The sequence below is a fragment of the Schistocerca cancellata genome, chromosome 9 (assembly GCF_023864275.1).
Source record: "Schistocerca cancellata isolate TAMUIC-IGC-003103 chromosome 9, iqSchCanc2.1, whole genome shotgun sequence".
NCBI classification, from domain to species: Eukaryota; Metazoa; Arthropoda; class Insecta; order Orthoptera; family Acrididae; genus Schistocerca; species Schistocerca cancellata.
In genome coordinates, this window is record NC_064634.1 from 334,532,365 (window position 1) to 334,604,453 (window position 72,089).

General features: G+C 41.4%; 1 protein-coding gene across 1 annotated transcript; it reads left to right on the plus strand.

Annotated features, from left to right (window-relative positions):
• Positions 1-1,406: 1,406 nt before the first annotated feature.
• LOC126100819 (uncharacterized) lies at positions 1,407-36,579 on the plus strand. The gene is made up of 7 exons (XM_049911450.1): positions 1,407-1,523; positions 6,139-6,229; positions 19,100-19,161; positions 19,253-19,288; positions 27,297-27,414; positions 34,277-34,332; positions 36,411-36,579. Exons 1-7 carry the CDS (start codon positions 1,461-1,463, stop codon positions 36,438-36,440), a joined length of 456 nt encoding a protein of 151 aa, XP_049767407.1. The 5' UTR covers positions 1,407-1,460; the 3' UTR covers positions 36,441-36,579.
• The last annotated feature ends 35,510 nt before the right edge of the window (positions 36,580-72,089 follow it).

Here is a 72,089-nt window from a genome sequence, read left to right on the forward strand (position 1 = left end):
AACCGTCGCTGTTCCACCAGACTCATAACATTATCTTTTGTGGATGCGTGCAGGTTTTCGCACGAGGCGTTGCTGCTTTGTTCGGGCTCAACGATTCCTTTCTTTTCTTTACGTCAGCATAAAGATGCCATTTCTTGTCACCAGTAACGATGCAGAATAGTAATGGTCTGCGTGATTCGCGAGCCCTTTGAAGACGATCAAGCCGGAGGCCACGCGCTGATTTTTGTGATTTTGGCTTAGAGCATGCGATACCCATACAGCCGATTTTTGAACCATCCCCATTGCCTGCAAATGACGCACGATGGTGAAATGATCACAGTGCATCACATTTTCCAGTTCTACAGTACACTGACGTGGATTATAGTGGATTAACGCGTTCATGAAGTCCTGGAGGTCTTCCTGAACATGGAGGGCACCTATCTCAAAAAGATTCTCTTTAAAACGAGAAAACCATTTTCTTGTCGTGCTCCGTCCAGTGGCATTATCCCCATAAACGGTGCAAGTATTTCTACCTCCACTGCTATCATCCCTCTATTGGATTCAAACAAAAGAATATATTGGAAATATTTCGATTTCTCCTCTTGGCACTCCATTTTCTGGCGTCCACAGTCCACTCGCAGTCTTCAAATGGCAAAACGACAATACTTAAACTCAAACTGCAACAGTGGACAACAATTAAAAAATGACAATCCATAAATAAGACCGTAGCAATCGGAATACCTAAATGCAAAATAAAAACGGTAAGAACTTGTGCAGCAACCTAACATTTTTTTAACATAGCATTACCGCACACAGCCAGCATTAGTACAGATAAAGCACCTTTATTCTCAAGTCATTTTAAGTGCGGAAGTAAATATTACGATTCGGTATAAGTATCATCTTAGTTGAGATAAAACTTTATGTATCATCCAACAAATTCCTGGTCGGAAACAATACTTAACAATTTTCCCTTTCAGCCACTAATAATGGAACGGATGCAGACGAATTATGGCAAGGAACGAAACATGTATTCACCATGTGATCAGCCACTAGGAACTGGTGCATACTATAAAACCCAGAGACATTCCCAAAAGGGCTCTTGGTTCCGGTCAGTCTCAAATCTGTAACATCCTACGATCTGGGCAGTCTTTCAGCCTCAGTGTACTAAATTTATAACTGGCTGAAATTACCCTCCATTTCTCCCGAAAGAACGCCCACGGATATCCGCAGCGCGTGCCGCAAACTGCCCCTTATTGTCCATGTCCAACAGCCTGTGCGCGATTACAGCAGCAGGGGAGAGGCCCAAATGCGTCACGTGGCCATAATGGGCGGATACCAAATTGCCCGTGAAGCAAGGTGACGGCTCGGAAAAAAACGGACACGTCATTCCGACGAACATAAGTAGGGCCCAGAATGTGCCACTGTGGTTTCTGCAACGCTTAGGACGCTGGCGTGCCAACCGGCTGTGTAGGGAGTCCGCCATGAAAACGCTCCTGGTGGTTTGTGTCGCTGCATTAGGCTTTCTGGTGGCGGCCGAGATCTCAGTAAGTCTGCACGTCCTCTCAATCAGTTTTGGTAGTAAACACCAACGTCCTGTTACGATATCTTTTGTAAAAAATCAGTTGGGATTCATCTGTCTAGTTCTTCTAGCGATCTAGACAAGTCTCAAATTATTTCGAAAAATTTTTATTCAGTATATGTATTTCACAATTACAATGTAAGCACGTTTTACCAGTGTTTTATTTCCTCTCATCCCACTTGTCGCACTGAGCACATCAAAATGATGTGAGCATTCCACGCGAATATCTACACTCCGCAAGTCAGTAGCGGAGGCTACTTCTAATACCACTAGCTCCTGCCCCTTCCATGTTTCATTCCTGAGTAGTGCTTGGGATGCAACGACTATCGATAAACCTCCGTATGAACTTTGATTTCTCTGATTATGTTGTTGCGAGTAATACCGGAGACGTATCACTCTTCCTGCAACGCATGCTCTCAACATTTCAGCAGTAAACCTCTCCGTGAATCACGACGCCACTCTTGTGTCACTGGAGTTTTTTGAGCATCTCCGTAACGCTCTCTCACTTACCAACGATCCAGGGACAAAACGTGTAGCTCAAAGTCGGGGCTCCTCTATTCTTCTAATCCAACTTGGCAAGAGTCCTAGACAGATGACTAAATACTCACAAGGGAACCTCCCCATAGCACCCCCCTCAGATTTAGTTATAAGTTGGCACAGTAGATAGGCCTTGAAAAACTGAACACAGATCAATCAAGAAAACAGGAAGAAGTTGTGTGGAACTATGAAAAAATAAGCAAAATATACAAACTGAGTAATCCATGCGCAAGATGAGCAACATCAAGGATACTACGAACTCGTGAGCGCCGTGGTCTCGTGGTTAGCGTGAGCAGTTGAGAAACGAGAGGTCCTTGGTTCAAGTCTTCCCTCGAGTAAAAATTTTACTTTCTTTATTTTCGCAAAGTTATGATCTGTCCGTTCGTTCATTGACGTCTCTGTTCACTGTAATAAGTTTAGTGTCTGTGTTTTGCGACCGCACCGCAAAACCGTGCGATTAGTAGACGAAAGGACGTGCCTCTCCAATGGGAACCGATTCCTCCACAGGAAAACACGTCTGATATATTCTGTACGACACTGGTGACGACATGTGCGTCACATGACAGGAATATGTTGTCGACCCACCTAACTTGTACACTTGGCGAATGGGTAAAAAGATTCTTCTATCTTGCCCGATTTAGGTTTTCTTGTGGATGCGATAATCACTCCCAAAAAGGTGATGCAAACATAAGAGTTTGTCACATAAACTGCAACAAATGAATGCAACAGTTTCCCAGTCGCACAGTTTTCCCTGTGCTCTGTCAAAACATATGTTTTTAACGTTTTCAAATTTTTCCGTGTGTAGACCGTCAAATCCTGCATATGCCCAAGCAAATCTGAACATGTCCTGGAATTTTGGAGAGCGAAGATGATTATGTGTGAGTGCCTGAACTTTGATAATTGTCTGAAAATAAAAAATTAAACTTTTTGCTCGAGGGAAGACTTGAACCAAGGACCTCTCGTTCCGCAGCTGCTCACGCTAACCACGAGAACTCGGCGCTCTTCAGCTCACAATTTCCTTGATGTTGCTTATTTTGCGGATGGACTACTCAGTTTGTATATTTTTCTTATTTTTTTCATAGTTCCACACAACTTCTTCCTGTTTTCTCGATTGATCTGTGTTCAGTTTTTCAAGACCTATCCACTTATAACTAAATCTGAGGGGGGTGCGATGGGGAGGTGCCCTTGTCAGGAATCATCAACAAAATTCTTCAAGGTATGTCTCTGGCGAATACGTAAAATTCTCTATCGTTTCGATGACTGTTGGAAATGGCCTCTTCAGGCTGTTGTTTTGTTTCTTATGTACTAGTGGAAGAGGCTGTTTTCGTAATCTAAATGAGAAAGAAACTTTAGCTCCTATGTACTAGTGTAAGAGGCTATTTTCGTTATCTGATAGGGTATTAAGGATTACGAGGAGGGATGTGTTGCTTTCTTGTCTGTTTTCATCACTGACAATAAATAAAGCAACACCAATAAAGGATGTCTAACATCCCTCTTCTCCATCCTCAATATCCTACCAGACTACGAAAATAGCCTCTACCACTAGTATATAAGAAACTAAGTTTTTTTCCATTTAGCAGTCAGTACAACACCTTGAGGGAAGCCATTTGCTGCAGTGGCTGAAACGTTGGAAAATTTTCACGTACTGACAATACGGTTGCATACTCTGAAGAATTTTATTGACACTCATAACGACCGCAGAAGCCTAACCTTAAGCTCAAGAACCGGTCTTACAGGCGCTTTGTAAAGCCACTTCTTTCGCAGATAAATTACATTCCCGTAAGCTACCTTTAGTGAATCTCACAGTGGTATCTTTTTCTCCTACAGTTAGTTTTATGGGGTCGCTCCGGATGGTTATTTCTGTCTTACGGTTGCTACTGTTTCCAAAGATTTGTCACCAATAACGTCATCGAACAGTAATGGGTCTCGTACCCGCCTCGGGTTCGAATCCTCGTGCTGGATGAAATTTTCACTGCTACTATTTTGCCGGTAAGAGAAGGAGAGGTGATAATGTAAAATTCTTGATCACCAGTCTTTGCGCCAATAAACTATTTTTCAGGAGCAGGTGCATGTTAGAAATTAAATGAAAATTTTTTTGTGGCAGGCCAAGATTCGAACTTAAAAACATGTTTACATGGAGACCTTGACGAGTGTGCAGTCATTGAGAAACAATGAAGCAGTGAAGTTGTATAGTCCCGAAAAGGGGTCAAATACCACTGAAAAAAGACATCCGAGTTCAAAGCGCAGTCTAGTACCAATATTATCTATATCTCAGGAAATAAATACCCAGCGATCTTACATGATGATTCATTAACTAATTAAAATTAAATTTTTCAGTGTTTGAAAGTTTATTGGTGGCATTGCATCTATTTGTTGCTATTCCGCATATACTATAGCCCAACCTAAACCGACCCTGCTTCTGTCGGTAGTGATGGAAAATCATGTGTAATGTGAATTTGGAACCACAGTGCTACCCTGTTTATTCACTTGGCAATACCAGAGGTGAAGATGGTCTCTTCGTACATATTAAAATTCATCACCCCAAATGGAGATCGAACACATACCATGTGCACACGAAGCTATCATCTTTCTAACAGACCACAAAACCCCACAGTTTGCTAGCTGATGATTTTGCAGTAACGGAATATATCTCACACTGGATGAGAATTCTAACTTGTTGTCACCTTGGAGATGGTTTTCAGCCATTACCCGACATTCATTTCCTTTTCGACCGCGTCACCATTCACCAGCTGCTTCTCATGAATGAAATGTTTGCTTCTATGTGGCGTTTACAGGAACTACAAAATTTGGAAGAATGGTTATAAACCAATACAGGAAGAAACGTGGGTTATCAAAATGTAGTTGTGGGTGTGGGTTTTATTCTGTGTTTTTGAGAGTTATCTGTTGTAGGAAGACTTGACATTAACGTGGAAACATTGTCCTGAATAAAAATATCAGCATAATTTTTTACACGTTGTTGCAGTTCTCCAAGATAGTACAAGATAATTAAAAGACTCAACAGGATAAATGTGAATAGAGTAATACACGAGTGGTACAGATGATACAAAGAGGGATAATTAAAATGTAAATCTGAACATACAAGATATATTCACTAGTCCGGTATGCGAAATGAAACCTTACTGTAGTTTATAGCTAAGACAACACCTTGAAAGACATTGTCAATGGATAAATATTTATTGCCTTCGATGTTAATAGAAAACAGAAAATATGTAGGTGTTTTATAATTTGTAAAGGGTGATAATTAAAATGTAAAGCTGAGCATAAGAGATACATTCACTAGCCTGGTACGCGAAACGAAGCCTGACTACAGGTTATTGCTAAGACAACACCCTGAAAGACATTCTCAATAGACAAATAGTTTTTGCATTCGATGTTAATAAATAACAGAAAATATGGAGCTGCTTAAAATTTGTAGTCATTGTAATCTTCAGAATATTCTTAAAACCTTAACATAATATACCACTGCCACAAGATACACCTACGAGAACACGTAAGTTAGAAATGATGGAAATAAACTGTACTTGCAAGACGTACCGGTATGCCAGAATGAGATTTTCACTCTGCAGTGGAGTGTGGGTTGATATGAAACTTCCTGGCAGATTAAAACTGTGTGCCGGGCCGAGACTCGAACACGAGACCTTTGCCTTTCGCGGACAAGGAGACGAGGTACTGGCAGAAGTACAGCTGTGACGACGGGGCTTGTGTCGTGCTTGGGTAGCTCAGTTGGTAGAGCACTTGCCCGCGAAAGTCAAAGGTCCCGAGTTCGATTCTCGGCCCGGCACACAGTTTTAATCTGCCAGGAAGTTTCAGTACCGATATGCTATATAAACCGTAAGAAGGGTCCACAATTTAAATTTACATCTTTGAAAACTTTCATTTGTTCTTTCTTTCGACTTAGTTCCTGTCTTGGAAAGAGTAATTCTATCTGCATTCTATCGCATACGATTTCTCTATTTTATATCCTGTTTCTTATGCACTGGTGTTGGACCGCATTTTTTTCTTACTAACTTTTATTCTTTCAGGAGTCAATGTCTCGGGCTGAGGAGGTAGCTGCGAAGATTAACCTTCCAGAGCTATTCGAGGAATGCAACGAGACTTTCCCCATTCCTAAGGGTAAATACAGTCACTTTTCAAGAGCAATTTGTCGATTTTCGAATACGTGAAAGGAAACTGGCCATTGGTCATTCCGTCAGATACTGTGTTTCATCTACGTTTTCCTATAACAACTTTCACTAGCCCATCAATTATATCACACGACTTTTCCAAGCATAAAATGAGTACTTCTTATTATTACTTATTGCTAGTCGCTTCTGCTGGCCTAAAAACTGTTTTATTCACAATTTCGTATCGCCGATATATACTGAAGTGCCAAAGAATTTGGAATAGGCAACCGTATCCAGATACAAAGATATCTAAAAAGGCAGAATACGGTGCTATGGTCGGCAGTGCCTATGTAAGACAACAAGTGTCTGGCGCGGTTGTTAGATCAGTTACTGCTGTTACAATGGCAGGTTATCAAGATTTAAGTGAGTATGAACGTGGTGTTACAGTCAGCGCACGAGCGATGGGCCACAGCATGTTCGAGGTAGAGATGAAGTTGGGATATTCCCGTACGGTCATTTCACGTGTGTATCGTGAATATCAGGAATCCGGTAAAACATCAAATCTCCGACATCGCTGCGGCCGGAAAGAGCTCCTGCAAGAACGGGTCTAACGACGGACAATTGAAGAGAATCGTTAAACGCTACAGAAGTGCAGTCCTTCCGCAAATTGCGGCAGATTTCAATGCTGGGCCATCAGTAAGTGTCAGCGTACGAAAGATTCACCAAAACATCATCGATATGCGTTTTCGGAGACGAAGGTCCACTCGTGTACCCGTCATGACTGCGCGACACAAAGTTTTACGCCTCGCCTAGGCCGGTCAACACCGTCATAGGAGTGTTGATGACTGGAAACATGTTGTCTGGTCGGACGAGTCTCGTTTCATATTGTTTCGAGCAGATGGACGTGTACGGGTATGGAGACAACCTCATGAGCCATGGACCCTGAATGTCAGTTGGGAACTGTTCAAACTGGTGGAGGCTCTGTGATGGTGTGAGGTGTGTGCAGTTGGAGCGACATGGAACCCCTGATACGTTTCGATACCACTTTGACAGGTGACACATACGTAATCACTCTGTCTGATCACCTGCATCCATTCATGTCCATTGTGCACTCCGACGGTCAGGACAATGCGACACGCCACACATCCAGAATCGCTACAGAGTGGCTCCGGGAACTCTTCCGCTGGCTACCAAGCTCCCAGACATAAACATTATTGCGCATATCAGGGACACCTAGCAACGAACTGTTCAGAAGAGATCTCCACCCTTCCCCCCCCCCCCTTCCCCCTATTCTTGCAGATTTATGGACAGTCCTACAAGATTCATGGTGCCAATTCCCTCCAGCACTATTTCAGGCATTAGTCGAATCCGTACCACGTCGTGTTACGGCACTTCCGCGTGCTCGCGAGGGCCCTACACGAAATTGGGCAGTTTTACCACTTTCTTTGGCTCTTTAGTGTAAAACACGTTGCAACGCGAAGAAAACTAACTGCTGAGTATTATACAGACCTAGCTTTTTTTCCCACAGTCATAGGTCTTTTCGTAGATAGTGAATAGAAATCTGCAGGCAACACTCAGTTGCTAGTAACATACAAATGTTTTCGATAACTATTTTTTGATTATAACAATCCGCATGTTTACAGATTCTAATATACAAGAGGACTTCAATAGGTAAGTTAACATGTCGTCTTACCCTAAGACCATTGTGCAAGAAGAGTGGAGTATTCTCCTGTAGAGGTACAGGCTCTTGGCTTCCTGCATCCACAGTTTTGCTGTGTTACGGATAGCAGGTGCATCGCAGTGCGCGGGTGAAATGGCGCGACAACTGGAAACATAATCTAAAGTTGAAGTACGTAGCAGAGTACCGTTTTTGTGGGCGAGCAGCCGTCTTTGCTTGTTCGGATGATCCTGTCGTTTATCGTCTAAAAAAGTCGTCATAAGGGTGAAAGAAATTGCAGTACAATTTAGAAAAGATATCTGAAGGGTGCGAAATTGACAATTGGTCCCCAATAATGAGAAGTGTGAGGTCATCCACATGAATGTTAAAAGTAATCGGTTAGAATTCGGTTATACGATAAATCTCTTCAATCTAAAGACCGTAAAATCGTCTAAATACACATGAATTACAATTACGAGCCACTGAAATTGGAAAGAACACACAGAAAATGTTGTGGGGAGGCAAACCGTGAATTGCGTTTTATTGGCAGAACGCTTATAAAGTAACAGATCTACTAAAGAGACTGCCTACACTACGCTGGTGTGTCCTCTTTTGGAGTACTGCTGCGCGATGTGGGATCCTTAACAGATAGGATTACAGGAGTACACAAAGAAAGTTCAAAGAAGGGCAGCACGTTTTGTATAATCAAAAATGGGGTAGAGGCTGTCACTGACATGATACAGGATTTGGGGTGGACATCATCAACACAATGAGGTTTCTCCTTGCCGCGGGATCTTTTGACGAAATTTCAGTCACGGACTTTCTCCTCCCAAAACGAAAATATTTTGTTGACGCAGGCGTACATAGGGAGAAACGTTCATCTTAATAAAATAAGGGAAATCAGAGCTCGCACGGAAAGATACAGGTGTTCCTTGCGCTCTTCGAGAATGAAATAATACGGAATTATTGTGAAAGTGATTATATGAACGATCTGACAGCCACTTAAGCGTGATTTGCGGAACATCCATCTAGATGTAGATGTAGATGTAGATCTAAATTGTACTCAGAACCACCCTGGCATTCTGGCGGTGTATGGACTAATGTCGTGCCTGGCCGTAGTGAAATCGTGCCAACAATTTGATCAAGGCCTCACAGACGAGGGTGATACTCGTCAAGAAGGAAGGAAGGGCATTGACATCGCCGACATACGACAATGCAAAAGCAACAGAGGAACAGATACACGTATCAATCGCTGATTTCCCAGCGATTATGTTCACACTGCGATTCCCGAATGGCTGCGTGATCAAGGAGGCATCGCGCCGCCCCCACCAACCTCACCCCCCCTATCGCCACTCTTTCACACGGCTCAGTGTTGCGCAACAAATCATGAACCGCCACCCACGGAGATGCCCATAGATGTCTCGCACAGACAGCATCCCAGGGTACCCCTGAGAGCTACACCACCAAAAAGAATCGCTTCTCGGCTTTGGGCAAGATCAAAGTGTAGTCTTTTATATGTAATACAGATGACAAAGGACAGGTATAAGGAAGGGAACTTTATTTCAATTTCTATAGTAATGTGTGAGATCACCCACGAGTTTAATTTTTTTTTAACAGTTGTCAACACCTTTGACCCATACTGACATAGATTCTGATTCATTTATCTTGCGATGATTCCTGGTCCTGATTACCAACGGCATGGTGGGCATGTAATACGATTTTCCCATGTCTCTCTTGTAGACTTCACAAATCTGAATTGTGCGATAGGCGATGATGTCACGACAGTTAAACGATTCGAGTCCTAGTACTTTTTCTACTTTAGGACCACGTACTAAAGCAACAGTCACCCAGCCATTGCCATCCTGTGCGGCATCATTATTCACTGGCGTAAAATTCAAAACACCGCCACAAAAGACTGACGGACCACACAGAATTACTTGTGCCCCAACGTAGTTCTCCACAGTAAGAGCAGTATCATCAATTGCTTTATACACTATCACGCGCGAACTCCTTCTCCTCCTATAATAACGAGGCTCCGGAGATCAACACTTCTACGCAACCGTGCATATCGGTTTCGTCGTCGTCAGATGATGAAGAGAGTGATGAGGCGCTGGAGACCTCGGTACCGCAAACTAGTCGAGGAACTGAACTATTCGCAGAGCTCCCGACCGCCATTTACAGAGACTTGGTGACTATATTGGTGCCATCTATCTAATGCAGAATTTAATATTAGTTACTTGACCTGCTATTATAACGTGTAATTTTCTTTTTCAAGTCCCCACGTACTTGATGAAAGCAAGATTTGTTTATTGTGCACTAAAATGGTGTTACCGAAGACGTATGACGAGCTGGTTCTACAGATATTTAGACGGCTGACAGGAAATATGGTAAGAGGGAGTCGAAAAAATGGCATCATTTAGTGGTATTTCATATCAGTAAGAAAATTAACAAGACAGTTATGCAGTAACAATATAAAAATATCTTCAGTCTTCATTTATCGCTTCGCTCCAGTTAAGCTTACGTTCCCTCTGTACAACTTCACCCTTTCCGACAAATTTTTGTTGATGGCAGAGCGTAATATAACGACAGTAATACAACAATGTAACACTGGAAAACGATTAAAAAAATAAACGATAACTTCGTTTTAAGCTTAACATGCAGGCAAATTACGTAACATCACATTGAAAACCTCTGAATAATACAGATGACAAACAGTATTACATATACAAATCTCAGATAGGTACATCAGCGTCAGTATTCAATAACAAAGCATAATTTTTTCTGTTATATCTTTCTTTCAATACTTTTTTAATGTAAATGTCACAATCTCTGTTGTCATAGTCTCTGTTATGTAATATGATGCAAAACTTCTCTTTCCACTGTTTGACAGTTTCTCCGCTAAAGTGGAGAAGCCACTCTGAAATCTGATTATGTATTGAAACAAGAAGAAATTGTGTTTGCTCAAGGCAAGACGAAATTTCCGTGTCCTACTCTGTTCTTGTCTGAACTGTTGTCGTCCACGATTGAATTCTTTACTAGATGAACTCCATAGAAATATTTTCAGAAATTATGGTCTGAAACGTAAACTGATGTTAAGAATGTTCTGTTTTTCAGAAATGCTTCCTTGTTATTGTCTGCATTTTATATCCTCTCTTCTTTGGACACCGATACATATTTTTCTGTCCAAATCACAAATCTCATGAACTACTACTACTACTTTCTCATTTTGAGATCTAACTCCCTCAGCATCATCTGATTTAACTACGTTCAGTTATCCTTATTTTACTTTTAGTGATATTAATCTTATAACCTCTTTGAAGACGCTATCAATTCGGTTTCGTTGTTTTAAAAAGTCCTATGCCCTCTGTGACAAAATTACAATGTTACTGGCAAATCTTATTCATTTCTTCTACAAAGGTAATAAAAGGTGCTAATGTAAGATTATGTTACTAATTACTGCTGTTCGTATCAATAATTAACAGTTTATGCTTATAGAATACTTTACAGGCTAAATATTTCGGTTGTAGTTGCTATACTAATGGGTAACCACGAGAATGAGGTCCATGCCAAGGATCTACCGAAAATGTTGGGGAGTGAAAATGAAAATAAGCGATAATGGAAGAATGGCAAATGAATGAAGGGAGGTTAGTATATTTTATCTCATAATGAAGACAGAAAATATAGGAAAATTCTTTGAAGACGTAGGAGCGACTAAAGAGCTGTAGAGGGCTATTGGCTTGAACTGATTCAAACAATGAAATCATGAAAAACAAAAATTAGAATCGCTTGAAAGGGGGAGTATCTCCTAATCTCGATATGTTTCAAAATAAACCGACGGGGAAGTGAGAGAGGGGAAAAACTACAATACAGTAATTGAAATGTGAATGAAAGTCATACCTTAAACATACCCACAATAGTTTTTCCAGATGTTATTTATTGAAATTGAAACTTACTGAGTATGGTAATCCCTCAACGCTCATTTCGATTACCTTATTCACGTACATTCATGTGGGATGTCGTATTTGTATCACTTATATCTCGTTGATGTAAATGCCACAGTACACCTGCCAAAAACGGAATGAAACCATAAGCTAAGTCGTGACTAAAAAGAACAATACTCAGTGCAATTATACTTACACGAGTAGTCGTGCATGGAAGCCAAACTGTAATGGCTCCTGCAACTACATCTGTCCATTTAATGATTTGTTAACGACTAGTTCCAGTCAGTTTTCTTGTGGGATCCTAGTGTGAATGATGACGCACGACATACTATGCCGCATTAGACCAAGTATCAAGATTCACTCCGTGGTATAATGTTTTACATTTCATGTAGGTTGGCAAAGTATTTGTGTCTTTATCAGTACAGCAAAATCAAACGTGTACTTGTAATACAACGCTTCAAAATTGTCATCTTAGGAATACTGAAGAAGACAGTCCCATCGAAACTGGTATAACAGCAGTAATATCCGCTTGAGTTTTGACTGTAATATATTTTTTGTTAGGATTTGTTTTCTTGCCTAATACTTGTAATGAGCACCTATTTATTTATGCATTTCTTTCACTTTGTAAGATAAAGGCCTTGAGGCTCTTTCTCACATTTAACCAGACATCATTAGTGAGTTAACATTACAGATTGTAACAAATGTCACTCGTACTAACATTATTATGCAATTTTCTCATAATGTTCGTGTTGAAAGTTATAATGACGTCCGGTAGAAACGTGGGACAACAGAACAGAAGGAATCAAAGTATGATATTAAGTTGACTAGTCAGAGAAACAGGGAGAAATAATAGGATAAGATTAGCAAATGATATGAAGGAAAGAAAACAGAAATACAAAGGAATGAGAAAAGCACACATACTATACAGTTCGACTGAAATATTGATTTCCTGTTGGACAGAAAAAAAAAGAAACAGTTGGGATATGCCGATAGGGAAGCTAGGGCGATGTTACTCTCTTAATACCTAAATAAATTTCTGCTTAAATGGAAAAATGAAAAACCATAATTTGTGACCAGCAAGGAAGTGTTGTAGAGTACATGAGATCAAGTAAGATATGTTATACCTGTCATGTATGACTATGTAGCATATTTGCGATAAAAGGCATTTGAGTAACTGGACAGTAACAATACTCATTCAGTAAAAGAATTTTTTTTTTAATTTTGACGATACATAGATAGGACTTACATGATTAAAATTTAAAAATACTTAGTTGTATACTTGTTAATTAAAAATATAAACATAGTCTTGAAATTCTCAGAAACAAATAAATGTTACTCTTGCTACACATGAAGACTGTCAGTCCTTTACAATTCGGCCTTTCACATCTTTTCCTTGTGTCCGTAACCTGAGGCCAACGATCGAATGTGTCTGTTCTGCTAAACGGGAGGTTTTGTTGGCCCCCGATGCCTCTTGCATCTGACTGTCGTCCTACCTCTCTTTCTTTAATGTCTTTCCTTACTTTCAGAGTGCCTCTGTTATCCTGCTTTTGAATTATATTAGATCATTTTGTTTATTACGGGGAATTTAAAACTGTGGAAGACTCTCTTCGAAGATGGTACATGAGCCTTGAAATTTCAATTTGCATTTCGTGGAGCATAAAACTTCGGGGACTGCTATTAAAACAGAAGCTTCAGAGTACTAGAAGTTCATTAAAAAGTCCACATAGCAGTAAACAACAATGTTGAGGTCGGATGTTCATATGATATACTGGTATTTTGTAATAAATTAAAGTATATATATGTAAATTACGAACACGATTCATCACTGAAGCGTTCTGGGGCAACAGGTCAACGGAATTATTTGCTTTCACTTCACTTGTTTTCATCTCCAGCTCGCCCCCACGAAGACACGCAAATGTCTAATGATGCTTATTTTACAGAAATAGTATTTTTGGATTCACCTGCACGAGCAGCTAGTTTGTTAGACCAAAATGTGATTTACAATAAATGTGTGTGAATTCCTAAGGGACCAAAATGCTGAGCTCATCGGTCCCTATACTTACACACTACTTAAACTAACTCATACTAAGAACAACACACACACCCATGCCCGGGGGAGGACTCGAACCTCCGGCGGGAGTGGCCGCACAATCAGTGGCATGACGCCTCTAAACGCGCGGGAAAATGTGATTTATGTCACGTCACAGAAGAAACAAACCATTTTCAGTACTGAAGTTATCTATCTATCTAACTGTAATTCTCGAAACAACGACGATAACTGTTCGTGAGCACAAATGGAAATGGTCGTACAGCATTGTGGACCGGGAGTCCCCCATTCGGGGAAGTTCGGCCCCCGAGGGCAAGTGCTTATTGCAGTCGACATCACAATGGGCGACTTGCGCGCCGGGGATGAGAATGAAATGATGATGAGGGCAACACAACACCCAGTCCCTGAGCGAAGAAAATCTCCTGCCTCACCCGGGAATCGAACTCAGGCCCCCATGGCGTGGCATTCAGTCGCGCTAACCACTCAGCTGACGGGGCCGGACTCGTGAGCACAGGTGCCATGAACAAAGACGTATGAAATGCAAGTCGCTCTTGAATTATCCGAAACACTCGTGAAATGGTAGCACATATCAGAAACGTTAGTAGCTTCCAGTATACATAACGTCACCAGCGCTCAAACACAATTAATGTACTATTTATAAAACTTCCAGGCAGATTAAAACTGTGTACCGGACCGAGACTCGAACTCTGGACCTTTGCCTTTCACGGGCAAATGCTCTACTAACTGAGCTACCCAAGCTCAGGGAAGTGGGTGGAGGGAGGGAAGAACCGTTCTTCTACGAGGGCGGCGATGGTACTTCCACGTGGACACTGTGGCTTCATTAGGTTTTGCAAGCGCAACGGAAGTCCATCAGAGGTGAAAGTTGCTGCAGCAAGAAAAATGGCGTAGATGTAAACTCTCTTACTCCAGCAAGCTACAGTGCACCCTCACCCGTTGCTGCGAACTAGCGCCGATCCATGAAGTCTATGTTGTCACGTGCTTGGAAGTACTTTTCTAAACATGTTTTTTTACAGGTAGTTTCACCGCCGTACACACTCATGTACGTCTTCAGTTATTTGTAGTATAGTTCGCCGCTTGGAAATGATTTCCTGGGCCTGCTCAGGTGGCTTTCTGGCGGCTCACGTTGACAAGAATCGGCGTCACGAGCGCAGTGGTTGATGCTGCCCCAGTAGTGCCAAGGTCTTGCGTGGTTGGCATACAGGGGCCGAATGTTGTTACGCTGTTGTTGATGTGGCTGTATTTTGCCCAATCGAAGCGAGCGTCGGGAGATAGCAGGTGTCCTGCGTCTCGGTGATTAGGAGGGTATCGGTTCAATGCTCGTCTCATTCAGCGACGGCCTCCAGCAGGAAGAACGTAGGTAGGCATGCGGCAGCAGCCAACATACAGCGGATGCCGATTCAAAGTCCGATTGGTTCGAAGTGCCTAGCATGGGTGCATGGATAGCTTGAAAACATGTCAGGGCAGTTGCAGTCGAGGTCAAATACTAGAGCCACCAAGTGCCGTCGAAATGTCTCAATACCCCGCTACTGCCCCAGCGACGGATGAAGCCGCCTGCATGTCGTACCAGTCCGCACAGAATAACGCGGCCGGGGCGATTGGCAGGAAAAGTGGGGGTTACAAGCAGACACTGTAGGAGAAATACTGAGTCCTGGGGGAGGGAGGGGGGGGAGGAGGGAAGCACCGTTCTTAACTGAATCCAATGCTCACATTTTTTGTAAACATTAGGTAGAGCCCCTCCACGGCCACATTTCCTTGGTGGCCATTCATACTTTGGTTAATATCTAAAAAGAATTCCACAGACAATGCAATAAAAGGAGCGATTTATTTTCATCTGGTTTGTTAACCACTTGCTTGAACTTTCAGATAAGCATCACGAGTGGCGAATTTTGAGAAAAACCTAATGATGTCTCCTGTTGCCATGTGGAAATTTGCTTCTTTTACGAAAACACAACGAAGTTTACGCAGGGTCAGACGCAATTGCGAGAGAATTTTTAAACAAGTGATGAGCTGAGGAAAAGTAAAGTCAGTAGCTTATGGAAAAGCACATCCTCCTTACATTGTTCCAAACCCAATAGCATTCCTCGATTCACCAGTTATCGACAGCCTTTAAAAATTAAATTCATTCATGGAAAAAGTCTGGTTAGTGGAATAACAAGGCAGATAATGATGCTTTGCATAATAACTATATGGTAAAATACACTTCTTTTTGTGTGCTATCGTTTGCCAAAATCCTATTTAGATATCTAAACTAAGGAAGGCCCAAAGGTTCCGACCGACCGGCGTGTCATCCTCGGCCCACAGACGGGCATGGAGGGGCACGTGGTCAGCACACCGCTCTCCTGGCCGTATGTCAGTTTCCCAGACCGGAGCCGCTACTTCTCCATCAAGTAGCTCCTCAGTTTGCCTCACAAGGGCTGAGTGCACCCCACTTGCCAACAGCGCTCGGCAGACCGAATGGTCACCCATCCAAGTGCTAACCCAGCCCGACAGCACTTAACTTCGGTGACCTGACGGGAACCGGTATTACCACTGCGGCTAGGCTAGATATCGAAAACTATTTTGAAATATGAGGGATGTTGTTTCACTCTGTCACTGGCGTTCATGATCACAAAAGAGTGTTCAAAAACATCACATCATTTTTCAAATGGTTCAAATGGCTCTGAGCACTATGGGACTCAACTGCTGTGGTCATCAGTCCCCTGGAACTTAGAACTATTTAAACCTAACTAACCTAAGGACATCAGACACACCCATGCCCGAGGCAGGATTCGAACCTGCGACCGTAGCAGCAGCGCGGCTCCGGACTGGAGCGCCTAGAACTGCACATCATTTTTCTCAAGATTGGTGCCAGGTAGAGATCTCCACCGAAGTCTAAAGAAAAATTCAACTTATTAGCTAAAATGTTATGGTGCGAACATTACCTAATATTCACCAAACGCAAAATCACAACGAACCCCTACTTTCCATTGCAAACTTCGAATTTCGTGCAGTGTCTTATTTCCATACAAGTATCAAAATAATTGTGAAAATTGACGAAATGATGGGCTGACACACACAGCTATAAGTAACGCAAAAATGATTTTTTTTTCCAACTGGGTAAAATCGTCTGAGAAAGATTACGGAACGTGCGCCTCGGCACTGTCATCGCCGACCGGCCTAAAGGAGGCAAGCACTGTACGCCTCCCCTTCCGAACAAAAGAATGAACTGAGTCAGCGCTTTAGACGAAAACCGGTTGCTGAACATCGGCCACCGTATGCTGCGCGGACTGTGAATGCTGAACTTTGGGAGAATTAGCTGGCATTCTGAGTTCGGCATCGAGCCTCGTCTTGTGCCCACGCCGCAACACCGAGTTAAGCAAAGCTACAGTCAAGATGCCGGACGTATCTGATCTGGTATTGTACACTCATGCTCGTAAATTCAGGATAATTGCAGAGTGTGGTGCCACACAACGTGGCACTACACAAAACTGGCGCTAATAGCGTAGGCACATAGGCAACACACATGACACAGAGCTGTAAGTCCACGGTATTGGTGATAAGTTGAGAAAACCGTCTCGAACAACATGTGTTACAAAACGCCACTGTTTCCTGCGCATGTACCCCAACATCAATATGGGATATGATCACCATGCACATGTACACAGGCCGCACAACGGGTTGGCATACTCTGGATTAGGTGGTCGAGCAGCTGGTGGGGCATAGACTCCCATTCTTGCACCAGTGCCTGTCGGAGCTCCTGAAGTGTCGTAGGGGTTTGTAGACGGGCAGTGATACGTCCACCTAGAACATCCCAGAAGTGCTCGATGGGGTTTAGGTCTGGATATATCTTCTGTTTCAAGGTACTCCTCCACGATGGCAACTCGGGGGGCCGCGCGTTATCATCCATCAGGAGGACGGTGGGACCTACTGCACACCTGAAAAGGCGGACATACTGGTGCAAAATGACGTCCGATACACCTGACTTGTTACAGTTCCTCTGTCAAAGACATGCAGGGGTGTACGTGGACTGACCATAATCCCACCCGACACCATCAAACCACGACCTCCATACAGGTCCCTTTCAAGGACATTAAGGGGTTGGTATCTAGTTCCTGGTTCACGCCAGATGAAAACCCGGCGAGAATCACTGTTCAGATAATAACTGGACTCGTCCTTGAACATAACCTGGGACCACTGTTCCAATGACCATGTACTGTGCTCTTGACACCAGGCTTTAAGAGCTCTCCTGTGACCAAGGGTCAGTGGAATGCACCTTGCAGGTCTCCGGGCGAATAAACCATGTCTGTTCAGTTGTCTGTAGACTGTGTCTGGAGACAGCTGTTCCGGTGGCTGCGGTAAGGCTACCTGCAGTACTCCGTGGCCATCTACGAGCACTGATGGTGAGATATCGGTCTTCTTGTGGTAGTGTACACTGTGGACGTCCCGTACTATAGCGCCTGAACACGTTTCCTGTCTGCTGGAAAAGTAGCCATAATCGTGAGATCACACTTTGTAGCACATGGAGGGCCCGTGCTACGACCTGCTGTGTTTGACCAGCCTCCAGTTTCCATGAACTCTCATAACGTCATCAGTATGTGTTCTTTGAGCTCTTTTCAACACACAGTCACCATTAGTACGTCTGAAAACGTCTGCATACTTACTCACTGCACTGTAGTCTGACACGCACCAATACACCTCTGCGCCACCGTCCGACGCCCACAGGTCAGATGCGCCGCATGGTCGTACCCCGAGGTGATTTAAACCCGCAAACATCCCACCAGAGCGTTGTTTCACCATCTATCAACATTATCCTTAATTTATGAGCATGAGTGTAATTTCGGTATAAAGATACATATTTGATACGTGAGCAGAAATACTGAGGAGGCCAGTGACTTCTCACGTGAAGTACACAAATCGTGCGAAAATCACGTCGCCTATCCGGTCGCATCAAATCTGAGTATAGGAAGGAATGCTGTGATCATAGAAACGAATTTTGCACACATACCTTACGCAAGCTTTCGTATTTACGGCAGGGAGGAGTAAACTTAAGTATCCAGCAACAATTTTTTCTTTTAATATCTCCAGCTTCACTACAGCGGGACATCGTTTTCTTGACTAACATCGAACTCAAAATATTTGACCTATAGTTTAAAATTCAAATTCCGTATACGTCTTGTAACTGCCTGTCTAATGTGGCATACTTGAAACCAATTAATCATTTTCCCGCTTTTTCAGTTACTCTGAACTACTTTTTCTCCCACGGCAGACTGCAAAACGAGAACGACTACGTGTCTAAGGTGAGCTAATTTTTGGTTTTCCTTGAATCCATAAATACATTGTTTTATTTTTATAATTAAGGAAGAATAATAACGGTATGCTCTGTTTCAGTGCTACATACACTGCCTGACGGACAGGTCTGGAGAGGTAAGTGTTTTGCCGTTCTCACTAAGACTTCCATCTTTCTTCAAACTAAAGTGTTTCATTTTATTCATGTACGGAAGGCTCCAATTTCAAAGATTATTCGTGCATTTAGATAACTGTTTGCAATATGAAGGCGCACTCCCGATATTTCACCTTCATTGTCGTTTCTAGCGCAGTATTCTCAGACGACATCCCTTGCCCCGTGCTTGGAAGTATTTCTCTAAAGATGTTTCTTCTATGGGCAGTTTCATCGTCTTACACAATCATACATGTCTCATGTTTGTAGTACACCTATCAGCATTATTTCTTGATTCGGGGAATACAGACGCTTCTTAACATGCGTATGTATATTCAAGTTCAAAAACTGTGCATACGGAAGGTCAAAAGGGCTCTGAATTCAGAATATGTCACATATAGAAAAAAAGGGGAAAATAAATATAATCTTTTTACCTGGAAGTTTATGAAATCATTACACATCCAGCGAGAACCTCAGAGAGCAATCGGTACGAATAATAAAATCATCTTTATCAGCTAAAATTATGGAATAATAAATATTTATGCTACTTAGTGCCGATCAGTCAACTAAAAACCTGAATACACACGGAACAATTTAGCAGTGTGTACTCCCTTCCCGCGGATGCTGAAAGGAGGATGGTGGAACAGGATGAAACGTGATGCAATTGATTGACTATCCGCTGTTATTTTGCTCAAAGTTGCTACAAGTGAAGTTTTTTTATCATCCTAGTATCTTTTTAGAGGCGAATATCTACCGATCTGCTCTAATGGATAAAACAACAGGACGAGTAAAGGGAAACACTATAAAACATAAAAACTTACGGAACATCATTACTGTGCTAAAAATGCGATTAACATTTTAAGCAAATACTAGTTCATTAATAAAACATAGGGTATTTTCTGAATACAGGATTTAATTACGTTATATAGGTAGTTAAAGTTCATTACAGTCAAAACAGGTCCAAGTATAGCTACGGCTATGCGTGTTACGACTGGATTTTAATCTTCAATAACCCGATAGAGAAAACTGTGAAGCATTGCGTCACAAGTACACGTATAATCGCACTATAATGATTTTGTATACAGGCACGCTGCTAATTACGTCAAAACATCTAATTAGAAAGGCGTCTGGTGTCTTCATGAGGTAGTATCTTTTTCTACGTTGAATTTTATAGGATCAGATCCCCACCTAGCTAAAACGAACTTTTGTAATCACACATATCTTTATGTTTTAAGGCACTTGACATAGACCAAAAAGATGAAAGTGATTGTGCTCTAATGAAATAAAGGGAATTCATGCTTGCACGCCATGACTTCCATTACAATCTTTGTGAAAATTTTCCCTCGTTTCCATAATCAGTTTCTAAGGAATACTGCGATAGTACCTTACCCAAGCATACGTGCAACTTTCTCCCCATTCCTCTCCAGTTGAAAAAAACACTTCGTCATTCTCTTTTTCTCATTCCTAACTATCAGGTTAGTGTTACGTGAGAGGTGCCTATGAACTGCAGAAAAATTAGAAACTTTGCGACATAAATGAAGAGATACTCGTACAATTATGTTGAAAAGTAAACCGAATGTCAGCCTAAGACTATGAAGAAAGCTGCCTTATAAAAGCTGCCTTTAAACACTCCAGCCCTTCCTCAGTACTTGCAGTTTTACACGTGAAATTTGTCTGGTAAAGAAGTGTACCCTAAAGTTGAACCACAGCGCCTTATTAGGCATGTTGCGTCTGATATTGCACTCTAAGTCATACTCGTCAGGCACTCTGTATGACGCCGTCATTTTAATGTAAGGCATGTATCTCATCGTTCAGTGCTGAATTACCACAGGCAAGTTACGTGCATGGGCACTCTATAACAGTCTATCCTACAAAATGAACAAAGAACTTGGCACAGCTCCCTCTAGAACCATGGAAGTAGTTCCCCGATGTCTTAACACATGTCCGATAGTCCTGTCCCTTCTCCTTGTCAGTGCTTTCCACATATTCCTTTCCTCTACGATTCTGCGCAGGACCTCCTCATTCCTTACCTTATAAGTCCACCTAATTTTCAACATTCGTCTGTAGCACCACATCTCAAATGCTTCGATTGTCTTTTGCTCTGGTTTTTCCACAGTCCATCTTTCACTACCATACAACGTTTTGCTCCAAACGTACATTCTCAGAAATTTCTTCCTCAAATTAAGGTCTATTTTTGGTATTAGTAGACTTCTCTTGGGCAGGAACGCCCTTTTGCAGTGCTAGTCTGCTTCTGATGTCCTTCTTGCTCCGTCCGTCATTTATTTTACTGCCTAGGTAGCAGAATTCCCTAACTTCGTGACCATCGCTCCTGATGTTATGTTTCTCGCTGTTCTCATTTCTGCTACTTCCCATTACTTTCGTCTTTCTTCGATTTACTTTCAATCCATGCTTTGTACTCAGTCTCTTCATTACGTTGAGCAAATCATGTAATTCTTCTTCACTTTCACTCAGGATATCAATGTCATCAGGGAATCGTATCATTGATATCCTTTCACCTTGAATTTTAATTCTACTCCTGAATCTTTCTTTTATTTCCATCATTACTTCTTCGACGTACAGAGTGAACAGTAGGGGTGGAAGGCTACATCATTGTCTTACACCCTTTTTAATCCGAAAACTTCGTTCTTGGTCGTCCACTCCAAAGCTCACTTTAATTCTGATTCTAATACTAGATACCGTATCTCTTCCACACCGACTCCTGCCACTTCTTCTATCACATGAGACAAATCTTCTCCCTCCTATAGACTTTCAATGTACTCTTACCACCTATGCGCTCCCGCTGGATTCTAAATTTTACCATCCTCGCTTTTGATTTCACGGAAGGTTATTTTGACTTTCTTATATGCTGAGTCAGTCCTTCCGATAATGATTTCTTTTTCAATTTCTTCACATTTTTCATGCAGTCATTTCATCTTACCTACCTTGCACTTCGTATTTCTTTCATTCCGCAGCGAAATGCATTTCTGTATTTCCCAGAATATTTTTTTTTACTTCCATCTTTCATCGATCTACTGAAGTATTTCTTCTGTTACCCATGGTTTCTTCGCAGTTCCCCAACTGAGCTATTTCTTATTGCAGTATCTATAGCCTCAGAGAACTTCAAGCGTATCTCTTCACTCCTAATTCTTCTGTATCCCACTTATTTGAGTAATGATTCTTTCTGATTAATCTCTTAAGATTTAGCCTACTCTTCATCACTACTACATTGTGATCTGAGTCTATATCTGCTCCTGGGTGCGCCTTACAATCCAGTATCTGATTTCCGGATCTTTGTCTAACCATGATGTAATCTAACTGAAATCTACCCGTATTACCTGGCCTTTTCCAAGCATACCTCCTCCTCTTGTGATTCTTGAACAGGGTATTCGCTATTACTAGCTGAGATTTGTTACAGAACTCAAATAGTCTTTCCCCATTCTCATTCTTACTACCAAGCTCATATTCTTCTGTAACCTTTTTTTCTACGTCTCCTCCTACAACTGCATTCCAATTCCCCATTACTGTTAGATTTTCATCTTCATTCGTACTGTATTGCCCTTTCCATATCCTCATATACTTTCTCTATGTCTTCATCTTCAGCTCGCGACTTCCGCATGCACACCTGAACTATCGTTGACAATGTTGGTCTGTTGTCGATTCTCTTAAGAACAACGCTATCACGGAATTGTTCACAGTGACACAATGTCTGCCGTACCTTCCTATTCATAACGAATCCTCTACAGTTATATCATTTTCTGCTGCTGTCGAGATTACCCTATACTCATCTGGTCAGAAATCCTTGTCTTCTTTCCATTTTACATCACTGACCCCTACTATATCCAGATTGAGCCTTTGCATTTCCCTTTTCAGATTTTGTAGCTCTCCTGGTGAAAAAGGGCAACACTATACTTTCTCACGAGAGGTAATACTTGAGGGCTTAGGATGACCGTGACGTACTGTTGCGCCCGTCCAGAATTCCCTCACTAAGAGCCGTGACTTAAAGCCATAACCGATGGCTCCGTACGCCAGACTCCGCGAGTAACACCGCTGTACTTCCCTATAACAATTGAAGAATGGGACCTCTCTCCAGATCGCCGCCAAAACCTCCAAAGATGGTCATCCGTGGTACAGCAGAATGGCGATTCCACCTGAACAAAATACGGCGTCATGCATAAGGAGTCCATGGTTCGCAGTCAGGGAACCACTCCAAATGCAGACGTTTTTGTTGTGGTTTTAAGGGTAGGGCGGTAATTCCCTAGTCTGGCTGCTGATAGTCTCCCACAGATGTTTTTGGAATGTCACAGAGGGTCCATTACTTGTTTTCGAATGGCAGATGCAGATATGCTTGGTGCACAATGTGGCGATTCCCACTTGTGCTGGTCAGACGTTGTCAACTGGAACCTTGACTACGAGTATACCTGTTCTCACACCTGTTCTCACATTCCAGTGCAGTCCAACATGGAGCCATTGTCACATCTGAATGTCCCCCAGATGTGGATATTCGACCAGTGGGCCAAATGTAGACAGACAGTGAGACCCCTTTCAAACTGCTGATAACGCTATCTCACATGGCTACACATGCCCTTAACGTGATCACTCAACATATGAGCTTCACGCCCTTTATATTCACTATCAGGCCCATAGATATTTCGTCGTAAGTTAATTCCTGTCAGCTGCGGCGGGTTGGGTGCGGTAGCTTCGCGGTCCTACCTCCACCAATAACGTAACGCGATTTTGTAAATGCCTCTGTGGCAACGTCTCAGTGTCGTCACAGTAGATGGCTACTGTTTTGGCCTACAGGCGTTAGCACTTCGCAGTTGAAAGCTGGCAACAGCGCTGCGAGCTGTCAGGAGTCATCTCGGGCTGGCTCGAGTGAACGCTGAACACGAACAACCCAAATGCACTCTGGTGGGGGCTCAACCATCCATAGAGAAATGCAACTTTAATTATTTGCGAAGCCACCGACAGTGACATCCGACCATGTCTTCTGGATGATTCACTGTTTCTGTCAGGAGCGTACTGATGGCCAAACTACTCAACATGCTCTGACAAAACTACTCATGCTTTGATAGACTGCATTGCCTCTCATTACAACTGCGAGAAGTATCAACTACGAGTGGTTTGTTGTTTCCGATGGATGTACAAGGTGTACAACTTTGCTTCCGCCGTTTGCCGATAGGTGGCGACAACGGTAAGCAGCGGTCGAAAGGAACAGATCGCAGACTTCAGGCAGTTAGCTTGGACCACGGTCAACACATACTCATCCGAACATCAGTCTATTTGTGTCTGCATCATAAAGTTTTTCTTGATTGAAAACGTCAGTTTACGACCCTAATTATCGTCATTTGCGGGAGGTGTTACTGTTTTGTTTCAATATGAAGAAAACAGCGGCTGAGTCTCATGGAATGCTGTCAGGTACGTAAGGTAAGGACGCTATTAGTGAAAGAACGTGACAAGAGTGGTTTCAACGCTTCAAGGACGGCGATTTTAACGTCGCAGACCGGCATACTGGTGGGAGAGAGAATGTTTTCGAAGATGCAGAATTGGAGACATTGGTGAGTGAAGACTCGAGTCAAACTCAAGAATAATTGGCACGATTGGTGGTGTGACACAGAAAGCCATTTAAAAACGTCTCAAGGCTATGGGCATGATTCAGAAAGAAGGAACTTGGGTCTCGTGTGAGCTGAAACCAAGAGACGTTGAACGGCGTTTGTGTGTTTGTGAACAGTTGTTTCAGGGGCAAAAACGGAAGGGATTTCTGCATCGCATTGTGATCGGGGACGAAATATGGGTTCATTACGATGACACTAAACGCAAAAAATCATGGGATTATCGCGGCCATGCTTCCACCTCGACGGCCAAATCGAACATTCACGGCTCCAAGATCATGCTCTGCATGTGGTGAGACCAGCTCGGTACGTGTACTATGAGGTGTTAAAGCCTAGTGAAACAGTCACAGGTGCTCGTTATCGAACGTAATTAATGCGTTTGAGCAGAGCATTAAAAGACAAACGGCCGCAATACAGCGAGAGGCACGATAAAGTGATCTTGCAGCACGACAACGCTCGACCCCGCGTTGCAAAAGAGGTCGAAACGTACTTGGAAACGTTAAAATGGGAAGTCCTACCCAACCCGCCGTATTCTCCAGACATTGCTCCCTCTGACTATCACCTGTTTAGATCAATGGCGCTTGGCCTGGCTGACCAACACTTTCGATCTCATGAAGGAGTCACAAATTGGATCGATTCGTGGATCGCTTCAAAAGACGAACAATTTTTTCGACGCGGAATTCGTACGCTGCCCGGAAGATGGAAGAAAGTAGTGGCCAGCGATGGAAAATACTTTGAATGATACACGTGTAACCAATTTGTTTCATTAAAGCCTCAAATGTTGGGGAAAAAACGGCTGAAGCAAAGTTGTACATATTTAAATTTGTAGTGAGATTTAGATCACGCGTCAACAAGAGTGTTGGTAGCTGTAAACCTTAATCACCGTAGCTAAAGACATCAGTGTTTTATGACAACTTTTAACCAAGCGTTTACGAGTGTTATATACTACCGAACAACAGGTGTTATACATTGCTAACAACCCTACACTAATATGTAGCTTAGTTTTAAAGCCATACCAACACCCATTCTTCAGCACGCTCCTGCATATACAATACAACTACTTGATATTATAATGTATCTTGTTATAGCAGTAATTTTCTTCCTTGGGCTGCTCGATTGTCTTGTACCTCCTCGTTTGAGCGTATATAGCTTTTCCTCGATTGTCATCCGGGCATTCAACCGTAGATCAAAACAGCACGCCACGAAATGCCTCAGAATCACAAGTAAAACCTCTTTAACACAGATCCCGTATATGAGCTCTTACAAATAATGATTTGTGTGAGTGAGCTAGGTGGCGGAGTTATGAGATACTAATATTCTGGATGACTGCGGTAGAGTTTTCTTCCTAGCTTTCCACGTTTATATTCCACATAGTTTCTTTAAATCACTTAAGAAATACGCAGGATGGTTCCATTTTAAACTCACGACCGATTTCCTTACCGTCACTGTGCAACGCGAACTTGGTTTGGGTTGGGTTGTTTGGGGGACGAGACCAAACAGTGAGGTCATCTGTCCCATAGAATTAGGGAAGAAAGTCGGCCGTGCTCTTTCAAAGGTACCATCCAGGCATTTGCCTGGAGAGATTTATGAACATCACGGAAAGCCTAAATCAGGGTGGCGAACTTGCGATCTCTATCTAATCACCACATCGTCGAGATATTACACCTTAATTTTCCATTTCTTCTTCGATTGCTTGTAGCTTTAAGAGTCCACTGTATAAATTAATCCCCTGCTAATAACACTTTGTCGGTGTTCCAGGCTTGAAGCTTAGCAGTGTGAATCGTTGAGTTGTTCATTCTGTTAATTGATACACCAAGACAGAAATTTGACATGCGCCAGATGAATGTGTCAGGGACTAAATATTCCTTATATAACGATTATCGATTATTCTACCCTTTAGTGACTCGCAGAGAGAAAGCTTAGGTACAGGATCGGAATCCGATTTAATCCACATCCGATAGCAAAAAGAAGGAAGATTAGAGTTTAAAGTCTCGTCGGCAACGTTGCCATTGAATACGCACTACCACCTCGGATTGGAATGTGGTGATACATGGGGTTTAACCGGAATAAACTACAAAGAGAAATGGAATTAGAGAGAAACTGATCTTTAAATCGGTACAATCTTTTAACGATTGTTTTCTCACCGGATGAATTGACCACACTTAGAGAACAGGCTATGTGTCTCTGGTAAACAGATTCTAACAAAGACTTTTATATAAGTGTTTATATTTTACTGCCTTTCAGAGTTATGATAAGATCCATTTGCAGGGACGTAGAGAAAGATGCGAAGGAGTGACATTTCACATACAACCATTTCAAATCATTCATCTCGTAGATCTTAGGTTTTTCTAGTTTTATATTGTACACGCTATTTGTGTTTTTACAGATTGATTCGGAAGGTGATTTCGATGTCGACTTGATAAAAGTGATGACTCGCCGTTTCCCGAACGAGACTAACATCGAAGGCCTCAGTGAAATGGTCGACAACTGCGTCGCTGGCAGAGGTGAGATACGCATCACTTCACGTTTTCCTTTATAATCTCTTCCAACATGTTTCTACGAAGATAGAGAGAGAGGGGGGTCAAGAATAGAGGGAAGGAGATAGCAAAAATACATCATCAAACTTCATCGGTATCTACGGGTTGCCTTGGTTAACTCACTTAGAGTAGTGACCCATGTTCGGAAAGGAAGTTAAAGGGGTACCCCTGCAGATAAGGCACCACTTCGGTAGAAAACGTTAATTAGCCTTTACGGATCGGGGGGGGGGGGGGGGGGGAACTGCTACAAATAAACCTTAAAGCGTTCAGAAAGTTGCGTCTATTGTATCCACCCGTACGTGACCAACACTGTACAAACCACTAACCACAATGACGGCTGTCAGCGGCACAACTAAAGTTTTGCTGAAAAGCGGTGGCCTAGCAGGTGCTTTTTCCTCTGCAAATTAAACGCACTTTAGTGGACAGAATTTCAGGGCAGTATCTTCCTTTTGGGGTAGAGAACTGCCCCAAAAAGGCGGAAGAATCAGCTGTGATCAACGGCACGATGCAGAACGCTGCCTAAATCACCGCTTCAAAGACACATAATGTGTTTTCCCACGTGTCCTGTAATTCAAAAAGCGGCACGACAAGCTTTCCACTCACAAAATATTCCGGATTAGTTTCCATTCGGATATCAGAGACAGTAATCATGAGAAAAAGGTGGAGTAACGAATGAAAGTAGGAGCGTGGAATATCGGAAGTTTGAACATGGTACGGAAGCCAGAAAATGTGAACAGAAAAATGCAAAGACTCAGTCTAGATACAATCGCGGTCAGAGAAGTGAAATGGATTGGAGATAACGAATTCTAGCAAGACGAATGAAGGATAATGTCAACAGCAACAGAAAACGGTAAAACGGGAGTAGGATTCTTTATGTATAGGAAGATGGGGCAGAGAGTGAGTTACTGTGAACAAATTCAGAAATAAGGTTGTTCTCATCAGGATAAGCAGTAAAACAAAGCCACAGTTCAGGTATGCAGATACATGCGGACGACACACAAAAGATGAAAAGATAGAGTATATGAGGCTATTGGACGGGCAATTCAGGGAGATGAAAATCTAATGACCATTATTGTCAATTATTAAAGCTATCAGTGGTTCAGAAAGGAGTTCAATATGCAGCAACAAATATTTGCTTAACTACATAAAATGTGTGACAGGTAGTAAAACAAGTTTAAAAACTAAAACAATGACTTGGTTCTTAAGTGAAGTTGAATGAGTAGTACTTAAAAATAATGAACGTTAGTATTAACACCTACTCTTGAATACATGTCCTGTAAACTGACTCGTTCGACATTATGTCGATAAAAGACTCGTTCAAATGATCTATGGAACACGAAAGTGGCTAACTAACTAATAATAATGGGGGACTGTAACGTGGTGGTTGCTGAAGGAATAGAAAACAGAGCTACGCCAGAATTTGAGTTCGTTAGAAAGAAAGAGAGAGAAAAAACACAAATTTCTGCATAAATTTCAGCTAATAGTAGCACGTAAACTGTCCTTGAATCACTACAGAAGCAGCTGTAGTTGGAAAAATGGGGAAAAGAAAACTGAGGACCCGTTAGATGGCGTTCACTTTAGTTTTAGGGAAAATAAAGGCACTAGAGACGCAGTTCTGATCCTGCGCCTGATAATGGAATCCGTAATCAAAACAGGAGTTTTCGACGCAGGCAAAGCGCTCGACAATATAAAATTGTTGCAAGCAACCTGAGGAAAGTAGGAGTAAGAACTAGGGAAATACGAGTAGTATACTGTACGTACACGAACTGATAGGCAACAATAAGACTGAAATATCAACAACGAAATGAACGGATTATTAAGGGTGTATTACAGGAATGTGGTTTTTCATCTCTACAGCTCAATCCGTACATCAATGAAGCAATCCAACTAATAAAAGAAGAAAGATTCAAGAGTATAATTAAAATTCAAGGTGAAACGGTATCAATGATAAGATTCGCTGGTGCCATTACTATCCTCAGTGAAAGTGAAGAAAAATTACAGGACGTTTTGAATTAAGTCTAATGAGTTCAGAATTTGGACTGAGAGTAAAGCGAAAAAAGACGAAATTCATGGGATGTAACAGAAATCTTAACATCAAAACAGGTGACCAAGCTGTAGACAAAGTTAAAGAATCCTGCTAGCTTGGATGCAAAATAACGTACGATGGACGAAGAAAGAAGGACTTAAAAAGCATATTAGTACCGGCAAAGTGAGAATTCTTGGTCAAGAGAAGTCTACTAGTTACAAACATAGCCCTTTATTCGAGGAAGAAATATCAGACACTATACTTTCCGATCAAAGTATTGGATTCCAGAGTATCATAGACAGTGGGAAAACCAGAAAAGAACAGAATCAAAGCATTTGCGATGTGGTGTTACAGAAGAATGTCGAACATTAGGTGGACTGACAAGATGAGAAATGATGTTTTCCGCAGAATCGTCGAATAAAGAACCATCGATTGGAACGCATCCAACAAATAATTAAGGACATAGGGTGCAAGTGCTTCTCTGAGGTGAAGAGGTTGCCACAGGAGGGGAATTTTTGTTGGGCCGCATCAAAAAATGCGTAGTTGGATAACATTTGTAGCCGTGGGTTCCTGGCCACTACTTGTTCTCCAAAACACTACAACCCCTCGAAATGTCAGTATATTTTTGTTTCATCCTACATATGTAGGATGTAATAAAATATGCCGACTCTGTAAATAATCTCGGTAAATACGACTTTGCTCTTGTTGTAAAAATCACCAGGATTTCCATGATCTCTCAGACACATCATTCTAACTTTGACAAACAGAATATTTCCACCTGCTCATATCTGCTCAGTGTTTTCCTAATTCCATCACTGTTTGCTGACATTCTACGACTTCTGTTTAACAGAGCAGCAAGTTATAAGTGATACAAACACAACACTGGTGTAATATTCTACAATAATTCTTATTTGTCAGAGGAACCGGTTTTCGGCTGTTAAGCCATCATTAGGTACAAAGATAAATATGTGGTGCAGTGAAATTTTGTTGAATCAAAGATTTTAAACTACAGCATGTACACAGTATCTCCATTTACAGAAAGGAAAAATGTTAATGTTAGAATTAGGAAAAAAAAGAAGCGGAATTATTTCAGTGTAAATGCAATTTAAAATTATTTAACTAAGATAAAATAGTGGTTACACATTAACTAATGAACTGTAGACAAATTACAACAGTCGTACATAGAGGAAATATTTGAGCCATAGATTTTCATGACATGTTCCAAAGGTATGGCTGAAGAAAATAATCTTGTCTTTCATACATCATAAATTAAAACAGATAGGATATAATGGTGATATTAAACAGCTCAGTGAAGCAGCTGTGATTATACAAAGTAAAATTTTTTGAACACAACGAGAGAAATTGTAGTAACTGAAATAAAGTAAATGGGACATATAATTAAGAGGGATAATTTACAACATGGCTTGGATGTGATTATGAGTAGTATCTGGCGAGTGTCTGGTCATTCAGTACTAAGCTTGGTTGATGGACACGTGTTTATTAATTTCCTTTGTTTCAAGATAGTTCATCTTCCTTCCTTTATGGATGCGATGTAATACTTCATGTTTCTCTTTGTAACTATAGTCTTCCTTAAGCAGGTGGTATGCCAAACTAGAGTCTCCTTTTTTAAGTTTTCAACTTCTGTGGTGTTCCTTCAAGCGGGTACGTATCGCCCTGTCAGACTGTCGTACACAGGGTGGTTCATTGATAGTGACCGGGCCAAATATCTCACGAAATAAGCATCAAACGAAAAAAATAAAGAACGAAACTCGTCTAGCTTGATAGGGGAAACCAGACGGCGCTATGGTTGGTCCGCTGCCATAGGTCAAACGGATATCACCTGCGTTTTTTTTTAAATAGGAACCCCCATTTTTGTTACATATTCGTGTAGTACGTAAAGAAATATGAATGTTTTAGTTGGACCACTTTTTTCGCTTTGTGACAGATGGCGCTGTAATAGTCACAAACGTGTAAGTACATGGTATCACCTAACATTCCGCCAGTGCGGACGGTGTTTGCTTCGTGACACATTACCCGTGTTAAAATGGACCGTTTACCAAATGCGGAAAAGGTCGATATCGTGTTGATGTATGGCTATTGTGATCTAAATCCCCAACGGGCGTGTGCTATGTATGCTGCTCGGTATCCTGGACGACATCATCCAAGTGTCCGGGCCGTTCGCCGGATAGTTACGTTATTTAAGGAAACAGGAAGTGTTCAGCCACATGTGAAACCTCAACCGCGACCTGTAACAAACGATGATCCCCAAGTAGGTGTTTTAGCTGCTGTCGCGGCTAATCCGCACATCAGTAGCAAACAAATTGCGCGAGAATCGGGAATCTCAAAAACGTCGGTGTTGAGAATGCTACATCTACATCGATTGCACCCGTACCATATTTCTATGCACAACAGCGGTAACGTAAATATGCACTATTGGGCAACAGAAAATCCACGATGGCTGCGATAAGTGGCACATCAGCGACCTTGGGGGGTTAATGTATGGCGTGGCATTATGGGAGGAAGTATAATTGGACCCCATTTTACCCATGACAATCTAAATGGTGCAGTGTATGCTGATTTCCTACGTTATGTTCTACCGATGTTACTACAAGATGTTTCACTGCATGACAGAATGGCGATGTACTTCCAACATGATGGATGTCCGGCACATAGCTCGCGTGCGGTTGAAGCGGTATTGAATAGCATATTTCATGACAGGTGGATTGGTCGTCGAAGCACCATACCATGACCCGCTCATTCACCGGATCTGACATCCCCGGATTTCTTTCTGTGGGGAAAGGTGAAGTATATTTGCTATCGTGATCCACCGACAACGGCTGACAACATGCGTCAGCGCATTGTCAATTGTGAACATTACGGGAGGCGAACTACTCGCTGTTGAGAGGAATGTCGTTACACGTACTGCCAAATGCACTGTGGTTGACAGACATCGTTTTGAGCATTTATTGCATTAATGTGGTATTTACAGGTAATCACGCTGTAACAGCATGCGTCCTCAGAAGTGATAAGTTCACAAAGGTTCATGTATCACATTGGAACAACCGTAATAAAATGTTGAAACGTACCTACCTGTTACCAACTGTTCGTCTAAAATTGTGAGCCATACGTTTGTGACTATTACAACGCCATCCATCACAAAGCGAAAAACATGCTCCAACTAAAACATTCATATTTCTTTACGCACTACACGAATATGTAATATTAATGGGGGTTCCTATTTTTAAAAAAGCAGTTGATATCCGTTTGACCTATGGCAACGCCATCTGGTTTCCCCTTTCAAACTAGACAAGTTTAGTTCTTTGTAGTTTTTTCGTTTGGCGCTTATTTCGTGAGATATTTGGCCCGGTCTCGATCAATGGTCCATCCTGTATAGAATTTGCTACAGATTCGTGTAACTAATAATAAATATTGTAGAATATTATACCAATGTTGTGTGTGTTTCATTCATAATGTATAAAATATTCTGCTAACAAGGGAACCTCCCCATTGCACCCCCCTCATATTTAGTTATAAGTTGGCACAGTGGATAGGCCTTGAAAAACTGAACACAGATCGAGAAAACAGGAAGAAGTTGTGTGTAACTATGAAAAAAATAAGCAAAATATACAAACTGAGTAGTCCATGTGCAAGATAGGCAATATCAAGGAAAGTCTGGGCTCAGGAACGCCGTGGTCCCGTGGTTAGCGTGAGCAGCTGTGGAACGAGAGGTCCTGGATTCAAGTCTTCCCTTGAGTGAAGAGTTTAACTTTTTATTTTCAGACAATTATTATCTGTCACCAGTATCGTATAGAATATATCAGACGTGTTTTCCTGTGGAGGAATCGGTTGACCTACGACCTTACGATCAAATTTTTTCGGTTCCCATTGCAGAGGACGTTCTCTCGTCTACTAATCGCACGGTTTTGCGGTGCGGTCACAAAACACAGTCACTAAACGTATTAACAGTGAACAGAGACGTCAATGAACGAATGGGCAGTTCATAACTTTGCGAAAATGAAGAAAATAAACTCTTCACGCGAGGGAGGATTTGAACCAAGGACCTCTCATTTCACAGCTACTCACGCTGCCCACGGGACCACGGAGCTCCTGAGCTTACGCTTTCCTTGATGTTGCCTATACCACACATGGGCTACTCACTTTGTATATTTTGCTTATTTTTTTCATAGTTCCACACAACTCCTTCCTGTTTTCTCGATTGATCTGTGTTCAGTTTTTCAAGGCCTATCCACTGTGCCTACTTATAACTAAATCTGAGGGGGGTGCGATGGGGAGGTTCCCTTGTAAGAAGCGACTCGACTGTGAAATATTTAACAACGTTCCCTGCAGCACAGATCTAGCTTGTGCGGACGATCATCTCGTTCTAAAACCCAAAGAACATTTTATTGATAACTACTCAGGGACGGTGTTATGGACCAGTTGAACCATGAGGTTACGTAATGAAATGTCGAAGACTTAATTAAACATATGTGGAGACAAGACAAATTCTAAAATGTTCGCAATGTCTAAGTGGATAAATATTCTAAATGACCTATTTATGTTATTTTTTTTTAATTTGTGATAACTCTTCGCTACAGGATATACCCATGTTTGCTTCCGGAAATATACTTTACTTTCTGAATAAATATTCTAGAAGTGTGCATCTTTTATTTTCATTTATTTTTCATTTGGTGTATTACCATTTCAATTGGATCTCTGTTTACGTCAGTTTCTGCGCACAAATAAAACGTTTGTTATAAATCATGGCAACCTCTATGTAATTCGATTGTCTCATTTCTGTTTCAGGTGAAACTGATTTCTGTGAAAGAGCGTACGGTCTCGTCAGCTGTTTAGTTAAAGAGGTAAGATCTATCCTGCTTCAAACCTACTATTTCCAGGCACGAAAAGAACGTTAAATGTGTAGAATTACATATGGAAATCGGCTGTAGACACGGATTCTATACTGTGTCTATCTGCAGAAAAAAACTTTAATGGAATAAAATTAATAGGGAACCATGGAAAACACAATATAAAGTACCTTCTTCGTTGCAACTCCAAATATTCTCTTACACCTTATTAGCTCTTCTAAATGGATGGCCCTATCAACATGTTACCCATCATGGCCAAAGACAAATTTAGATAAAGTTTCTACGTGAAAGCATTCGGAATTGTACATATGTCAATATGAAGTTTTTTGCTGCAAATGAGAGTTCCTGTCATACACGTAAATATTGACCATTCCTCTTAGGAGACCCTGCATATATATAAATTCACGATCTCTTGAGAAAGTAGTAATTTTTAGTTCAAACTATTTAAAAAATATCATACGGAACACACATAGTCTATTTGCTGATAACCGGTTAATTACATTTGATGAAGAAGATGAACGGTAAACCACTGTCCACGAACTTAGCTTACTGTGCCGGGAATATAATATGAAGGTATGTAGCGACAAGACAAAAGTGACGGCATTTAGGGGAGTCGAACATGTAAGGCCAAAAACTGTGTGATAATATACCAAATAGTCGAACATGTAAGATTAAAAATTGTCATTCATGACAAGATAACAGAGCAATCACAAAGTTTCAAGTATCTATAAGATGGAGTTGTTGATAACAAAACTTGTAAAGTCCTATATTTGGGTATGTGGTACAGTGAACCATACATTAAAAATAAGCTAGAGAAAGAAATGATAATAAATTTTATAAAATTATGACAGTTCCTGTGCTATTCTACGGCAATTGTACTTGGGCCATTAATAAACGTTAGAGAACTAAGACTCAAGCGTCTGTAACAACGTTCCAAAGAACTATGAAAAGATGGACAAATTTATATAACAGAAAAACTAAGATATTGGCAAAGAGTTAAACGTTCAACCAATTAAACAACATATGAATATAAAAGTAAATGGACCATGTGAAAAGTATGTTAGAGAGGCGATTACCATTACAAACAATGAAACATGCGCCACATGGAAAAAGAAGTCTTGGAAGAACCAGATAGAGATAGCAAATGCGGGCAATCTATTTTCTTTTGTAGCAATACTACTACTGTACTATTTGTTTATTCTTCATCGTTCGCGAATGAGCCGTCCAGGTCATGTGAAATCGATACTTGTTGGCGGTGCTTTTAGAACAATATTCTTTGACGTCAACAAGTGAGTGTATCCCCGTTGCTGCATCCATGTGTCTTTCATGCTCCTCCTCTGTTCTTCCTCCAAATCACGTTTTTGACTTCCATGATTGAATCTCGGTTCTTTTGTGACTTGTCTTTCAGAAACTGGCGAGGCTAGGAAGCTAGCAAACTTACTTTTCAAAAATGTGTGAATCCGATGGGTTATACCGTTTGGGTCCATTTTCTCTGTGCTTCCATTTAGCTGAACCGTTAGCATACGCACTGAAACTCTGATTTAGTTTTTGAACTGTAGGTTTCTGCACAGGGTTTTGGATGACATATTCCATCACTTATTTCGGTCCTTAAATTTTTCTCATTTTTTAGTTCTTTTACTTCCAATTAACTTGTTGACATTTTGTGTCTAAAATCATGTGTCTCTCACAAGAAGAGTCTTTCTAGTTTGATCACTATTGTCTAACGTCGGATTTTGCAGTTACAGGAAATGTAATTTTTGTCATAATTTTTTAAAAGTGAAATTCGTTTTCTACTTTCCTAATTACAGATTCTCAGGCTTTCTGATTGTCAAAATTTTCAGTGATCCATTCGCGAATGTATTTAAATTTTCTAATACGGTGTACTTCGTTTCTGCCAATTCCGAGCTCGCGGTGTGTTGTTTAGTCATAAACTTTGTTTTTGCACATTTTATAGTTTTTGGTTCAGCCTGCTCAGCATGGTGGCACGATTGATCATACTAGTTTTTCACGCTTTGCAATGATTCTCTACTCTATAAAACTCTGTTGAAATGAATTTGTGACTTGTCTTTCAGAAACTGGCGAGACTAGGAAGCTCTCACTGAGACCACACGACGGTAACCATCAGCGCAGCCCATCACAGCACGTTTGCAACACCGCTACCACTAGCGGGCCACGCAAACCATTCTGACACTCACTGCTGCACGGCAACTATGTTTACCCACAACGAAATAAAGAGATGTTAAATGAACTAAAAGTAATTTTCTCGTCCTCGCACACAAATATCCTTCAGTCACTATCGAGAAGGAGGAAAGACGAATTGTATCTAACGAGAGCAACCAGATGCATTGCTCAAAGTCAGTAGGACATCGGATGAGATGCTACAAATTTTTGCTTCACTTGACCATAATATTGTATACAGCAGAATGTACTGATGTACATGATCAGTAATCCCTTATGTTACTCAAGATCAGAGGACACGAATTTTATACTACTGAATAAGGTAAGTGACCATTATGCACTGCATCTCACCTATCTGTCAAGGTTGCAACGTGATTACTTATCAGACGTTTCCAGCAAAGACAGTATTCATAGCAGGAACTGTCATAGGCGTGATGGTATATTGACCAAGCCGCTGGACTCACAGTAGCGAGAAACAAATTTAAATCCTTGTTTAGGTTGTCCTTCGTTTCGTTGAGAACCGTTTGAGAAGTGTATGGTCGGTTATCTGCCCGCTGCCCCGCCAAAATAGAGCTCGTGCTGCATCATTTACTTTGGATTCGTTGTGGGTTTTTCAAATGGTTCAAATGGCTCTAAGCACTATGGGATTTAACATCTGAGGTCATCAGTCCCCTGGACTTAGAACTACTTAAACCTAACTAACCTAAGGACATCACACACAGCCATGCCCGAGGCAGGATTCAAACCTGCGACCGTAGCAGCAGCGCGGTTCCGGACTGAAGCGCCTAGAACCGCTCGTCCGCAGCGGCCGGCCGTTGTGGGTTGCAAAAATTTCAATTTTCTTTCCTTTGTGACGAACACTGGAGGTGGTTACCTGTATGAAAAATATGTCTCCCGTAATACCAGGGATCATATTGACTACAGCATTCGATTAATATTCTGTCCTTATTAATTAACAGCTAATTTCAATTGAGCACTAGAATATGGAACTAGGTTCGACAATCTTGTTCATGTACCTTATAGCCACTGGAAAAACTTTTCGGATTGCAAGGATATCCACAGGCCCATCACTGTAGCCGTTTTATGTACAATGCTCCTGCAAAACAGGCCTTCGAGATTAAGCCGCGAAATGCGATGCCAGAGTGTTCTGGAAAATCAAGTGAATTGTTTGTGCGTTACTCAGCAATGTTCGAGTCAATGGCCATAGTGGCCACTTTTAATAGCACGATAGCGGTCAGTTTGAGCTGGTACTGCGTGATGAAGCTGCTTTTTAAAACTTTACTGCAGTTGACTGACTCCTGCTATCTATTGCAAGGGGTTCCATTAAGTGACAGCAATGGTTCTGACGATACCATTACCCTGATCTTCATTGAATAGGTCTCGCCAAGCGAAAGTGATTCGACAGTCGTGAATTCACACTGGGAACAGTGCAGTGTCGCTATGAATAAAGCGTGAGTATCTGTGATCCAGAGTCCATTCATCTATTTAGATTTACTTTTCTTGTGGGTTAACTTATTCATTTAAGAATACTTTTCTGGGATAGTTCCAGCATCTTTCTGCAACTCTTCTTTCTTTATTTTGCTGCTGCCTTTATCCCGCAGGGTCGGCAGGGTTAAGTTCGGATTTGGCATGGTTAAGTTAAGGGGTGGCCAGATTCCCTTCCTGCCACCACCCCATACCCCCCCCCCCCCTGCTTAAATATTGAATTAAAATCATTAGCATCGACAATCGAAGATCAGCGGCATAAAGAGTTACCCACGTTGTCAGTGACCTTATCACCAACGGCAAGAAGGTATGTAATAGAAACCACTCTATTACAGACGCGATATATATCCAAAGAAAATGGGGTCTAAAAGTGAAAAGTGTGAAGATGATCTACAAAATGGCTAAAGATTCCGGTATAGTCCTCCATTCAGATCTCAGGGAGGTGAATCCCAAGGAACAGTTAAACATGAGAAAAAAACTGAATGATCAACGAAAGTGTAACATTGTACGAGTCGGCAAGTTTAATGTCAAAAGCCTAGATATCGCAGGGAAGCTAGAAAGTGTGAAAAGGGCAATGCAAAGGCTTAGGCTAGATACGATGTGGTGCGTGAAGGGAGGGGGGGGAGGGTATTACTTCAGTGAAATGGTCAGACGAGTAATGGGTAATATCAACAGCGGCAGCGGAAAGTGGTGTAACGTGAATAGGATTCGTTACCTATCAGAAGGAAAGCCAGAGAGGCAGTTCTGTCGAACAATTCAGTGATAGGATTATTCTTGTCAGAATCGATAACAGCGAATGCCAACAAAATGGGTGCAGGTATACTCGTATAAGCCGTCGTCAAAAGAAGAAAATGAAGAGATAGAAACAGTATATGAGCGCATTGCACAGGTAACGCGGTATTGTAATCGTTGATGAGAATTAATCATGGTGAATTGGAACACTGTCTAAGAGTAAGGAAAAGAACTTGGTGTTACAAGAGAAAATAGGCTCTGTAGTACAAGTGAGAGAGGAGAAATTCTATTAGAGTTCCGCATTAACCGACAGATGGTAATAGCGAATATACTGTTCAAAAATCACGAGAGAAGGCGTAGTCTTGGTAAAGGTCTGGAGACACCGAAAGATACCAGTTGTATTACCTCATGGTGAGAGATTTCTATATCAGATGTTGCATTGCAAGGTGTACTGAGAAAGAGATAAAGATTCAGAGCACAAATTAGTTACGATGAAAAATAAGCTGCAGTTGAAAAGAATCGTACAGAAGACTCAATGTGGTAAGGTTTTTTCTTTTTAATTTTAGTGATTTTTGCAGCATGCGAGTTGTAGTTTTAGTGCTTTTTGCATCATGCGAGTTGTCTTTGGTTTTGGCTAAACCAAAAATAACGTAGCATCAGTAGTTAGATTGCATACAGTGACTCGTTGGCTTAGTTACATATGCCTTGTGGTATAGCCAATTCTTGTTTTTAAAGATGGATAGGGGCTGCTCTGTATGGATGCAGGATATATTGGCCAGTGTCTGTAAACAGCTGGAAGCTGTGTAGACCACGGTGACACTGGTACCTCTGGTGCCTATAGCGCCGCCTGCGATTTCTGTCGCAGTGCCTTCCGATTCACACGTCCTCACCAGTCTGCTTTTGCCCAACAGTGAATAGCAAATAGTGCGGGTTATCACGGTATATATATGTGACCACTTATCACTGTATAATTACATATTTTCATTTTTATAATTATATTTTATGATTTTGGTTGGGGTGTCTTTAAATATTGTGGGCTAGTATGAGACTTTTAATTAACTTATACCGCGATAACACTCGTACGGACATCGGCTTCCCCGAAGTACGTACGATATAATATTTTTTAAACACAACCCGCGACTCACCGCGAGCGCTGCTATTTAGAAAAGAAAATATACTGGGCTATTACAAATGATTGAAACGATTTCATAAATTCACTGTAGCTCCATTCATTGACATATGGTCACGACACACTACATATACGTAGAAAAACTCATAAAGTTTTGTTCGGCTGAAGCCGCACTTCAGGTTTCTGCTGTCAGAGCGCTCGAGAGCGCAGCGAGACAAAATGGCGACAGGAGCCGAGAAAGCGTATGTCGTGCTTGAAATGCACTCACATCAGTCAGTCATAACAGTGCAACGACACTTCAGGGCGAAGTTCAACAGAGATCCACCAACTGCTAACTCCATTCGGCGATGGTATGCGCAGTTTAAAGCTTCTGGATGCCTCTGTAAGGGGAAATCAACGGGTCGGCCTGCAGTGAGCGAAGAAACGGTTGAACGCGTGCGGGCAAGTTTCACGCGTAGCACGCGGAAAATTGGCTCATGCCAGAACTGGAGACCGACAGCGCCGACTTCATCTTTCAACAGGATGGTGCTCCACCGCACTTCCATCATGATGTTCGGCATTTCTTAAACAGTAGATTGGAAAACCGATGGATCAGTCGTGGTGGAGATCATGATCAGCAATTCATGTCATGGCCTCCACGCTCTCCCGACTTAACCCCATGCGATTTCTTTCTGAGGGGTTATGTGAAAGATTCAGTGTTTAAACCTCCTCTACCAAGAAACGTGCCAGAACTGCGAGCTCGCATCAACGATGCTTTCGAACTTATTGATGGGGACATGCTGCGCCGAGTGTGGGAGGAACTTGATTATCGGCTTGATGTCTGCCGAATCACTAAAGGGGCACATATCGAACATTTGTGAATGCCTAAAAAAACTTTTTGAGTTTTTGTATGTGTGTGCAAAGCATTGTGAAAATATATCAAATAATAAAGTTATTGTAGAGCTGTGAAATCGCTTCAATCATTTGTAATAACCCTGTACGTATTCTTATGCAAACTGTAATTATTAATATGGGTCTCAGGGGCTACTGGTTATTTGTGTACCAAATTTCACAAAGATTAACTGAGATACTGCGTAGCTTATTGAATGGAATAATTTTCAATATTTCATGTTCATTACTTGCAAGGCAAAACTGGAGAGAATCTCATCTGCCGTTAAGAGGACAAAATGGAACATACTGAACTCATTCAGCGCTGTGAATTTTAGTAAATGATATCTATCATTACTCTTTTTAACTTTGAGATTAATGAAAGATCATAACTGAGAAGTCTCTTGCATTTAAATTTAATATTATAACATGAATTTTTAATTATAAACGACAGTCAGCGTAATGTCCGACCAAATGCTGCTAGGGAAGAAGAACTCCCCGCAACTGAACTTCTGAAAACAGTTGGTTAATGAGAATTAATGGTTGCGGCCATGAGAGGTGACAACTAAGTCAATAATAGATACTTTCTAATAACAATTTCTATTTATTTTGCGAAAATACAGAAAAAACTTACATTAATTATCATCCAGTGCTACAATGGCGGCCTACCGCTAGACGAAAGAAAAACAGGAGAAAGCGTTCAATCGAAGCGTTGTCTCTGATCTTCATGGCCTATGTTACAGAAAGATTATACAAAAAAACTGTTTTTTCTTAATTATATCGATATTTGTGTTTTGATAATAATAATTTACATTCTTTACTATTTGTTATACATCGCGTACTTAGTATTTATATAATTTATGTACTTAGTCTTTATACAATTTATGGTTCACACGTCTCATAACAAAAACTTCTTTTCGCTTTCTCCAAATGTCCATTTATGTGACGTACCGTCGCAGGATCAAAAATCTCTTGGCAGGAGGCGAAAGTGGGTACTGCTTGCACACCAATTCACTTACGTCTTCCACTTATTTCTTAGAAACCGCTTTGAAGCGTTGATCACTATCGAAAGTACATCTGAGCCAACACGGAGTACCTCGTCTGTTGACACTGATCTGGTCTTCTTCCTGAGTGGGGCTGGTTGCCAGTGGGAGTTCCAGCGTTAGTTTGTGTGGAGCCGATTACGAAGAAAGTTCACTCTTTTCGCTTGTCTGGTGGTCATATCTAAGATTTGGAGGACGTTCTTCCGGCAATGATTGGACGCACTGGGTGCACCTGCCTCCAAGTTGTGGCCCCTGTTTTAGCTGCCTCAATCCGCTGTCTTTCACAACACTTGCAATCTCGTGTGGTGAAATTGAAAGGAGCTTGCCTCAGGTTACAGGTGCAGTAAATGATAACAGACCACCAGGATTTTGATCCAGTATCAGCAACATTCATATTTACAGGGGGCCTCTGATTTCTTGGATACTGGGAAAGGTGGGGAATTAGTTCTAATAAGAAAGAAGTAAGGAGTAACAGAAATACTCATATTCTGTAATCAGAACTAATATTTAGCCAAGATCAACTTTCACTGATTGCATGAAGTTCCTCAGCTTTGTCTCTCATTCTTTTTAACTCAGCACATTCAGTTCCTCCGTATGATCTAATTGGTCCCTAAATTTCGACGTATATGCGACGTGCGGTATTATCCGTGGGAGTTCCTCTACACCTCCAATGGCTCCGTAACATGGGCGCTCTCTTCTGCCACGAAACAAGATGGCCGCCGGCAACCAGATAACCCACTTGCACTTGGAGTCCCTTCGCTACGTGACGTTCTGCAGACGTTGTTCATTCGCAGCTGTGACACCATCGTTCGTGCTTCAGCTCAGACGTTCTCATCCTTGTTGCTATTGTATGTGCTGGATTCAGTTTCTTGCTGCGTTGTTTGTACTGAGTATTCGTATGTTTGGGGAAATAAACGTTAACTGTCGAGCGGTCGCGTCGGTTGACTGAGTCAACCAGAATTCGTTGTTTTGTTGTGAATTCTAGTTACTGATTGTTACACTGCTGGCTGTTCCATCTACCTTCGAGTTGGACTTCTGTTAGTCATCCATACTGTTGCTGGAATTGAAGTGACAAGGAATTGGCAATAATTGCAGCTTATTTTTGTCTGCGTTCCGTTTGGTGTACAGAGTCGACGGCGCGACCGGTAATGTAAGTAAAATTTTCTTATATTAATTATTTATATCAACGTATTTATGGGTTAAAATCTTTCATCGTCAGATAAGTTTCATTTTTGTTTGTACTTTACGGCTCGTTTCAAAAAAGGGTTATAAGACGAATACATTGAAAACTTCTAAATGATGTTTCAGACTACAGCGAGTATTCCGAATTTGACTGTTCAACAAAATTATTAGGTACGACATGACTGATTCACCTGTGAAATGCATCAGCTTGCATATCAAAAACCTGATATCACAAAACTACTATTTTAGAGACAGGGATGTAAAGGAGACTTCGAGGGAAGAGATCTGAGCTCTTGTTGGAGCCCTTATTTTGATTGACTTGAAGAGTGAAAATAATGCAAATGTTGAAGAACTTTGGAGTAATGATGGCACTGGTATGGTGATTCTAAGAGCTTGTTGGTCATACACACGGTTCTTGTTTCTCCTCAGAAGTGCGAGATTTGATGATAAAATGACAAAAACACAAAAGCAATGGAAAGATAAATTAGCAGCGATCAGTTCACATTTTTGATAAATTTGTTACAAATTGTAATGAAAGCTATACACTGGGAGAGTCTGACACCTTTAAGAGAAAGATATTCGTTAGTTCAGTACATACCGAACAAATCAGCCAAGTATGACTTGAAATTCTTTGCTATTTGCGATGCCAAATCATTCTATACAGCATCAGTTGGGTTATATTGTGGAACACAACCAGATGGCCCTTACAGTGTGTCATGTGATCCGTATGATATAGTGCATCGATTGGCAGATGGATCCAATAGGATTATTACTTTTGATAATTGGTATACTAGTTATCCACTGGCAATCTCACTTTTGCGGAAACACATCACTTGCTCTGGAACTCTTTAAAAAAAAATCACTCCCTGAATTCCTTTTGCAGAAGTCCAGGAATATTGGGTCTTCACTGTTTTCATACCAGTGAGATATGACAATGTTGTCATACGTGCAAAAAAACATAAATGCGTTGTTCTGCTTAACACCATGCACAGTGGGGACACAACTGATTAAGAAGCCAATAAACCACACATTATAACAGATTAAAACGTCACAAAGGGAACAGCTGACACAGTAGACACGATGAGCAGTAACTACCCTGCTGCTCGTGAAATTAGTAGATAGACAGTGGCTGTATGGTTTGCTTTACTAAATTCACTGGCATCAATGCCCAAATATTGTTTTAGTACAATGGCGAAAAACCAAAAGCCAAGCAGGGTGTTTTTGAAATAGCTGTCTCAACAACTTATGAGAGCTCATTTAGATCGCACACCACTACGCTTCCAAATGACCTCAAAATAATTTTGGCACCTCATGAATCGGAAGAACCTCGAAAACTGGAAGAGCCTCCAAACAAAAACAAGAGTCACTGCATCATGTGTGTCAGAAAACAGAATGTTGTTACCACAGTTCGTTGTTGTCAATGTAAGCTGTCTGTCTGCAAAAAGCATTCTCCCACTGCTTGCGAAAAGTGTGCATGTAACATTGTGGCTGAGCTGGAAGAACAAGATCAGTAAAATTTGTGTATGCGTATTTGAGCTATTATTTGCATTTTGTCGTAATGATTGATTAATTAATCTAAAACAATATTCCTATAACTCTGTATGAATTGTGTACGCCATTCTGTTACAAAGCCTACATTAATTGCGGGAGGCGAGGCGTGTCGAGGTCGTAAGCTGAGTCGGATGCTGATTTACCACAACTCATTGTTTCAGATCGCCAGTCCCAAAGATTGCTAACTCTGATCTCTCAAAAGGCGTCCCACCAATCCCACCAAACCATTCTTTAACTTTTCTTTCTCAGTGTTTATGCTCTAGGCGCTGGCGGCCCATCAGTACGGGACGAAAGACTCACCTGTGGAGGAGCTCCCTGTCTACTTAACAAGAGTGTGATGTTATCGTGTGGCGTACGTCGTGTGGATGTGTGGTCCATGCCATCGGAGAAAACTCCTTATTCATATTCGCCCCTGGCTAGGGTTGGGTGAGACACTGAAGTCAGCGTGTAACTTCTTTCTTCCTGGAGGACTGCTAATCTTGTGACAGATGCACGCTGCCCTCTGCTGCATTCTGTATGACGTTGGGTAGCAGCTCATAATGGCTCAGGCATGTTACGTAAGACTTTGTACACAGCAGTAAGAAACGGACTACTGAGTGGTGCGACAGCTGTCGTCATATGAAAGCTGGACAAGAGTAGAAATGATCAGCGAAAGAGTAACCACAGTAAACAGAAGATTTTCTTGACCCTAGAATTGTCACGTCAGTTTTTGTAACGTCAGTGGTCGCGTGGCTGACGCTGTCAACCAACCATACTTTCCTTACGGGTGTGAAAAATACTGCCTTAGGGTGCTTCGTATTGAAAAAAAATAACTTGGTTGTGTTTCTTACATTACATAAACACATATTTTAGTTTTTGAACTTTATTTATACCCAATAGGTAGTAGCAGTTGTTGGGAATGGAGTAAGACAGGGTTGTAGCCTCTCCCCGATTTTATTCAATCTGTATATTGAGCAAGCAGTAAGGGAAACAAAATAAAAATTCGGAGTAGGTATTAAAATCCATGGAGAAGAAATAAAAACTTTGAGGTTTGCCGATGACATTGTAATTCTGTCAGAGACAGCAAAGGACTTGGAAGAGCAGTTGAATGGAATGGACAGTGTCTTGAAAGGAGGATATAAGATGAAAATCGACAAAAGCAAAACGAGGGTAATGGAATGTAGTCGAATTAAGTCGGGTGATGGTGAGGGAATTAGATTAGGAAATGAGACACTTAAAGTAGTAAAGGAGTTTTGCTATTTGGGGAGCAAAATAAATGATGATGGTCGAAGTAGAGAGGATATGAAATGTAGACTGGCAATGGCAAGGAAAGCGTTTCTGAAGAAGAGAAATTTGTTAACAGCGAGTATTGATTTAAGTGTCAGGAAGTCATTTCTGAAAGTATTTGTATGGAGTGTAGCAATGTATGGAAGTGAAACATGGACGGTAAATAGTTTGGACAAGAAGAGAATAGAAGCTTTCTAAATGTGGTGCTACAGAAGAATGCTGAAGATTAGATGGGTAGACCACATAACTAGTGAGGAAGTATTGAATAGGATTGGGGAGAAGAGATGTTTGTGGCACAACTTGACCAGAAGAAGGGATCGGTTGGTAGGACATGTTCTGAGGCATCAAGGGATCACCAATTTAGTATTGGAGGGCAGCGTGGAGGGTAAAAATCGTAGAGGGAGACCAAGAGATGAATACACTAAGCAGATTCAGAAGGATGTAGGTTGCAGTAGGTACTGGGAGATGTAGAAGCTTGCACAGGATAGAGTAGCATGGAGAGCTGCATCAAACCAGTCTCAGGACTGAAGACCACAACAACAACAGGTAGTTGCAAAAACTAATAAAGTATCCTACCCTTTAACAACGAATCTTTAACACAGATATTAATTTCACACTTGGCCTACATTTATTTCGCGGCGCATGGTACTTCGACAGCACCTTTGTGGATCGAGCAGCGAAAGAGTCCCGATTTAGCAGCGGCACGAGAAAGGTGGCGAGCGAGGCGCAGTGCTGGGAGCTGTCCACGTACTCGTATGTGGCGGAATCCGACTTGGCTGCACCCGAAATGTCAGCGCGGCTTAGTTATAGTTGAGAGTCGTTATTTGGGAAGCCGTAATTTCGAAAGGAGCTCCACCTTTGCATGCAAGAGCGCTTCGGTTGCACAATACTGGTGTTGCCGGAAGTAGATCGGCGGTTAAAGCAACGAGTGGATGTCTGTACAGCTGTCACTACACTCTCGCTGCCTGCATCCTGGTTGCATTTACACACGAGTGCTGGATAGCTCCACGTGAAGCTGAGTAACTATTATTGAGTACTTGCCTATCTGTTTGCTGTAGTTGTTCATCTTGCAAAACTGTAACTCACTCTGCTCTTGTGGGGCACCATTAGTTCCTCTATTTCGTGGCTGGTCATTTGTTTGTTTTAACTGTTCATGTTTCAACGTTGTAATTGCGTTTGCTCTGGTGGGGTCCATTATTTGTTTTCATGTGTGGGACCAATAGTGACTGATTTATTAATCAGGTCTTATCGCACCAATTTAATGATGTGTTTAATGTATTGCCAGGAAGTTTGCGCAAGAACGACTTGTAAAGTAAAATAAGATAGCAAGAGTACGGCTCCGTAATCCCACTGATGAAGTAACGGATGAATTTTAATGCTGCAGATTTGGTCTTGAGTTAAGTAACTACAAAACTTATGGTTAGAGGGTCCCGCTGTAATTTATTGTGTATTTCAAGTTCTTTTGTTAAAAGGGATTTATGTGAATACTCTTTTAGGTTTGAGCAGCTGTCATTTGTTTAAAGGTTACTACATGCATTTTTGAGATAGCCTTGGACATTTTAAACTTTTTACCACAAATAGTTATCTAGCTTAAGTTGAAACTTAAATCAGGGTCGTAAGACAGAAGAAATTCCATCCTGCTGACTATGAAATGAGAGTGGAGTTTGTCTGGAGGTGTACGCTTTCAATCAAACTTTGTTTCTGTTGTGTAGCCACCATATAACTATCTCATGAATTGGTACTGAGAACGTTACGCCATCAGTCGTCAAATATGCTTATTTGTAGCACATTTTGTTTCCGAACTACATTATCCCTTTATCAAATGCTATAACTGACAACTGGTCGGACACGATTTTGAGTACCAAATCTTTGTCTCGTTAAATAGTAATTTAGAATACCAGAGCACATACAAATGCAGTGAATGTCTGAATTCAAATTTCCATAATGAGTTCATAAACAACAATTATTTGCCCCATAGTAATAAGGCAATCTTATATCCAAGGTGGGCAACAGTAACATACATTAAAAAACATATCCTAAGATGCAAGTATATATGGCGTATACAGATAAAACACTATTGTTCCAAATTATTTTACAAGCGGGCACCTAAATAATATAGGAAGAAACAGACTGGCTAATTTGATAAAATTAAAATTTAAAACCATCTTGATCGCAATTTTTTTTTATTGGTGTGAGTAGCCGGTTTCGACTCTTTCATAGAGATGGTGAATGGACACTGACAGACGAGTTCTGTCGACCCGCGTAACTGCAGTCACGGAAAACCTAAATCAGGATGGCCAGACGTGGGATTGCAGCTGCCGGATGCGACTCCAGTGTGCTACCCACGTTCAAGAACACAAAATGAGAAAATCATACAGTATAATGTAATACTATAATCACATGATACTATTACAAAGTCTAGTGTTATTACAGAGTCACATAACTACAAACCAATCATTTGGTGAGAACTATACCATAAGAAAAGTATACATAGGCATGCAAAACGTTATAAGAGGCAATAACACTAAAAACAACAGCATAAAAACTAAAAAACAGCCAAAACAATTCCAGCGTCAAGTCCATACCAGAAGTTTGAGCATATACGTAGTGTAACCAATTGAGACAGCAAGACTAAAACCACTCCTAATAGTGTGACAAAAACAATGTAATAATTCATATTATTACAACATGTGTGACCCCATTATCACTCTCTAACCGATTTTAACTGATTCACCCAGTAATCTGAACCTAGCATATGCCCAATACACATTATGTAATCCAACAGCACCAGTATGAAAATCCTAACAGTGAATTTAACAATCAGAAGGTATGTGATCGTAACCGCATGACACTACCTGTGAAACTATTCTTGCATCAAAAACTTGTAAGAACTTAGCCCTTTCCGACCTGAATTTTTTCTGGATGAAGGAAAACTTTTCTTTATGCAGTAAAGCTCCTAGGTTACTTTTTAATGATTTTAGATGTAAGATGTATGCAAACATATGCACCCATTTTAAAAACATTTTGTATGCTTGGTTTCAATTTATGGACTAAGGTAACTAATTACGAAATATTCTCTATTGTAATAAATAGTAAAATGATCATTCAATAATTACCAAGCAACACAACAATAACAATATTCAATTATAAAGTGGAATGTAGCAAACCACCCACATCCATGTATTCTGGTGGTCATAAGCTGCTGCACACTATTACATTGACTTACTGATATTATAGTGATGCCCAACAGGTGGCATGATGATACAGCTGAACATTCGCAAATGTGTTCCTCAAGTTTACATTGGGAAAAAATGCTTCTGTTGCAGCTAAGACACAGTAAAACTTAATGTACACAGTTGTAGCCAGTAGTAAGAGGATCTGAAAGGGTTAAAAAGAAAGGGCGTGGGGGTCGCAGAGATGCCTCAATGTCCTATTCCAATGTATATATATTATTATATTTTACCATGTGTGTGACAATGCAAAATATATAGTAATAGTAGCTAAAACATTCCTATGTCTTAGAAATTTAAATGTTGGGAAAGACAATGTGGGAGTTGAGGTGTGAGTAATATAAAACCCTTGTATCTAAGACATAAACAATTATTAATCCTTTGAGGCAGGTGTGTAGAACATTTGTAGTAATAGGTCTCTAATAACAGAAAAGGTACATATTTAATGTACTGTAGTATCTTAGCCTGAATATGATGCAGTAAGCAAACTCTCTCGTAACACATTATTTAAATACCAACAGAAGTGGTAGTCTGCTAGATGTCCAAAAAAGATTTAGGTAGAAGCTGCTGTCACAGCTAACAATGATGTGACAAGAAAGGGGTTAGTTTATAAAAGTTAATGTACCGTGCACATGTAAAAATTGTACAGTGTTTGGAGAGGGGTGTGTGAGATATGAAAAGTTCAGGACACACCAAGGAACTACGATTTAACCATATTAATGTGACATTGTACTATCATGTGACTGTTGTATTGTATAATATTGTACATGTCTATGTATATGTTGATATGTGGTGGTTTTCACCAAACGTTTGGTTTGTTTATATCATGTGACTTTTAATATTGTGTGACATTACAATATTAATATGTGACTATTATATTGCATAATATTGTACTGGAAAAGAGGAAAAGTCTTACAAAACTGTATGTTCTTTTAATGTATTTCTTTTGTTGTGATTTGCGTGCATGTGTATATCTCTGTGAATGTACTACACTGTAGAAATATTTAGCCTTTGACCTAGTATCTTTGGTTTGTAGCTTCTTTCACCAACTTTTGTGTGTTAACATACTGGGTCTTGTTGTGCATGACCAATGGTGCGGAGTACTTGCTGCTCTTATGTGTTTTCGTGTTTTCAACTTTGTTTGCTGCTTAGTTAAGCCTGTATTACGGCGTTATGTATCAATTTTCTTACGTTTTCAAGTCAGCAATGGCGTATACTTTGCCGGCTAAATAGTATGTACGCCTTGTGAAATTGTCACAATAGATATTAATAATTATCATGAAAATATATTTTGCGCTTAGATTCACAGTTTTCATTTGGTTTCAGTTTTTGTGCTAGAACTGTGAAGATAGTACATGTTCGAAGCTGGTGGTGAAGAAATGTATTGAAAGATAACATAGTGTGTGTCATGCATTTATGTATATCGATACTGCTAACACTTACCTGAAAAACATTTTTTTGTTGATAATTAGCTGCGACATTTCCGAATAACTTTGTGATTCATAATTTTTTTTTTTTTTTTTGCTGTGTCTGGGGTGAGCGTGATACTTTTGTCTGCTTTTGAGGCTTCACCAGCTGATAAGGCAAGTCGACGTCCGTTTGTAATCATTTCGCTCTCTCAAGCGTTTAGGTCAGTATGGTATAAAAGCTTTGTATTTCATTAAGTTTTGGAGTAATATGCTCCGCACTTGATTTTTCTATTACTGCTGAGTCGGCGTCACAGTTTTGCGTGATAGGTATTTTGAAAATCGAAGGCTTGTGCACAGGTAAGAACACTCGCAATGCATTTGTGGGTGCTTGCTTGAAAATTCTGCTTGTCACTTTCTGCAGCATCAGAATTATAAATTTTGTGTTTTGATTTTCTTCATAATTAATTGGTGGACTAATTTCTCTTTATGTATGTCACAGCGTTAACAAGTGTACATGAGACGGGAGTATTTATCTTCTTTCCGGCCTTGAAGCTCAGTGGCAAGTGCGATGGCACAGTGAGTATCATTGGTGATTTGTAAATACGGAGTGATTTTATCTGGAGGAAAACGTCCGCGGCGTAATAAGGTACATACGTTTACTTAATTCAGAATTATTAATCAGCTGACAGGGGGCCGTAAGCGTTACAGTTAATCTATTCTACGGGAAACTTGAGTGAGATAGGCAGAGAAAGTTTAGTGCTGTTTAAAATCCTAAGTTATTGTTGTGTGAGACACCCGTGGACATGTCTTCCTGACTTTATATATATTTTTTAAATAAGCTTGCACTAGATGGTAGCTTAACTCCGCTATTGCCGGTCCCAAGCCCGAGGCCTCATCTCGCAAGCGATGAGGAAGGAGGAGGGGGAGATGTAACATCTCGTTAAAAAAACCTGGGCCCATCTGCCTCCGGATGGGAGCATCCTGTAAGGGCCCCTGCCTAGGGTTACTAGTTGAAACTTGGGCAACGGTCTCTAAGGTGGAAGAGGAATCCGATTCCCAACGGCGGAGAGAGCGGAAGAGCCTAGTTGAGTTAACCATGAATTAAAAATCAAAGCAAAATCCAAAACCGACTATTCTGAAATTGGGCGGCTTTGGTCAGCGTCTGTCTTCATGTAAGTGGCGGCTGTAAATAAACGTACGCGGTTAACAACCTCGGTTGTAAAAAAAGGTGGCTCTATGGCTCTAGAAGTCACCCTCGGAACTCAAAAAATTATCAATCATGGAAAAGTGTGATATGAAACTAATTAACCCCAGCTGGTCAATCCATCGCACATAAGTGCGCAAGCAGACATTCGGATTCTGGGGAGTCTGCAACGTTACGCAGAGACAAATAGGAGCGTCTTGGAACCCCAAACAAAATAAAATACAGAAAAGCAAACTACTTAGCGACTTTTAATGTAAATTCACTTTTGAAAGTGGAGGAACTTAAGACTTACAGCTGTGCAAGAGACCAGGTTCTTGGATGAGGACAGCTTTCAATAGGGAGGATTCAGGATACTTAAGGGGAAGACGGGGACAAGAATTATTAAAAATGTCCCCCACCTTGGGACAGGTTTCGTAATTGACAAGAAAGTATTAGGCTCCATTACAAGTTTTCATCTACCTTTGAAAGGCTATCCACACTCACGTTTAAGTCGACCAAAAAATTATATACCGTTGTAGATGTTCATGTCCGTATAAACAATGACAACGAAAAGAATAAGGAGAAAGTGGAACTATTCTGGAACAAACTAGATGACACGATCCAAAATACCTCCGAAAAACATAATACCATCCTTACACGGGTTGGCTCTGAGCACTATGGGACTTCTGAGGTCATCAGTCCCCTAGAACTTAGAACTAATTAAACCTAACTAAGGACGTCACACACAGCCATGCCCGAGGCAGGATTCGAACCTGCGACTGTTGCGGTCGAGCGGTTCCAGACTGTAGTGCCTAGAACCGCTCGGCCACCTCGGCCGGCGCCTCATACGGGATTTTAAGGCCCAAGTGGGGGGGGGGGGGGGGGAGAGAAAAGGTTCAGGCATATAGTAGGGAGATACCCGGGGCATACAAGGACGAACCAAAGTGATATCAGGCTCATCGAATAGTGCCAGGCACACAGTTCGGACCTGAAGTCAACTAGCTTTAAGAAATTGTCAAGAAAGCACAAGACGTGGGTTTCACCTAACCATTTCCTGGGAGAATTCCAGTTAGATCATGTTGCGATAAAAATGTTAGGGGCCAACCTCGACTCTGACCACTACCTATCTGAAGTGAAACTGAAGATCATCCCCAAGAGTAACTTTCATAGGAAAAACCTTGCACGAAGGAGATATGATCCAGAGATAATAAAGGAGATGAAGGAGGAATGGGGCAAGTTAACCAGCGCCCTAGAATACCAGGACTGGAAACAGATGAAGAAGCGTCTTACAACCAAAGCAGAGCAGCTTGGTCCTTTTACCACGATGAAGAAGCACGTGGTGGAACGGTGAGTGTGATGGACTACTTGATCTGAGGAAGAAGGTGTGGCACATCTGGCAAACCAAAAAGGGCGAGAGTGCCTGGCAGCATTTTGTGGAAATTAGGCAGTTGGTGTCCAAGGAGATAAAAAAAGTTAAGAAGGTGCAAGAAGACAAACTGCTCAGGAAGATAAATGATGACTTTGCTAAGAGCAACACGAGAAACTATAATCAGGTCTTCAGGGAGAAGCTAAACAGATATGCCCCCCCGACCCCTCAACTTTGCAACTTCAGGACAAAAAAAGGGAACATGGCGTATAGTAATAGGGGCAACTGTAAGATACCTGCAGAATACTTCAAGGAACTTCTAAACTGCGAGGAACCACACCAAAATATGACGTTCGATCTTGGACCGAAGTCATCGCCCAACGCAGACTCTAAACCCCCATCTGTATGTGAGAGCCAGGCAATACTAAATCATATGGAAAATTTCAAGGCATCATGGGAAAATCAGATAACAGCCCAATTATGGAAATATGATAGTAAAAATTCAATTGTCTTACTCCAGAAACTTTTTGAGTAGATATGGAAGAAAGGAGCCATTCCAGAGGAGTGGAAAATGGCCCTGATACACCCTCTTCACAAAAAAGTCCAACAACTATAGAGGGATGTCCTTGATGGATGTGGCCTACAAGATATTGTCCAGAGCTTTACTAGACAGAGCAGAATGTCAGTTGGATTACCAAATTGGGGAGTGTCAAACAGGGTTTAAGAATGGAAAATCCTGCCCTGAACAGATCTTAAACCTTAGAACATATTAGAAGCAGAGGGCGAAACCGTATATAGTGACTTTTGTAGATTTCCAAAAAGCTTAAGATTCCATAGACAGAGTGTTGTTCAATATTTTGGAGGATTTTAGCTTGGACGGGAAAACTCTAAACATCATCAAGGAGACGCTAACGAATACGTCCTCTAAAGTCAGATGCATGGGTTAACTATCGGAACCTTTTGAGAACACGGATCCAACAAGGGGATGGTCTCTCACCCCTGCTGTTTAACTGTGCACTCGAAAAAGTTGTGAGGGAATGGAATGCAAGAACGAGAGAGGGAATAGGAACAGAAAACAAAGGAATCACGATTAAGTGTTTGGCATTTGCTGAAGGCATGGCGATGATGGCTGAAACATGGGAGGAAGCTAAAGAACAAATCGCCAAGTTACAAGAGCAGGCAGCGAAGATAGGACTTACGAATAAACGAAGATTATGACGAATATACTAGATACTCCTAAGAGAATTAAAATAGGACCTCAAAAAATAGAGGTGGTCAGGAGTTTCAAGTATCTAGGGGAATGGATTGAATGGAACAACCTTGAAGAGAAAGCAATTGAAGCCAGAAGGAGCAAAATGGAACTAGCTTTCCAGAAAACCAAAAACGCATACAATATGAAAGCCCTCTCTTGGAACACCAAAGTGAGGGATTATAACACAGTAATTAAGTCGGAAGCACTCTATGCAGACACTAGTCATGGGGAGGAAAGGACAATGGAGGAATTGGAAATGAAGGAGAGGAAAGTTTTGAGAAAGATCATGGTTCCCAAATTCCAAAATAACAAATAAGTTTTCTGCATAAACGAAGCCCTCTGTGCAAAGTCGGAGAGACTCTCGGAAACCATGAAAAAAACGATTGATTTCTATGGACACATGCTCCGAATGAATCCCGACAGACTAACTAAACAAATCTTTTTACAAAAAAAGAAAGAATAAACCCAACTGGTTTAAGGAAGTGGAAAAGGATCTGAGAGAACTCCAGATTACCGAAGTTATGTTAAAGAATGGTACAGCCAAGACCGTGACTAAAGACAAAACTAAGAGGTTCCAAGTTAAGATCAACACCAGGAAACCGATTCAGACTGAATGAAGAACTACTAGCAGAAAAAGAGAGGACAAACATGTAAGAAGTGATTGTTCTGACGTACCCCAGAAATGGGTGATTCGAAGTGAAAAAAAAATTGTAGGTTTTACCTTAGAGCCTATACTGGCTCGGTTAAACTTAAATAGTAGGTTACTACCAGAGAAACTGGTACTGGATCAGCTGTACACATGCTTCAATATATATATATCACATGTTTATACGTTAAGTGTAAGTTTCCTGATAAGCGCCTCTTTACTTCAGAATTCTGATTCCGGCGAACATTAGCAACAGCTCAACTGATTTTTGGTAGATCCCTTTTGTCTTGAGATACTCGTTGGGATGGGCCTATTGGTCGTATAAATTAAAATTTATATAAAATTATAAGAATGGCTCATTGGGGAAGCTGTGAGTGATTACTTCAAGCTGGGCTAGTGTGCCCACGAGTGTTTGAATTCTTGTCATTATAATTCTTAACTGTGTAAGTGTGTAAGTACAAAGCGAGCTGTGGTATTGCTTAAAGAATACTGTCAGTAACGGATTGCCTGGTGTTTAATGAAAACCTGTGTGGGCTTCGACTGCATTGTGCAAAGATTAAACTCACTCTGTACCCTCGGGAATCTTAGCTCGTCCTGTTCCTCCTTGAGATCCACAGAGCTGTAGGCAACGGCGCTCAGGTTGATTTCGTGTTCTCGCATTGCCGTTCAGTGAAACACATACAAGCTACCGAGTACCGGACCAGATGTTAGCGGTGCCACCACCCCCACTTCCTGTATGATAATTCTGCTACTGTGGCATAACTTAACAGTACTTGTGCTATAGGTTTTTTGCAATTGTAACATTTTATTGATGGTCCTGGAATTACTTGCGCACTGAGAGTAATAATACCACGTTCCCGCGGGCTTAAGAGCTGGAAGTGTATAATATTGGTTTCAAACTGTTAACTAACACAAGATGACACTGTTACCTTTTAAAGGAGACTAAACTTTAGATTACTGTCTCCACATTAGTAATCGTATTATTGTAAATTTAAGAAAGGAAATTATTTAGTTGCATTATTACAGCGTTGTAAATATTTTTTCACGCCTTTTTTAAGGAACTCTGGAAAATTTTAGTGTCAGTATTTTTTAATTGCATAAATAAACTGAATGTTAATTGCGGACTTCTCTTAATTGGGTACCAGTACCTTATTGCTCCAAACTTAGTTTCCTGCCGTAACAATTTTTGCTCAGCTAGAGTAACAGGATACAGAGTGCAGAGTATCTGAGTAGCCAGCATCAAATATTTAGTGGTGAGGACGAAGATGTGGAGCACAGATGGAAAAAAACAACTGTTCGATGTATCTTACAAAACTATGTTCCGAACAAGGTCTTAAGGGATTCAACAGACTTGTTACAAAACTGCTACGTAAACAAGGAGAGCCTTATCACATGGTCAAGAGATGCCAAAACCTAACTGATTAACAAAAGCTGCAAGAAGCGAAAATGAACGTAAACAGAGCAGTGAGAGAAAAAATTTATATCTTTGAAAGTAAAATTGTCAGTCGATTTGAGTAATACCCTTAAGAGGTTTTAGTCTTACATAAAATAAGTAAGTGGTTCGAAATCGTCTATTTATTCCCTGTGACCATGTTGTTACCGAAACCGAAAAATGGCCGAAATACTGAATTGGATCTTCCGAAATTGTTTCACCTCATAAGATCGCAGCACTGTGCCTCCTTTCAACTATCGTGGAAATGTCGAAATGGCAGATACTGAGATAGCTGATTGCGGAATAGAAAAGCAACTACGATCGCTTAGTAGTGGAAAGGCGTCATGCCCAAATGAGACAGCTGTAAGATCCTAGAAAGATTATACGAAAGAACTCGCTCTACTTCTAGTAGCAGTTTATCGTAGATCGCTGGAGCAACGAAGGCCACCTAGCGACTGGAAAAACGCGCAGGTCATTCCCGTTTTCGAGACGGGTCGTAGAACAGATACAAATAATTATAGGCCTGTAGCGTTGACGTTAATCTGTTATAGAATTATGAAATAAGTTTAATGCTCAAGAACTATGACGTTTTTGGAGAATTAAAATCAACGTAGATTCCGCAAACATACATCTCGGGAGACTTTGTTTGTCCTGTTCCTCCAGAGATCCATAGAGCTGTAGGCAACGTTCTCAGGTCTTCCCGAAATGCCGTTTATTGAGAAATTACGAGCTACCGAGTATCGGACGAGATTAGTGACTGGATTCAAGACTTTCTTGAAGGTAGAACGACAGATCACTCTTAACGGAACAAAATCTAGAGATGTAAAGATAATTTCCGTAGTACCTCAAGAAAATGTGATAGGGCCGTTACTGTTTACAATGTACCGGCTAATCAAAAAGTCAGTATAAATTTTAAAACTTAATAAACCACGGAATAATCTAGACAGAGAGGTAAAAATTGACACACATGCTTGGAATGACGTGGGGTTTTATTAGAACAAAAAAAAGAAAAAGCAAAGTTCACAAAATGTCCTACAGATGGCGCTGGACAGCAAAACGTGAGTAACTGCTACAATGACGGGTGAGAGGTACGCCGACATGTTACAGAATCGCATCATCCCCAGCCTGGCTGATAAACACCTGCTGGAACGTACGATGTTTATGCAGGATGGCGCTCCACCCCATATTGCTAGACGCGTGAAAGATCTCTTGCGGGCGTCGTTTGGTGATGATCGTGTGCTCAGCCACCACTTTCGTCGTGCTTGGCCTCCCAGGTCCCCAGACCTCGGTCCGTGCGATTATTGGCTTTCGGGTTACCTGAAGTCGCAAGTGTATCGTGATCGACCGACATCTCTAGAGGTGCTGAAAGACAACATCCGACGCCAATGCCTCACAATAACTCCGGACATGCTTTACAGTGCTGTTCACAACATTATTCCTCGACTACAGCTATTGTTGAGGAATGATGGTGGACATATTGAGAATTTCCTGTAAAGAACATCATCTTTGCTTTGTCTTACTTTGTTATGCTAATTATTGCTATTCTGATCAGATGAAGCACCATTTGTGGGACATTTTTGAACTTTTGTATTTTTTTGGTTCTAATAAAACCCCATGTCATTCCAAGCATGGGTGTCAATTTGTACCTCTCTATCTACATTATTCCGTAATTTATTCAGTTTTCAAATTTATACTGCCTTTTTGATCACCCGGTACATAAATTATGTTGCAGAAAGCGTTGGAAGCTCCTTAAGACTGTTAGTAGATGATGTGGTTGTATATAAGAAACTAGCAATGCCAGAAGACTGTGGCGATTTGTAGAATTACCTGCAGAGGGCTGATGAATGGTGCAGTCCCTGATATTTGACCTTTAACGTAAATAAATTAACATATTTTACGGACATAGGAAAAGAAATCCACTACTTTACAACTACACTATTGATGACAAATAGTTGCAAATAGAATCTGCGGTAATGTATCTAGGAGTAACTATCCAGAACGACCTTAAGTTTCTGTTTCCCTTCACGTAAGAGATATAGTCTTGTGGAATCGGGTGAATCATTTGGAACAATTTATATTACCACAGGACTTGTTCCAAAATCGAAATTTTGGTCTTATGTTAAAGCTAAGGGTGGCACAAAAGTCCTCAGATACTGAGGGATGAGACGGGAATCGAAAACTACAACGCAAAACAAAAATAAAAAATGACTTCTGCCTACAAATTTTCCCCCGCAAATAAAAATCAATGCAGCTGTCAACACTTGATAGCCGCACTTCTGTTACCATAAGTGACGTAGTTGTGGATAAAAAAAATGGTATGTTGCGATTATTCAGAAACGTGCTAAGAAACTGCAAGAGAGATTGCATGTAAAACAGCTACACGGTCCATTCTTCAATACTGCTTACGTATATGGGCGAATTATTCGTACACCTAAGGCTGGTATTGAGGAGAGATGAATGTGTTGCACCGCTGTGGGCAGAGGTAATGAGCGCTTCGCCGGAAAAGGGGAATACCCAGAGTTGGGAATTTGGACGGCTGATGCATTGCCTTTGTACAGAATATACTCCAGGAAATAGCAGAGACAGTCTTAAAGATGGTTGTTACAACTCTTTCAGATTCGACAACAACTCGCGTCAAATATTAATGCAAATCTGAATATATTTGGGATCTTATAAAAATGAGGCGATCCAATGACACGACAATTATTCCAATAACTTTAAAAATCAGAAGTTAGTATTTCACAGTGAATAAACATTTACACAACGAAACTCTTAACTGACAAATTTTAATCGCTTCATGCGATTTCAACGTGCGATATCTCAAATGATAGCATTGCACTACAGCTACCATCCCTGAAAGCTACATATCGGTATCTATTTTATTTATTGATTTACGACGTCTTTTATATCCGTTTCATTGTGGAAATGTTTGTCAGAACACCGTATTCCCCATATTTACACGCAATGAATACCTCACAGTTTCTCATATTCGTGTATTTATAGAATAAACAGTTCACTGCTTTGCCAGTGCGTTTGTATAAATGTTGATTTCTAGTGCTATTTAAAAGCTGTACTAATTTTAAAATGGCCAATCCCATGTTTTAGCGGACACCACAATTAAACAGAGAACGATAGGACATTTCAGTCAAGGGGTCATAAACAATTGTTTAAGTGCTATACTAAGGACAATCTGTTGTCATTCATCGTGAGCGCACTTACGATCATATATTGTTGTATTTATTAATTACGGACAAACCTTTATGTATAATTATTGTAAACAATCTGAGTGTAACCGAATTTTTAAAACATTTATTTTATGTTGTTATGATATATTAGTTTAATGAAGGAAAGTTGTCAAGTGAGTCAAATCATGCCTGTAGAGCGTGAGAACGATGTATTTTTGGTGGAGATGGCCTTCAGCCAATGAGATTTGGGAGTCGCGGAACACTGCTGGAGTCAATTGGAAACCGGGACTTTTCGAGTGCAGAGCTCAAGGGGGCGATTCTGGAGACTTTGTGCCGAGTTATGGAAGAAGGAAGACGTGTCTAGAGTAGCGTGCGCGATTCAGTCGTATAGGTGGTTGTTTCTGAGCGGTGATCGGCCTCTAACGTACTTTAACTTCTACAGGGACTTTATAGTTCGAGAAGTCTGAATGTACTCCATAGTAGAACTCTAATTTTTGCCGCTTGATTTAGCGAAATGAGAACAGACAGAGTATGCGTTACCATTCTTCGTATCACGTGTGTTAATTTGTGAATCGGCATGTTAAATTCTGATCTCTTTTGAGCTGGTTAATCTTCCATGTATTGCCAACACGAAATGGACTTAGTTGTCGTGATTCTATAATGACTGTTTAGTTTGGGGATGTTGCTACCATTTTCGTATAGCTCTCAACCTAACTTTACTGCATTGAGACGGATATTTTCTGACTGCATTTTTACTGAAGGGCGTAAGACCACTTCCCGTTTATTTGTTATATCTTTTCTTGAATAAACATTATTCAACATACGAAGGTAATCCCAAAAGTAAGATCTCCTATTTTTTATAAGTACATAGACGTGTTTATCTCTACAATGGTTTACATCAGTTTACAGCTTGAACATTTAGCTATTTTTCGACATAATCACCATTTCTGTCGATGCATTTTTGTAGACGCTGTGGCAGTTTTTGTATGCCCATCTCATACCAGCTCGCCGCCGTGCTGTTCAGAAAGTTATGAACCTCTTCTTTCACCTCGTCGTTGGAGCTGAATCGCTCTCCGGCCAAAATTCTTTTAACCTATGGAACAGGTGATAGTTACTGAGCGCCAAGTCAGGACTACAGGATGAATGGGTGGCTGTGTTCCACTGAAACTTTTGCAGGAGAGCAACGGTTTGCCGAGCGATGTGTGCGCGAGCGTTGTCATGGATAATGTGTATGCCCTTGCTCAACATTCCTCTTCTCCGGTTCTGAATTGCCCGTTTGAGTCTCTCGGTACCTGTCAGCGTTAATTGTGGTCCCAGCGATTCAGCTCCGACGACGATGTGAAAGAAGAGGTTCATAACTTTCTGAACAGCATGGCGACGAGCTGGTATGACATGGGCATACAAAAACTGCCACAGCGTCTACAAAAATGCATCGACAGAAATGGTGATTATGTCGAAAAATAGCTAAATGTTCAAGCTGTAAACTGATGTAAACCGTTGTAGATCTAGACAGGTCTATGTACTTATAAAAAAATAGGAGACCTTACTTTTGGGATTACCCTCGTAATTCTCTGTAGTCTACAACAATTACAGACATTAGAATAGAACCCATTTTATTCAATTATTCATGTAACCTTTATTTTGTGTTTCTGTGTATTTTATTAACTCGCAATTCTAGCCATTGCATAGACTATTAGACTGCAGGATCACAGCTACAGGTTAGTATTTGCGGCGGATTAGCTGCTGGGCATGAGAGCAGACATGTGCGGCTCAACTCTATGACTACGCCGAGTTATTGCATAGTCTAAAATGGTTCAAACGGCTCTGAGCACTATGGGACGTAACATCAGAGGTCATCAGTCCCCTAGAACTTAGAACTACTTAAACCTAATTAACCTAAGGACATCACACACTTCCATGCCCGAGGCAGGATTCGAACCTGCGACCGTAGCGGTCGCGCGGTTCCAGACTTAAGCGCCTAGAACCGCTCGGCCACTCCGGCCGGCTATTGCATAATCTAAGTACCCAAAGTAAGAGTAGCCACAGGCAAAGACACAGCTGGTTTCCTCGTATGGGGTGTATTTTAAGAGGAGCAGCTACTCAAACAGTAACATTCAGATACCGTCGCGGACTAACAGGGGACATAGAGCGGGTAGGGAGAAGGACGGCACGAATCGTCAAAGGTTGTGTTCTACTGGCAAGAGAGAACCTACGAAAAATTTTCAAGATTCCTCTTTCAGGGCACAATCTAAGACTATTCTTCGGCCACCTACTTCCCTATCCTATGTAGATCACACAGGTAAAATTGGGAAAATAAAAACTTCATGGGAGTCCTTCCCTAATTCCATCCGCAAATGGTATGACAATAAGTACCCTCAGCCACGCATTTCACAGTTATTTGCAGAGTATAGAAGTATGTATAGATTCACCAGATACTGCTTTTTTTTAATTCTACAAGCTAGTTCTCAACTGCGTAAGCATACAAAACACGTCTCCTGTCGCAGATGGTCGCCAAGTTATATTTTCGGTCTCATAGACTGTACCGCATACAGTTTCATAATAGAGCAAACACGACAGACGTAAAGATAGTTTCACGAGTGTCCCAAGGAAGGTAATAGGACCACTAATCTTTACAATATAGAGGACAGTGTCGAAACCTCCATGAGACTGTTCACAGATGATGCGGTTGCCTGTAAGAAGGCAGCAACGTCAGAAGACGGCAACAACTGCAGAAAGACCTGCAGATGATTGATGGTTGATGCAGGGACTGGCAGTTGACCCTGGATGTCAATAAATATAATGCACTGCGGGTATATAGGCGAAGAAGTCCACTGCTGTGCTATTACGAGGCGTGTTTTTTAAGTAAGGACCGTTTTTTTGTAGACACTAGTAGTTCGCGCGCATACCGCAACGAGCGCGTGCGTCGTGTACCAGAATGCCTCGGGAACAACTGTGCTCAGTTTCAGCTTTGTAGCTAACCTGTACGGTTCTGTTCTGTGCTTTCAAAATGTTCATCAAATCGCCCGCCCCGTGTGAGGTTCGCGTGAGGTTGTCAGCAAGGAGCCGGTCTGCTGCATAAATTCATCATCAGATCTGCGAAGTGTACAGTGATATTGTTATGAGTGAAAGCAAAGTGCGTAAGTGGGTACGAGAATTCAAAGATGGCTGTGACAACGTCCATGATGAGGACCGCACCAGTCGCCCTTCTTTGATTACAGACGATTTGGTGGCCTCAGTTGAAGCGATGATTCGTGAGAACAGGGGTTTCATAATAACAGGTCTCTCAAACGAATTTCCTGACGTGTGGAGATTAGTGCTTTACAACACTGTTTCTGAACACCTGAGGTTTAGGAAACTGTTCTCCCGTTGAGTCCCAAAACTCCTAACAGAGGACCACAAAAACCAAAGACTCGAGAGTGTGATGAAGTTCTTGTTATCACAAACAATGTGACGACTTCTTGAGTCAGATCCTAACTGGAGACGAAATATGGGTTTCACATATCACGCCCGAATCGAAGCAACAGAGCATGGAATGGAGACACACACGCCTGTAAAGGTGAAGGCCAAACAGACTCTGTCCCAGCGCAAAATCATGGCGTCGGTATTTTGGGGATAGGCATGGTGTTTTATTGGTCGAATTCATGCAACGAGGAACCACTATCAATGCAGAAGCATACTGCCAAACCCTGAGAAAGCTATGTGGAGCGATTGAAAACAAAAGACGCGGCATGCTGACAAAGGGAATTTTTCTTCTTCATGACAATTCAAGAGCTCACACTGTAGGTCAGAGCCACGATTTATAGGAAAGTTTTGGTTGGGGAGTTTTAGACTACCCACCCTACAGTCCTGATCTTGCGCCGAGCGATTACCATCTGTTCCTCCACCTCAAACAAAACCTCAGTGGCAACCGTTACAGTGATGACGACGACGTGAAAACGGCAGTGAACTCTTGGTTGTCGGAGCAGGCGGCAAGTTTTTATGAAGAATGTATTTTAAAATTGGTTGAGAGTTATGATACGTGCTTCAACAAACTTGGCAACAATGTCGAAAAATAGAGTGAAGTACGTACTTTCTGAAAATAAAATTACCTTTCGTTGTGTACTTACTTAAAAAAACACGCCTCGTACATTATTGGTGACAAACCACTAGAACCATTAACTTCCTAAAGTACCCACCAGAAACCGTACGAAGCGACCGAAAGTGGAACGTCCATACAAAACACGGTGTGGGAATAGCAGATGTCAGGCTGCAGTTTAATAGGAAGGATCTTTAGAAAATATACCATAAATCATCCACTAGACATGGGTGGCACAAAGTGTGTTCCACCGATTCTTGAGTATTGCTCATCCGCCTGAGACCCTTATCAGTTTGGATTAGTAGAAGATCCAACGAAGAGCGGCGTGTTTCGTGACCGGATCATACAGTCTATTTGTCAGCCTTACGGAGATGCTCAACAAACTCCTGTCACAGATTCTACAACAGAGGCATTGTATATCACAAAGAGGTTTCCTATTGAAATACCGTGACAGTACATACTGGGAGTAGTCGAGGAGCACATTACTTCCTCCAACACACGTCTCACGGAGCGTCCACGACGAGAAAATCCGAAAAATTAGAGCTAATACGGATATTTTTACCCACAATCATTCTTTCCACGTGGCACTACTGAATGGAAAATGGAAGGCGGGAAACAGATAGTGGTACCAGAAATACCGTCCATCACACACCGTAAGATGGCTTACGCAGCGTTTATGTGGATGTAGAATATGCGATGACATGTAATAATCAAAGCCTTCACAGTGGTACACCCAATTTACTAGCTGATAGATGAACCTCAAGCAGCTCTTACTCCGAGTAGATTTAAATTTCGTGGACAGTAATGAAGACTATTTTTCTTCTGCAGAAATTAAGAATCTTATCTATCGTTAACAATAAATGATTTTAATTTATCATGTGGAGGATAAGGCTCTCTCATCAAACGAGAGTGTGTTTTCTGCTCTCAATCAAGCAATCGATCTGTTGATACGCAATATATTTTATAAAACTGAATTTTTTTTATAAAAAATTAAATAAATAGACTACCATGAATTGTGCAAGTGACAAAAGCTGTAGAATGCATCCCGTGAAACAGAGATTGGAATATGCAGGATAAAGCATTTATTGTGAGATTGAACTTACACAGGTCTGTGTTCAAATTGAAAAAGCACTATACATTTATATAAAGCATAATTGTTGCTGGTGTCTACCTTAAATAACGCAACCAATAACCAGATACCTTGCCTGATGGACTTGTAAATCATTAGGGTCTCATAAAATAGAGACCACTTAAGGGCAAAAAACCACATACACACTTCAAATTAACACTAACACCACACAGAACATAGAAAAGGAACTAGAAGAACTACAATATGCACTACAAACACATAGAGTCGACATAGGCTGGCTCCATCAGCCTAACGTAAAACACTCAAAACTCAAGACTTGGAACTGAACGAAAATTACTATCTTGAGATCAGATCGAGAATGCATATAAAACGCAACATCCACATGAAGGCAATCTAATTTAATCCCGACATACATAGGACAAGCACCGAAAACCAACGAGCTGAAGGCTGGTTCGTTTCTCAGTCACGTGGCCCTAGCCACACAAAACTAGACCAAAAGATAAAACGTCCGAAAAGTCATTCAATCTGTGGAAGGAATTACCCACATAAGTAACTTATTGTGGAACAACTGCGAGATGAAACAGATTCTGAGAACTGAAGATTCTCCAAACCAACAAGGAACACGTCAATTGGACAAACAAAGGCATATGCACTAACAGATGGGAATTACGGAACACTCACGAAACTCAGGAAATAGAAGAAAAAATTGTATAAAATAAGCACAAGCACATTTACATTCGCACTGGGAAATATTAAGTCTAATTGAGACAAAGCAGAGTTCGCACACCACTCTCCTACGTTTCGAATTTCTGCCTGCACAAAGTAACTACCAGTAAAATCTACCATTCCCCATTCCGAATAAAATACTCTGCGTAATTATAAATGTCTGAAGCTAGAAACGAAGCTTAAGACTTCAACTAGGCTAAACTTACACAGACGCATTTACCGTACCTAATACTTCAAACGGGCTGCCACAATCAACCTCTCTCTTCAAAGTCCCGTGATCGAGTGTCAAGCACCCTGACCAAATCGAGGTCCACACACAAGTAGCTGAAGTAGTAAGATAACACCCTTACCCATCCTTGCCGACATAGGCGCAATAGCGCCTTGGCCAAACGGGAACGAAACCCTTCGCCACTCTCTAAGCTTACGACAAAGTTGGCTAAATTGCCACAGTAGCAGACAAGAAGTTTACCCGCCACCAGACGTTACGAAATCTCTATATACGTAAGCATTCACTCACTCATTCTAAGATGGTAGAAATGGAAAAGAAGGATAACGGTACGATATAAGTACATTGTAATTAAGTGTGGGGAAGATCACGAAGCACAGATACGTAATAAATCAATACATGGAAGTAAAATAGACATACGATAAATTCGAATTCAGCGAATTTATGCAGGTGTGCCTGATTGTGGCATACTCAGCTGCCGATTCTTACTCCTGGTATATTTACTGAATGCACTTAAAGTATAGGGTGCTAAACGACATATTAAATGACGATAAACTTTATTGAAACATTATGAAGAGGCTCATTTAGAGACCATTAAGTAAAAGTAATTTACTTGAACTTTGAGAGAAATAAAGAGCACAGTCATACTGTGCCTATAGTGACTCTTCATGAAAATTTTGTTTAGCTATGATAATAAATGCCATCCGCGCAAAAAGTTCGTTAAATTGCTATTTTAAGTATTATCATTCTATTATTAAAATTTGTAATATTATTCTCCACAAAAGTATTTCACTTCATTTTCGAATACAGCAACGTATTTAAAAACTTAAAATAGCTATCTTACGTGTTTTATGATTCGTGATAAAATATATTGTAGCTTCCAATACAACTTAAAGACGCTCCTGCTGTATCCCCATCATTAGTGAGAGTACAGTTATCGCACCTGCAAATCAGAATATTAATGACTGCGCAGAAAATATTAGCAGTAACCTCAAACTTTTCGCAGGAGATGCAATTCTTTACAATGATGTACTGTCTGAAAGAAGCTGCGCAATCATTTTGTCAGATTTTGATAAGATTTCAAAGTAGTGAAAAGTTGGCAACTTTATTTAAATGTTCGGAAATGAAAAATGGTGCACTTTACAAAACAAAACAAAAAAATTAAACAAGTATCCTATGATTGTCTGTGTCGGCGGCTGCTGCGCAAACACCGTTTTCACGTACGCGTACACCATAACTATTCTACCACGCAAACATTGGGGTTACACTCATCTGGTATGAGACGTTCCCGGGGGGTTCCACTGGGGCCGAACCACACAATAACCCTGTGTTCGGTGTGGGGCTGCAGTGAGGTGGGTGGACTGCTGTGCCTGTTGTGGGGTTGTGAACCACTGAGGGCTAAGGCGGGAAGAAGCCTCACCGTCGTTTCTAGGTCCCCGGTTTAATACATCCTATGATTGTAACATCAATGAGCCACAGTTGCAATTGGTCAACCCATTCAAATACCTGAGTGTAAAAATTTGTAGGGACGTGAAATGGAATGATGACACAGGGCAAAAAATCACACACACACTTCAAATTCACACTAACACCATACAGAAGATGGAAAAGGAACTAAAAGAACTACAATATGCACTACAAATACAGCGTAAACAGTCTACAAAACAGTCGTTCGATTCATCCTAGAATATTGTTCAGTTGTGTGGAACCCGTAACATGTAGGACTCACAAAAGATAATGAACGTATACAGAGACGGGCAACACGAATGTTTACAGGCTTGTTCGATCCATCGGGAAGAGTCACGAAGAGGCTGAAAGAACTGGACTGACAGACACTTGAAGATAGACACACACTATTCCGTGAGGACCTACACAGATAGTTTTTAGAACCAGCTTTCAGTGATGGATCTAGGAATACGTGTCGCTCGCATATGGTTTAAGAAGACAAGGTTAGACTAAGCACAGTACTCACAGAAGCATTTAAGCAGTCATTCTTCCTGTGATCCATATGTGAATGGAACGGTAAAAAGCCCTAGTAACTGGTGCAGAGGGATTTACCCTCTGCGATACACGTCACAGTGGTTTGCAGTATATAGATGGCAGTGTAAAAGATATTAAACTTGATTATTTTTTCTTTTATAGAAAACGTAATATATGTAACTATCGTAGATCACATTGCATTCAGTAATGTCGTAGGTAAAAATAAAGCCCCAAATCAATGATGTATTTTTAAAAACTTCCACAGGACACTGCCGAAGGCTTGTTTCTGTAAAATTATACTCTTAACAAGTCGAGCGGGAAGTGAGCGATTAGATACTCAGTATAAGTTTCTTCCCAGCCAAATAGCAAAGTACGATTTGAGACCTAAAAATTAATTTTACGCTACTAAGACCGTCAAATCTCTCGGAGCCTTCACCAAATTGACCGTAATTAGTGCAGTTACGCCTTATGTAACCACTGGGGTCGTTATGACACTGGTTCACAACGCCGGTGTGACGAAGAATGGGACGAGAATTGAATTACCATAGGCTGTGAGCTGTTGCCCTAACAAAACGATTAGACAAAATAGCTGCCACTCTGTTTCACACAAATTCTATGAAGCTATTCAGCCCTTGCCTACCATTTCTGTCGAAATCTCTACACATCAGAAATGTTTAAACCTTCTGGACATATTCAACCGCCGGCCAGAGTGGCCGAGCGGTTCTAGGCGCTTCAGTCTGGTCCCGCGCAACCGCTACGGTCGCAGGTTCGAATCCAGCCTCGGGCATGGATGTGTGTGATGTCCTTAGGTTAGTAAGGTTTAAGTAGTTCTAAGTTCTAGGGGACTGATGACCTCAGATGTTAAGTCCCATAGCGCTCAGAGCCATTTGAACCATTTGAACCATATTCAACCGCGTCACATAATAACAGAAAGAAAATACTTATATGATTGGAAATGAGGGAAGTAGTAACCCTTCCTTTAAGGCAAATCTTATCACACCAAAACCATGAAGATGGAACCTATTCAGACTTACTGGTGGTTCAAAAATGGCTCTGAGCACTATGGGACTTAACATCTGAGGTCATCAGTCCCCTAGAACTTAGAACTACTTAAACCTAACTAACCTATGGACATCACACACATCCATGCCCGAGGCAGGATTCGAACCTGTGACCGTAGCGGTTGCGCGGGACCAGACTAAAGCGCCTAGAACCGCTCGGTCACACAGGCCAGCTGACTGGTGGTACTAGCACTAAATATTTATAGTAATGGAAGAAAGAAGCTGTACGTCAACTTACTACTTATGCCAACTAATTACAGTCTGACCTACGACATACATTCTCTACTGTCGTATTCAGTTCTTTCCCTAAATAATACTGAAGTTCGATACTGATTTACACATTACTTTTTTCCATCATTCATGGTGTGCCATTTGATTCATCACTGCAGTTGCAAGTATGCAGTACTTTGGTCTAACCGTAGGTGGCAGCACCAACACTAGATGTATAATATCTGCAACTGCTGAAATTGCGTGAGCGGACAACTTCCAATGTGATCATCAAGGGCAACGCTGAACGGCATGGTGTCTGTTAAAGGAGGTTTTAAAAACTGCGGATATTCACAGGCGACTGGTGGCAGTGCGCACCGACACGAGAAGTGCTCTTGCGACACGACAACGCTCGTCCCCATATGAGCTGGATAATCCCGGCTGCTATCGCTGAAATGACGTTTCGGGTAATGCCACAACAACCGCATGGTCCTGATATTGCCCCTTCTTATTACCATATATTCGGCGGTATGAAGAAACCTCTGCACGGACATCATTTCGCCGACTTCCAGGAACTGCGAGCAACTGTCCTGCGGTGGGTGGAACAGACTCTAGAAAATTAGTTCGAGGGAGGTCTGTAGAAGTTAAACAACCCAAGTTAGGAGAATATGGTAGGTATGGCAGTATCTGGAAACCCATTGCAGTGACGACAGCCGTGGTTCTCTGCCTCTCACGAGGACGAGCGTGGTCGTTTGCAAGAGCACTTTACGTGATGGTGCACATTTTCCATGCACTGATGCGCTGACACCAAATACCTGTGACTATCCATCCTGTTTACACTGAGGTAACAAAAGTCATGGAATAGCAATATACACATATACAGAGGGCAGTAGTATCACGTACAAAATGTGTAAAAGGCAGTGCATTAGCGCAGGTATCATTTGTACTCATGTCATTCATGTGAAATGGCTTCCGACGTGATTACGGCCGCCCGACGGGAATCAACACACTTTGAACGCGGAATGGTAGTTGGACCTAGACAAATAGGACACTCCATTTCGGAAACCGTTAGGGAATCCAATATTTAGAAACCCACACACTTTGAACGCGGAATGGTAGTTGGACCTAGACAAATAGGATACTCCATTTCGGAAACCGTTCGGGAATTCAATATTTCGAAATCCACAGTGTCAAGACTGTACCAGGAATACCAAATTTCAGGCATAACCGAGAGTTGCGACGTTTGCGTAGAGCTGCCAGCGCTAACAGACAACCAATACTGTGCGAAATAACCGCAGAAATCAATGTGGGACGTAGGACGACAGTGCGATGAAATTTGGCAGCAGATGACAGACGCGAGTGCCTATGCTAATAGCACGACAACGCCTGCAGCGCCTCTTCTGCACTCGTGACCACTTCGGCTGGACCTTTGTAGACCGCATAAACCGTGGCTTTGTCTGATGAGCCTAGATTGTAGTTGGTAAGATCTGATGATAGGGTTCGACTATGGCGCAGACCACACAAACCAACGGACCCAAATTGTCAAAAAGGCACCGTGCAAGCTGATGGTGACTCCATAATGGTATGGTTTGTGTTTACGTGGAATGGATTGGGTCCTGTGGTTCAACTTAATCGATCATTGACTGGAACTGATTATATACTGCTGCTTGGAGATCATTCACAGCCATTCATGGACATCCCGAACAACGCTGAAATTTTTATGTATGACAATGTGCCATGTGACCGGGCCACAGTTGTTCGCGATTGGTTTGAAGAACATTCTAGACAGTTCGAGAGAATGATTTGGCCATCCACATCGCCCTACATGAATCTCATCGAACATTTATTGAGCGTAATGAAGATGTCAGTTCCTGCATAAAATCGTGCACCAGCAACACATTCGCTATTGTGGACGGCTATAGAGGCAATATTTCCTGACTCCTTGACACATCTTCTGTGATCCTGTCACTTATTCTTGTCGGTATTTTAGATATACTCCTTTCATCGCCGATTGTCCGAAGAACATCCTGATTCCTTACCTTATCAGTCCACCTAACTTTCAACATTACTCTGTGAAAGCACATCTCAAAGGCCTCGATTCTCTTCTGTTTCGGTTCTCCCACAGCCGATGTCTCACTAACATCCAATGCTGTGCTCCAGGTGTACATTCTCGTAAATTTCTTCCTCAAATTAAGACTTAGTTTTGGTACTAGCAGACTTCCCTTTGCCACGAACGTCCTTTTTGCCATTGTCAGTCTGCTTCTTATGTCCTCGTTGCTCCGTCCGTCATCGGTTATCTTGCTGCCTAGGTAGCAGAATTACTTAACGTCAACTTTGTGATCACCAAATGTGCTGATAAGCTTCTCGCTGTTCTCATGTCTCCCACTTCTCATTATTTGCCGCACTACGCCGGGCAAACCAGTTCTGCAGCTAGAGAAGTGTAGCGAAAAGAAGCGACGTGGGACGTCCCGTGAAGTGATGTGGAGAACCCACAAGGTCCAGAGTTCGTCTGGCACACAGTTTTAATTTGCCAGGAAGTTTCATATCAGTGCACACTCCGCTGCAGAGTGAAAATCTCATTCTGGAAACATCCCCCAGGCTGTGGCTAAGCCACGTCTCCGCAACATCCTTTCTTTCAGGAGTGCTAGTTCTGCAAGATTCGCAGGAGAGCTTCTGTATGGTTTGGAGGGTAGGAGACGAGGTATTGACAGAAGTAAAGCTGTGAGGACGGGGCGTGAGTCGTGCTTGGGTAGCTCAGTTGGTAGAGCACTTGCCCGCGAAAGACAAAGGTCCCGAGTTCGAGTCTCGGTCCGGCACACAGTTTTAATCTTCCTGGAAGTTTCAACACACGAAGTACCTAAGTCACAATGAGCTGACAAAAATACGTCTCCTGGTAAATATTGATTCAGTGCCTTATGTCCAGTACCATTAACTCGATCGAAAGCAGGGAGAAAGTCAGTCGATAGCTGAGAAAGTGTGCGCCAAACTATCGGCGAACTAACTGGCAGCTCACCGACAAATAAAACGAGAACTTTAACTGGCATTTATGTTAGAGACAGCCAATGAGTCACTGAATGCTCGTTGCAAGAGTTAGTGAAAGTCGTGAATAGGCGGGCGGCCTTTAAGCCTGCAGGATCTGATTACATTTCGTCTGATTGCATTTGTCTGATTACATTCGTCGAGGAGATGTTAACGACGTACCGATGAGGTGATCTGCTGCAACGGAGAGAGAGTCCCGCCTGCAATTCTC

What these genes read in the sequence shown, in the direction of transcription:
- LOC126100819 (XM_049911450.1), top strand. Translation starts at nt 1,461, where the DNA reads ATGAAAACGCTCCTGGTGGTTTGTGTCGCTGCATTAGGCTTTCTGGTG. An exon ending in TGACGGACAGGTCTGGAGAG is followed by an intron (nt 19,289 to 27,296) that starts GTAAGTGTTTTG and finishes GTGTTTTTACAG; the next exon opens with ATTGATTCGGAAGGTGATTT. An exon ending in TCAGCTGTTTAGTTAAAGAG is followed by an intron (nt 34,333 to 36,410) that starts GTAAGATCTATC and finishes CTTGTCTTTCAG; the next exon opens with AAACTGGCGAGACTAGGAAG.